This window comes from Beta vulgaris, chromosome 8 (assembly GCF_026745355.1).
Source record: "Beta vulgaris subsp. vulgaris cultivar EL10 chromosome 8, EL10.2, whole genome shotgun sequence".
In the NCBI taxonomy this organism is placed as follows: domain Eukaryota; kingdom Viridiplantae; phylum Streptophyta; class Magnoliopsida; order Caryophyllales; family Amaranthaceae; genus Beta; species Beta vulgaris.
Genome location: NC_079209.1, coordinates 46,291,709 through 46,363,797, shown reverse-complemented (window position 1 = coordinate 46,363,797; position 72,089 = coordinate 46,291,709). Strand labels below are relative to the sequence as shown.

At 33.7% G+C, this 72,089-nt stretch overlaps 2 protein-coding genes and 2 long non-coding RNA genes across 6 annotated transcripts; 3 read left to right on the top strand and 1 right to left on the bottom strand.

The window, feature by feature from the left end:
- Window positions 1-18,885: 18,885 nt before the first annotated feature.
- Window positions 18,886-21,415, top strand: LOC130589738 (uncharacterized). The gene is made up of 4 exons (XR_008967373.1): window positions 18,886-19,218; window positions 19,328-19,361; window positions 19,889-19,946; window positions 21,173-21,415. It is a non-coding gene; the product is annotated as an uncharacterized LOC130589738 (long non-coding RNA).
- A 6,059-nt stretch (window positions 21,416-27,474) lies between these two features.
- On the top strand, window positions 27,475-29,504 carry LOC130589739 (uncharacterized). Its single transcript, XR_008967374.1, has 3 exons — window positions 27,475-27,494; window positions 28,016-28,073; window positions 29,293-29,504. It is a non-coding gene; the product is annotated as an uncharacterized LOC130589739 (long non-coding RNA).
- Window positions 29,505-44,350: 14,846 nt separating this feature from the next.
- LOC104884347 (E3 ubiquitin-protein ligase RZF1) lies at window positions 44,351-49,386 on the bottom strand. 3 transcript variants are annotated; one of them, XM_010668984.4, is made up of 3 exons: window positions 48,171-49,385; window positions 46,823-46,899; window positions 44,351-44,722 (listed from the first exon to the last, which is right to left on the bottom strand). In XM_010668984.4, exons 1-2 carry the CDS (start codon window positions 49,168-49,170, stop codon window positions 46,826-46,828), a joined length of 1,074 nt encoding a protein of 357 aa, XP_010667286.1. In that variant the 5' UTR covers window positions 49,171-49,385; the 3' UTR covers window positions 44,351-44,722; window positions 46,823-46,825. The 3 variants fall into 3 exon arrangements, with proteins under 3 accessions (XP_010667286.1, XP_010667287.1, XP_048491239.1); XM_010668985.4 differs by lacking the exon at window positions 46,823-46,899; XM_048635282.2 differs by lacking the exons at window positions 44,351-44,722; window positions 46,823-46,899 and adding an exon at window positions 47,264-47,394 and having other exon boundaries at window positions 48,171-49,386.
- Window positions 49,387-63,075: 13,689 nt separating this feature from the next.
- On the top strand, window positions 63,076-66,323 carry LOC104884345 (hypothetical protein). Its single transcript, XM_010668983.4, has 2 exons — window positions 63,076-63,357; window positions 65,253-66,323. Exons 1-2 carry the CDS (start codon window positions 63,288-63,290, stop codon window positions 65,570-65,572), a joined length of 390 nt encoding a protein of 129 aa, XP_010667285.1. The 5' UTR covers window positions 63,076-63,287; the 3' UTR covers window positions 65,573-66,323.
- Window positions 66,324-72,089: the final 5,766 nt, after the last annotated feature.

Here is a 72,089-nt window from a genome sequence, read left to right as displayed (position 1 = left end):
GACAAACCGAGCCCACCAATGTCGACAAAACCGTGGCACCATTGGGAAGACCAACAAGGCAATCAAGAGGTTTTGTGTCAAATGACCACGAGTGAACACCCGTAAAATGATGAGATGCACCTGTATCAATAATCCATAACTTATTATCAAACTTACCATTTAATCGATTTGCATGAACATTTGCATTACCGAATAAACCCGCTAAGGCTTTCCATTGATCGAGAGTGAAGAGAGAAGTGTTGGGGCAGTTTCATCCCCGAAACCGAAGGAGACGCATCCGAGCCACTGATGCTGCTGGTGGCAGCATTGGCGCAGGCTGGCGCACGACCACGACCGACCCCTCCCTTGGACTTTTCGGGATAGCTGTGGATGTCATAACAATGGGCTATACCATGGTCCATTTTTTTACAGTGGATGCAGGTGAGATGAGCCCAACACGAGACTGATTCGTGTCCAGTTTTTTGACACTTACCACACATGGGACGAGTGGAAGAAGCACAACCGGCAGGAGCGCAAACCGAGAACCGACCACTTTCGGAGCACCGAACTTGTCATTCGAGCCCACCTGTGAAAGTCAAATCCTTTCATCTTGAATTGCAAGATGATAGGCACGGTTGAGAGTGGGAAGGGGTTCGGTAGACAAGATATTGGTACGCAATTGGGCATAAAAATCAAAATAGAGCCCCATCAAAAATTAATGTAATTTTGCCATTTCTCGACGTTGCAAATAAAGATCAGACACAACGCATTTAGGAGAACAAGGACACACAATAGGAAGTTCAAGAAGAGATAGTTCTTCCCACAAGGTATTTAATTTTCCATAGTAGGTAGCAAAAGACATAGTTTTAGTTTGTTCACAACGTGGAAGGGAGGATTTAATCTGTTGAATCCTAGGACCATTAACGATAGAGAAATGTTGTTTAAGATGATCCCAAAGCCTACTAGGTTCACGATATTTTGTTAAAGTGCTTTTCGTGTTAGTGATCCATGTAACGAGCATAGCATTAATGGTGAGCTGATCAGATTTGGTGCATGGTGGTTCGATAGAGCCATCTATGAAACCAAACTTGCGACGAACAACCAAGGCGAGTTGGATGTCGGCTGCCCAATCCACATAATTTTCGTGGGTTAAACGAGTAGGGGTTATGAAATCTCCAAGACGATCTTGCGGTCCAAGGGAAAAAGGAAAAGGAGGTTCAATTTTTTTGACAGACGGTGGCGGTGGCGGTGGTGGAGTTTCTTCTTCACCGGCCATGGCGGAAAAAAAATGATATTTTTGTGAAGTTTTGTTAACCTGCTTTTGATAACATGACAAAGTGAATTGGAGGCATGCACAAAGGAAAGCTTAGGATTTTCTCATTCATGTGAAGTAATATATATGATACAAGAGTCCATACAAGAATATCTCTAAGATACCTAAAATATTTTTACACTTTTCTCCTTTAAAAAGAAAAAAAATCTACTAACATTATCTTAATGTCTGGAGTGACAAAAATTTAGTGCAATGTCCTTTAATCAACATCTTTCTTAAGTCATGATATTCTGAACTTTTCCTAAATAATCTCCATTGTAATCCATAATATATTAGACCAATTGGGCCTGCATTTACTAAAATCAGACACTTTATTTAATCATTTAAAAATTTACATCATGACACTCTTTTAAGTGTATTACCTAAATATTTACCACTTATTAATATAGTAATATTTGGGTTCGGACGTTACTTAGAATTGGTATTGTTTTCCGAACTTGATATGCATTTTTTTCCATTCTCTAAAAATATATTAAGGAAAACTCAGTATTTAAAAGGTACAAATATAATAATGCCGACACTTAAAACATGATTAAAAGTTGGTTGAGATGGTAATTGTGTGATGCTATAATAGCAATAGGTCAAGGATTCAAATCTTGTTGCAAGCTAATTTTACTTTTGTTAGTTAATTGACATGACTTATGTACACATTGCACAATTCTAGTGAAGTAACAGAGGTGTCACGTGACGTGTAAATATTGTCACGCACGCCTTTTAATATATTTATTTATATATATATATATATATATATATAATATATATATATAATATATATATATATATATATATATATATATATATATATATATATACTAATATTTATAAGTTAAATAAATTTGTCATCTAAAATAGATTTCATATTTGCAAATGTTTGGTTGCAAGCCTAATTAAAAAATCATTGTTTATCTTAACGATGCATGAATATACCAATTTAACAAGTCCCGTGAACAAGGTTATAGTGTCATACTGTCATTCGTCAACGATGGTAGCATAATTTAGTACAGAATATGACTGTATGACAACTAACATGATCAATTCATCAAAAACATTGACCTATTACCAATTTACCATTATTATATTTGGTGCTCGTTCAAACATTTATTTAGTATGCAATTTCGTCACCAATCTATATGAAGATCGCTAGATATATCAAAATGATCCACCAACTACTTAAGAAGTGAAAATGAAACTTTTTTTTATTTCTGCAGTGAACCAAATGCTGCAGTGCACACCACATCATTTGACACTTTGGTTAAATAACTAAACTGATTGTGACTCTGATACAACTTCAACTTCTTTTCAAAAAGTCACAGAAATTAGTTAGGTTTTCACCAACATTATGTTTATGTTCCCTAGAAAATGATATGATATATCAACCAAAAAAAGTTGGCACTAAAATGGTCACTCAACGATTTCTATTTTGATAAATTAAGCTTTTTTTTTTACAAAAAAAGGAAAATAAATTAAAATCAATAATGATATTTACTTTATCATAATTTTAACTTCAATTCCTCAATTCCAAAACACCAAATTTGACCATAATAATGGTAGTGAGTTGTGAAAATAATGGTGACCGAATTTTATTTTTTTTACTCTTAAACTAAATTGATTTATTTATATTATAAAAAATAATTTATTTTGTGCATTTATATAAGCATAAAATACCATGAACAAAAAGATAAAATTTACATCAAAGCCTTCGTCTTCACACTTTAGTATATACGCTTCCACTTAAGTTTGGAAACATTATAATTAATGTTGATAAGGATTGAAGTGCAAGGATTTGGAAACAATAAAAATAATTTATATATTGACATAATGATATTGGTCACTGTAATTATTTAAGTTTAACCAAAACCATAAAAATGAGTTAGATAAAATTTATGCGTCCGAATAATATTCAATTAATTATAATGTACAACTTGTTGGATCCAATAGGTTGAGATGAAAAATGACTTGAAAGCGTCATATTCAGATATATTCAGATAAGGTCACATGGAAATAATGAACGCTTAGTTATTGGATTTCAGTTCGAGTTAGGTCGAGTTAAACCATGTAAAGTCATATTTAAGTCTATACACTCCTTCTGTTTTTTAAAGTTCATATTTACTTAATTAACAACAAAAATCAAGGCAAAGGGGAGAGACAATGTGAAAATGAGTCCTTTTTCTATTTATATAAAATATAGGAGAGAGTATATGATAAATGATTATGAGAGACTTCAGTCTTCAGGTCCTATTCTTTTCAAGTTTTTTTTTTGCTTATATAAACTTATTGATTCACCGAATTTTAAGTGGTTATCAAAAAAAACAAGTTCAGATAAGTTTAAATATGGTCTAAAATGATTAAAAAAGTCTAATAAATTCATATAATTTACTTTAATAAAAATAAGCAAAAATAAAATTGACAGACCTACAAAATAAGGATTGAAAATAGGCTATTGTAGACTATCAATTTTACGAAATCTGGATCATCCATACAGTAACTACAGTTCGAATTTGAATTATTACATGAATTTAAGTTGGAACTGGAAATTTTCCCGGGGTCCTTGATACCAATTAAGCTTGTTGTTAGAAAAAGTACAACTTTTACCTAACATTGCAAACTTCTATTAGCCTACGCTGTGTTCCACAATCAATCTAGTTGAATAGTTTAATGTTAAATGGAAGATAATGGCTTTAGACGTGTCTGATCTAGACTCTAGAGGTTGTTGAGTTAGGACTTAGGAACAAACCGCAGGCCATAACCACAAGGATGCAGTCATGCAGATACCAACTCTTTTTAACTTGGCTTCTATGATGGACCAACTTTCTACCAATCGGCAATAGCTTCATTCACCATCTCCAAGGGTGCGTTCTGTTCAACTTAAAAAATTAAGTTTCAGGTCCAATAAGTTCAGATAAGTTCAGATAAGTTCAGATAAGTTGCAATAAGGTCTAATAAGGATAATAAGTTCCAATAAGTTCCAATCAGGTGCAATAAGTTTCAATCAGGTCTAATAAGGTCTAATAAGTTCCAATCAGGTTTAATAAGGTCCAATAAGGTCCAAATAGTCAATGTTTAATAAACATTTGTATTATTGTCCTTTTTTTGTTATTCATAACTAGTTATTAGGCCCGGGCTATGCCCCGGGTAAGAAAATTTTCATTTATTATATTGTAATTTGATATAATAGCACTAAATACTACTTGGTCTAGTGGTTAAAACTTTAGTGCATGAACTTGAGGTCACGGGATCAAAACTTATACTATGCAATTTCTAATTTTTTTTATTGTACACGGATTACATGATCTAAAACTCCCTAGGGAGAGCGCCACGTGGCACCGTTCCTGGTTTACGCACGCCTTTTAATATATTAGTATAGATTTCATATCACTATTAGCTAATTATGTTATTATTAGAATTATAATTAAAGTACCACAATGATTATATAGTATTATACTTGTATTAGTGTCTATTATTTTATTATTTATTTGTATTATGTTTATTATTTTATTATTTATTTGTATTATGTCTATTATTTTATTATTTATTTGTATTATGTCTGTTATTTTATTATTCATATTACTATTAGCTGATTATGTTATGGTTAGAATTTTTTTATTAAAGTACCACAATGTATAGTATTATACTTGTATTATTATCTATTATTTGATTATTCATATTGCTATTAAATAATATTATAATTATGGTCAAATAATTAAGGTTAACAATAATAATAATAATAATAATAATAATAATAATAATAATAATAATAATAATAATAATAATTTGCAATTCGTCTTTAAATAACTAGAGATAACATGTTTCCGTTACTAATAACAATGAAGGAAGGAGTTAATGCTATCTACTTACTTTCACATTAATGAAAGTGAAGTGAGAATTTTTTATATGCCAATTTTAACTTGTTAGCAATAAATGTTAATTAACTTTTGATTTTCTACTAGTGTTTTATAAAATCAAAACAAGAATATTAGATATATTATAATTAGTGGTGAAAGTTATGTATAGGCAAATATATAAATAGTAAATTTTTTTGTTAAATTAATTATCATAAGAGATAATTAATAATCATTATTTTTTAAAGGACGAATTATAACAATTATTACTCCATAAAAAATTTTGAGGGGTAGTATTTACGTTAGTTGTAATATTTATGTTATTCATGGTCAATGTTTTTGTCTAATAAGGTCAAATAAGTTTCAATCAGATCCAATAAGGTCTAATAAGTTTCAATCAGGTTCAATAAGGTCTAATAAGTTTCAATCAGGGCCAATAAGGTCTAATAAGTTTCAAAAAGGTCAATAAGTGCCAATAAGGTTCAATAAGTTCCAATCAGGTTCAATCAGTTCCAATAAGTTAAATCAGGTCCAATCAGGTTTAATAAGTTCCAATAAGTCCAGTTCAGGTTCAATAAGTTCGGTTCAGATAAGGTCCAATACGTTCAGGGCCAATAAGTTGAATAGAATGCACCCTAACTCATTCATAAAATGGTATATGTATCCGGTTGTGTTTACATCTGAGTTAGGGTGCGTTCTCCTCAACTTAAAAAATTAAGTTTCAGGTCCAATAAGTTCAGATAAGTTCAGATAAGTTGCAATAAGGTCCAATAAGGGCAATAAGTTTCAATGAGGTCTAATAAGGTGCAATAAGGGTGCGTTCTGTTCAACTTAAAAAATTAAGTTTCAGGTCCAATAAGTTCAGATAAGTTCAGATAAGTTCAGATAAGTTGCAATAAGGTCTAATAAGTGCAATAAGTTCCAATAAGGTCTAATAAGGTCCAATAAGTTCCAATCAGGTGCAATAAGTTCCAATCAGGTGCAATAAGTTCCAATCAGGTCTAATAAGGTTCAATAAGTTCCAATCAGGTCTAATAAGGTCCAATAAGGTCCAAATAGTCAATGTTTAATAAACATTTGTATTATTGTCCACTATTTTGTTATTCATAATTTCATATCACTATTAGCGGATTATGTTATTATTAGAATTATAATTAAAGTACCACAATGATTATATAGTATTATACTTGTATTAGTGTCTATTATTTTATTATTTATTTGTATTATGTCTATTATTTTATTATTTATTTGTATTATGTCTATTATTTTATTATTCATATTACTATTAGCTGATTATTTTATTATTAGAATTTTTTATTAAAGTACCACAATGTATAGTATTATACTTGTATTATTGTCTATTATTTGATTATTCATATTGCTATTGAATAATATTATAATCATGGTCAAATAATTAAGGTTAACAATAATAATAATAATAATAATTACATATAATAATAATAATAATAATAATAATAATTACATAATAAAAATTAAGGTTAACAATAATTATAATCATGGTCAAATAATTAAGGTTAACAATAATAATTAATAATTACATAATAATAATTAAGGTTAACAATAATAATAATGATTATTAATTTTTTGATTTTCTACTAGTGTTTTATAAAATTAAAACAACACTATTAGATATATTAGTGATGAAAGTTATGTATAGGCAAATATATAAATAGTAATTTTTTTGTTAAATTAATTATCATAAGAGATAATTAATAATCATTATTTTTAAAGGACGAATTATAATAATTATTATTCCATAAAAAATTTTGAGGGGTAGTATTTACGTTAGTGGTAATATTTATGTTATTCATGGTCAATTTTTTGTCTAATAAGGTCAAATAATTTCAATCAGGTTCAGTAAGGTCTAATAAGTTTCAATCAGGTCCAATAAGGTCTAATAAGTTTCAATCAGGGTCAATAAGTTCCAATAAGATCCAATAAGGTAATCAGGTTCAATCAGGTCCAATAAGTTCCAATCAGGTTCAATCAGGTCCAATAAGTTGAATCAGGTGCAATCAGGTCCAATCAGGTTTAATAAGTTCCAATAAGTTCAGTTCAGGTTCAATAAGTTCAGTTCAGATAAGTTCCAATAAGTTCAAGTCCAATAAGTTGAATAGAACGCACCCTAAGTTCCAATCATGTGCAATAAGTTCCAATCAGGTGCAATAAGTTCCAATTAGGTCTAATAAGGTCCAATAAGTTCTAATAAGATCTAATAAGGTCCAAGGGTGCGTTCTATTCAACTTATTGGCCCTGAACTCATTGGACCTTATCTGAACTGAACTTATTGAACCTGAACTGAACTTATTGGAACTTATTAAATCTGATTGGACCTGATTCAACTTATTGGACCTGATTGAACCTGATTGAAACTTATTGGACCTTATTGAAACTTATTGACCTTATTGAAACCTATTAGGGTGCGTTCTGTTCAACTTAAAAAATTAAGTTTCAGGTCCAATAAGTTCAGATAAGTTCAGATAAGTTCAGATAAGTTCAGATAAGTTCAGATAAGTTGCAATAAGGTCTAATAAGTGCAATAAGTTCCAATAAGGTCTAATAAGGTCCAATAAGTTCTAATCAGGTGCAATAAGTTCCAATCAGGTGCAATAAGTTCCAATCAGGTGCAATAAGTTCCAATCAGGTCTAATAAGGTCCAATAAGTTCCAATCAGGTCTAATAAGGTCCAATAAGATCCAAATAGTCAATGTTTAATAAACATTTGTATTATTGTCCACTATTTTGTTATTCATAATTTCATATCACTATTAGCGGATTATGTTATTATTAGAATTTTAATTAAAGTACCACAATGATTATATAGTATTATACTTGTATTAGCGTCTATTATTTTATTATTTATTTGTATTATGTCTATTATTTTATTATTTATTTATTTGTATTATGTCTATTATTTTATTATTCATATTACTATTAGCTGATTATGTTATTATTAGAATTTTTTATTAAAGTACCACAATGTATAGTATTATACTTGTATTATTGTCTATTATTTGATTATTCATATTGCTATTGAATAATATTATAATCATGGTCAAATAATTAAGGTTAACAATAATAATAATAATAATAATAATAATAATACCAATTACATATAATAATAATAATAATAATAATAATAATTACATAATAATAATTAAGGTTAACAATAATTATAATCATGGTCAAATAATTAAGGTTAACAATAATAATAATAATAATAATAATAATAATAATAATTACATAATAATAATTAAGGTTAACAATAATAATAATGATTATTAATTTTTTGATTTTCTACTAGTGTTTTATAAAATTAAAACAACACTATTAGATATATTAGTGATGAAAGTTATGTATAGGCAAATATATAAATAGTACTTTTTTTGTTAAATTAATTATCATAAGAGATAATTAATAATCATTATTTTTAAAGGACGAATTATAATAATTATTATTCCATAAAAAAATTTGAGGGGTAGTATTTACGTTAGTGGTAATATTTATGTTATTCATGGTCAATGTTTTTGTCTAATAAGGTCAAATAAGTTTCAATCAGGTTCAATAAGGTCTAATAAGTTTCAATCAGGCCAATAAGGTCTAATAAGTTTCAATCAAGGTCAATAAGTTCCAATAAGGTCCAATAAGGTCAATCAGGTTCAATCAGGTCCAATAAGTTCCAATCAGGTTCAATCAGGTCCAATAAGTTGAATCAGGTCCAATCAGGTCCAATCAGGTTTAATAAGTTCCAATAAGTTCAGTTCAGGTTCAATAAGTTCAGTTCAGATAAGTTCCAATAAGTTCAGGTCCAATAAGTTGAATAGAACGCACCCTTAGACCTTATTGGCCCTGATTGAAACTCATTAGACCTTATTGGACCTGATTGAAACTTATTAGACCTTATTGAACCTGATTAAAACTTATTTGACCTTATTAGACAAAAAAATTGACTATTTCTAAAAGAAATATTACCCCTAACGTAAATACTACCCCTCAAAATTTATTATGAAGTAATAATTAATAAAATTCATCCTTTAAAAAAATAATTATTATTAATTATCTCTTATGATAATTAATTTAAGAATTTTTTTTTTTACTATTTATATATTTAACAAGTTATCTCTAGTGATTTAAAGACGAATTGCAAAATATTATAATTATAATTATTATTATTATTGTTAACCTTAATTATTTGACCATAATTATAATATTATTTAATAGCAATATGAATAATCAAATAATAGACAATAATATATACAAGTATAATACTATACATTGTGGTACTTTTATAAAAAATTCTAATAATAACATAATCATCAGCTAATAGTAATATGAATAATAAAATAATAGACATAATACAAATAAATAATAAAATAATAGACAAAATACAAATAAATAATAAAATAATAGACACTAATACAAGTATAATCATCATTGTGGTACTTTAATTAAAATTCTAATAATAACATAATCAGCTAATAGTGATATGAAATTATGAATAACAAAATAATGGACAATAATACAAATGTTTATTAAACATTGACCATTTGGACCTTATTGGACCTTATTAGACCTGATTGAAACTTATTGGACCTTATTAGACCTGATTGGAACTTATTGCACTTGATTAGAACTTATTGCACCTGATTGGAACTTATTGGACCCCATTAGACCTTATTGGAATTTATTGCCCTTATTAGATCTTATTGCAACTTATCTGAACTTATCTAAACTTATTGGACCTGAAACTTAATTTTTTAAGTTGAGCAGAACGCACCCCAAATAGTCAATGTTCAATAAACATTTATATTACTGTCCATTATGTTATTATTAGAATTTTAATTAAAGTACCACAATGATTATATAGTATTGTACTTGTATTAGTGTCTATTATTTTATTAAATATTTGTATTGTTTTCTATTATCTTATTATTCATATTACTATTAGCTGATTATATTATTATTAAATAATATTATAATCACGGTCAAATAATTAAGGTTAACAATAATAATCATTGTAATTACAATATTTTGCAATTCGTCTTTAAATCACTAGAGATAACATATTTTCGTTGCTAGTGACAATGAAAGATATAAATGTAGAGTGAGAGATAAGGAGTTAATGCATTCTACTGCCTTCACATAAATGAAAGTGGGGTGATAATTTTTCATATGTGCCAATTTTAACTTGTTAGCAATAAATGTTAATCAACTTTTGATTTTCCACTAATGCTTTATAAAATCAAAACAAGAGTATTAGATATATTAGTGGTCAAAGTTATGTATAAGCAAATATATAAATAGTAAATTTTTAGGACATTGATTGAGTGACCTTAAGGGCTGCCAACCCTCTTATTATTGAATTTTCATTGGTTAGGAATACATTAAAACATTATTTTTATATCTCTTCTCTCCTCATTTATTACATACATATTAATATTTTATTCTAATGTATCTAAGAGAGTTGGCAACCCTAAGGGTTACTCAAACATTTTCCAAATTTTTTTTGTTAAATTAATTATCATAAGAGATAATTAATAATAATTATTTTTTTAAAGGGCGAATTTTAATAATTATTACTTCATAATAAATTTTGAGGGGTAGTATTTACGTTAGGGGTAATATTTATGTTATTAATGGTCAATTTTTTGTCTAATAAGGTTTCAATCAGGTCCAATAAGGTCTAATAAGTTTCAATCACGTCCAATAAGGTCTAATAAGTTTCAATCAGGGCCAACAAGGTCTAAAAGTTTCAATGAGGTCAATAAGTTCCAATAAGGTCCAATAAGTTCCAATCAGGTTCAATCAGGTTCAATAAGTTGAATCATGTCCAATCAGGTTTAATAAGTTCCAATAAGTTCAGTTCAGGTTCAATAAGTTCAGTTCAGATAAGCTCCAATAAGTTCAGGGCCAATACGTTGAACAGAACGCACCCTTAAGTGTCTTTTTTTTATTAAATTTTTGTTATAAATGATATGGATTTGGGTGTTAAGAAACAAGCTAAGCTTACACTAAAATTCACAAATTAAAATAACTAAACACCATATTAAAGGCTGTGTCTAAGAAAGTTCATGTGTCACGTGACACTCTACTCAAACTTCTAATGTAAATATTTTATGAACATGTGTACTCCTCAATAAAAAAAAACTTTTGTAAGTGCATGGTCTCGAACACGCGACTTTTGAAATGAAAAATTAAGAACTTAACCATTATTACACTATGACTTTATTGTCTAATGTTTGAAATAAAATATGATAAAGTCTTATAATAAAAATATTTGACTAAAAAGACTTGAACAAGTATATACATATCTAACACTCTTATTACGTAACTAACAAGAGATTATTGATGTTATATTCTCTTACCACAATTTCTTTTAAACTATTATTTTCAAACTTAAACCTTTCAAAAAATTTTACTTATCACGTCATGACGTAAACTTTTAGATTTTTAATGGACAAAAAATACGAAAAGTGGCATAATACATTATGAAATTTAAGAATAATAACATATATGTTTATTGTAACTCAACTGATAGCCAGGGCAAAATACTACTCCCTCCGTCCCAAAATATAGTTCACATTTCCCTTTTTTTCACGGTAAATTATGCAAGTAGAATATAAGAGGGATAATAAAGATTTTTTGATTATTTAAATAAATGTTGTATGGGAAAAGATGATTTTAGGAGAGAGAGTGGAGAATAATTGGTGAAAGAGCATTAATTGTAACATTTTGGTTGAATAAATAAAGGAAAAAACAAAATTCAAGAAGCAAATAAATGATGGGACACGGTTTTCTAGACAAATTACGAAAAAATGTGGAACTAAATATGGAAATGGGAACTATATTTTGGGACACCCAAAATGAAAATGAGAACTATATTTTGGGACGGAGGGAGTAGTTACTAATTTCTATTGTATGTAACGGTTAGCCTCTCATGAGGAACATTCCTCCTCCATTCTTCTTAATGATAGGAAATCTGAGCCTTTTATACACTCTAGAGGCCTCAAGGTGATCCCATGACCCCCTACTTGTTTAACATTAGCGTTGAAGCCTTCACTAGTAGCAATATATAAATATTTGCTTCCCATGATTTGCATCGAACATTTAAGAAACCAACGTAGATGGGCAAACATAGACCATTTACGTCGGTTGGGCGAAGAATTCGACACAAATTATGAGTAATGTGCGTCGGTTTGGCGGAAGTATCATTCTTCTTCTCCAGTCAAATCACAAATGGTTGATCTATTGGTGACTCGAAACTAGAAGCACAACTACACTTTTCGTACTTGGGCTTGGTAGTGCAAAATTAATTTTATTTTGAAAAAATCCTCATTTGCATCGGTTGTTACCAAAAAGACCAATGCAAATGGTTTTTTTTAATATGTAAAAGCATTCATTTGCTTATGTTGCTAGGCAACAATTGAAGTAAATGGTTGTTTTTAGATATTTAAAGAAAGTCATTTTCGTTAAATTTTTTGCAACAACTAAAGCAAATGACCCATTTTTTTTGCGTTGAATCACTAACCGACACAAATAACTTCTGTGCAAATTGTGTATGAGATTGTAGTGTCGAAACGGAAACCGACACAAATGTGGCTCGTAACTGATGCAAACTGTGGTTTTTTGTGCTATTGCTTGTTAGTTTTGATTAATAAAGCTTGTCTCCAAAGAGAGTGGACCTCTTTTGGGTTGGAAAGGACAAATTATGTTTCCATCTCCCACTTTTTATTCACCGATAGCCTGTTACTTATATGAAGAGTTGATAAAACTACCATTTTTGCCGTGAGAAATATTCTCAAAACATTATGTCAAGTAAATAAACGAGGATAAAAATAGACTCACATTTTCTCCTGACACCCCGGAGGAACAAAAAATGTTTTTTCAAGATACTTTTTTAGTTCGGGAAAGTGAAAATTTATGATTGTACCTTGGCCTACTACCCCTTATGCATAAAAGACCTAAGAGGAGCGCTATACAATTTGCTATAGATAAAGTGCGAAACCGTTTGGTGGCCTGGCACTAGTAGAATAAATGCTATTTGCTACGGTGATATTGCTGCGGTTTTACCTATACGCAACAATATAACACGCAAAAAAAAAGAAAAAATAGAAATTGACAATATTGCTGCGGTTCCCACCCAAAACCGCATCAATATTGTCCAACAGATTAATTTTTAACAAAATGCGGGGCCAGGCGAGCTAATATTGCTGCGGTTTCCACGTAGGACCGCAGCAATATAAAGCAAACACTTAAGAGACGCTCCTCATTCTCGCACCTCCCCACTGATAAAATCCAAACCCTAAACCTTTTCTCCAACTCATGCGCCTCTCTCTCCAACTCATGCGCCTCTCTCATCTCTCTCTCCAACTCATGCGCCTCTCTCATCTCTCTCATCTCTCTCATCTCTCTCCTCAGTCCTCAGTCGTTCAGTCGTTGCTCCTTGACGCGATATCTCTCCTCTTTGTCTCAATCGTTGCTCCCTCACACGATCTCTCTCCTCTCTCCTCTTCGTCGGCCGTTCTGTCATTATCAGGCTCGAAGATTTCATGAAGGCTCGAAAATTTCATGAAGACTCGAAAATTTCCTCGTTTTCAGATCGAAGACTCCTTGCGTTTTTTTTATCTTTTCTCGTTTTTTTTCATTTCGATTTTTTCAGATTTGTGTATTTTTTCGTTTTTTTTATATTTCAGATCTGTTTTTTTTCCCTTTTTTATTATTTCAGATCGGTTTTTTTTCATTTTTTTGATTTTTTCAGATTTCCCCTCGTGGTCTCGCCCTTTTGCCGTCGCCGTCGCCGTCACAAGCTTCAGTTCCAGTTCTACTCGCCGTCGCCGGTTGTTCTCCGTCGCCCGTGTTCGCCGTTGCCGGTTGTTCTCCGTCGCCCGTGTTCGCCGTTGCCGGTTGTTCTCCGTCGTCCGTGTTCGCCGTCGCCGGTTGTTCTCCGTTGACAATTCCCAATTGAAGTATGTTGGGAAACCTGGACCCACTTTAAACGTATCTCAGGAGTTGATAGCAATACTTGAATATATACATCCAGTTCTTTTTTTTTGTTTATTTTTTTTTCACCTGTAATTCTCTTTGTATGTCTTCTGTGTTTGTTGGAAGGTTCAAGAGAATTTCAGGTGAAAGAAAAGACCGCGAAAAATACAACTTATTTGAGCAATATGACATAGACAGAGACGACCAAAAACAAATGAAAAGGGTTATTTATTAGATTTGTAAAGAACAATGTAAATGTTTGAAGTCAGTTTTTGTTTATGTATAAGTTGTATTGCTTTAGTTAAAATTGGTATCTTAATTATTTGAGAAAGTTTTGTTTATCATTACTTTGAATTTGTTGTGTTTTATGTTTTTCAGCATTTTTATTTATCAAATTTGATGACAATATGCAAAAGAAAATTTTTTTTTTGTCTGTAGCAGTACATATTGCTGCGGTTTTCAATAGGAACCGCAGCAATATCCCTATTTTTATTGTTAATTATAGCATATTGCTGCGGTTTCAAGCCCAAAACCGCAGCAATATTCCGTGTTAATTAGATAATGCATAATAATATTGCTGCGGTTTGACTTAAAAACCGCAACAATATTTGTAGATATTGTTGCGGTTCAAAACCGCAGCAATATAATTATTACCTATTGCTGCGCCCTTAATTGCTGCGCGCCCAATACCGCAGCAATAGGGCACTTTTTAACCGCAGCAAATAGCATTTATTCTACTAGTGTGGAAAACCAAGTTCTTATCTAAAGTTGGTAAGTTATGTCTCATCACGCTCACTCTCAATACGATGTCATCCTATTACATGCAAGCCTCCTCTCTCCTGGTTCATGTCCAACAAACCCCTTGCCAAAATTTGTAGAGATTTCTTCTAGAAAAGCTTTATAGACCAAAGGAAACTCCATCTTGTTTCAAAAGACATAATCAATATTTCTAAATCCAAGGGGGCCTAGGGATTAAGAGTCATAAGCACCTTAAGATAGCCTGTATGGCTAACTTAGCTTGGAATTTGAGTTAGGGTTTGGACAATCTTTCATTACTAGTTGCAAGAATGATTCCAAAGTTTGGCAAGGCCTCGCTACGGGTTAGGCTCTCCTTAGTGCAAATACTTTCTGGTTTATTGGAAATGGATCAGAAAGGATATCTCCTTTTGAGAGGATAAGTGGGTGGATGGTAGCTCTCTCTGCTAGATCTAATGTAGTTGGACTCGTACCAGTACTTATTCTCATAATATTTCTAAGTTGTAGTACGTACCTATGTTCGATTTTGAAATATTAAGTTAGTGTTAAACTACTAACTAAAATTGCAAAAAAAAAGGAAGACCTCCTTGTTGTGGAAAGTCTATGGATGTCATGCCAAAGGTGCATGATGTGATAATATATATATCTCGTTAGCAAGTGCACTAATTTCCTGGAGAAAAATCAATTGAGTACTTATGGTTGCATCGACATTATGATCAATCTTGGTAATGCCAAAAACCCCACCCATGGTTCTGTAGAAGTGATGATTTAGAAGTCAAAAACAGAAAAGATAAATTCATATTACTTTAGAAAGATGATTCCAAAATATTTTTTTATCTATATAAGCATATCCACCTACAACTTTTATAAAGCCTAAAAGGTTTAATTTGTGAATAGGAAATCAGCTATGAGGTTTAATATACTCTAAGCTTTAGTTTCTTTTTTTGAAGTGCGGGTTTCAAATATTTAGCTAATAGGATAATACATCTACTATTGACATGTTCTATATTTTTTTAATCATATATGATGGTATAATATTAAAGGGAGATAAAGTCATCCATAAGCCCACCCATAACCCGTGGCAAGCACAAAATAAAAAACCATCCCTTTTCCACTATCCACCTGTATATCAGTATCTTCTGATACCCAACCCACCACCTATCTTGTCCTCCAAAAGATTCACTTTACATGCCAAAACATCCACCCCATTTATGTTAATTAATTCTAAGTAAAAGTAACTATATGTGTGTACTCCATCACTTTTGAGCAACGTATATAATGTAGAAGTGTTATTTATAAAAAAATTCTACGGGCCATATAAATTAATCCCTCCTCTCTTATTAGTTTACCCTTTTCTTTGGGGCACATTTGCCGAGATACTAATTTGAACCTTAATATCTTTAATTTTCGATAAGCAAAAATTACAAAAAGTTGATATTTGGATAATATACATTCAGACGAATCCAACAAGATCTCACATGACTATATTTTTCTTTAAATACAAATTACAAGAGATAGTCAAAGTCATGTATGTGAATAGTGTCAAAAGTCAAAAGGGGTAAACTAATAAAAGACGGAGGGAGTATAAAGTAGAACCTGGCACATACAATTGCAGATTATCTATTTAGCAAGTAATTTTGATTATAAGATAATATTATAAATATAGATGATATGTTGTTTAACAATTTTTTTCACAGCAATGATAATAATACATTAAATTCATTTCAAATTTATTATTTATACTTCCTCCGTTTCTTTTAACTTGCAACGGTTTTACTTTTACACTATTCATAAACTCTAATTAGTTTATCATCTTTGGTGATTTATAGTTAACGAAAAACATATTCATATGTAATTTTGTTATGCTATGATTTGGTAAGCTCAAACATCTAATTATATTCAAGAACTTTGACGAGTAGATTTCGTGCATTCTCAAGTTGCCTTCTTCTTTACAAATTGAATTTGAACTCATATAGACTTTTTTTCTCCCCTGATTCAAATCCGTACAATTTAAAAGAAAAATTTTCTATTTTATAAATTTAAGATTTAAGATTTTTTTTTGCTATAAACATGGTCTAGCTTGTGATTTGATGTTTTTTAATTGTATATCAAATATGCATTTAAATATGCTTAACACCAATGTGTTGATCAGCTAATTTAAATAATGCCATGGTGGATCAATGAACCATAATTTTTTTACAAAAAAGTTGATTAAAAAGTACGAATAAAGTACTTCACAAATTCAGAATTTTACATTATCCACTTTAAAATATAATATTTTGTTTATTTAATTAAAGGGAGGTAAAATTCTTTTTAATCTATTAACAATTTGGATAACATTAATCAGATAAACTCCTTTTCTTTTAGTTTGAAATTGAAGTATGAATTATGATAACATTAGTTGGGTTTTAACTTTTCATATTTATTAACTTTAACGAACTTGTAATGAGCCTTCTGTTTAAGACTACACTCATGACAATAATCAAAATATACAACGAATTTAATTATATTGTGCCTTATAAATTCACCCTACTTAGATGACTAAAATAACAAATCCAAAATATTACTTCTATGTCATTATTGATAGGGTGAGCAATATATAATCTCATGTATAAAGTTTGATGAAAATTAAAGAATTATCTCAATGCTATATGTTTTCCATCATCTTTATAAAAGTCTTTTTTGTCTGCCATTAAATAAGGCTAAAAGTTTGAGTAAAATGCGGCTTATTAATACCCTTAAATTATGGTATCTATATATATAAGGCCGAAAATCCAGCGAAAAGTATAAGGATATATAAAAATTGATTTTGATTTTTAATTAAAGAATGAACGTTTCTTAAGAATCCAAATTCAATTATCTACCACTTATAAAAGAGATGCATTAGTAGTAGCATAATACATGAAGTATATAGGATTAATTATCGAATTGAATTATGGATAAATCCATAAATCATAGCATACTTTTAGGGGCTGTGATTTGAGATGCAAAAATCAACTCTAATTATTGAATCTTAACGGCTGCCACGATTGAAGAAATTGGTAAAAAAAAAAAGAACCTTACCGAATTTAGGAGATTTTAATTGATTGATCATCTTATTGAATGGAAAAGTTTAAAAAGGAATGTATGACACACTTTTGGATTGAAGGAGAGAATGACACATTAGCATGTTCAACCATCATACGACATATGGCATTCAAAATTTTGGAGGAATTGATTAAAGATGACAAGTGGCGTTGATAGCCTAAATTGATGACAACTAAGCTTATTTTTCTAAGTGTATATATATATATATATATATATATATATATATACTACCTCCGTTCTTTTTTAGTTGCAACGTTTGACAAATTGCACTATTCACGTTCTCTTATTTGACCACATTTATTGATTTATATGTTAAACAAAATATAATCATGTGGGGTCTTGTTTGATTCGTTTCGATGTAAGCTTTCATAATATCAAATTTTTATAATTTATACTTACATACAATTAGAGATAAAACGATTTGAAATTGTACATTGGCAAGCGTGAAAGTCAAAACGTTGCAACTAAATAAAAACAGAGGTAGTATAATCTAGATGTTTTTTTATACTAGAGACATTTTGTCACTTTAAGGTCCTTATATATGGTAGGTCGATCCATCAAATCAATACATATATTACCCTCTCTACCTTTTTCATTCTTTGCTTATTGATAGTCTTTGCCTCTTTTCACTTTTTTCCTAGGTCGAGTACAAAAGTAAATGTTTCTATTAGAAATTATTAAGAGATATCCGACTTATTCTACAATGTTCGTGTGGATTTATTAAAATCTAGGCATGAGTTTTTATCAAGCTGCTTTATTTTGTTTAATTACTCATGGCCTGATTACTAAAAAGCATTATTGTGTTTTAGGATCTAGCTACCTAATTCATTAACAAAGTCTATTCAAATTAGAGTCAAAATATGGGTCTAAGGTTGTAATCCCCCATATTTTTAAGATATTAAATTAAATAGTTTTAATCATTGTTAAGTATTAAAGCTATTTAATTTCGGTATTTAAGAGCAGAAGGGTATTTTGGTCATTTTACCAAAATAGTATTTGAGTATTTCCACAAAGAAGTATTTTAGTATTTTCAAGGAAGTATTTTATTAATATTAGTAGGAAGATTATTTTGGAAATTTATCATCAAATGTATTTTGGCAATTTGATGAGTAAGGGCATTTTGGTCTTTTACCCAAATTGACTACCACTATAAAAAGAGAAAAACCTAAAGTTTCCCATCTTTTTCCATCTTCTTCACTAGCCACCATTTCTCAAAAAGGAGTAAGTGGGTTTTTCCTCTCAAACCTTTGTTCTTCCTCAAGTAAGTTTTTCAAGTAATCCTCTTCAATAATTCTAGCTTCTAATCTAGTTTTGTTTTTGAAATTTATAGGAAGATCTTGCAATTATCAAAGGGAAGCAAAGAGGTAATGATTTTTCTGAATTTTTTGGGGTTTTCTTCCTTATTTTCTCTCTCCTCTTTGTTCACGATTTCCGGCCACCACAAGGGTGGTTCGCCGGCGAGATCGACAGGTCCGACGGACCATTGTCGGGACAGCAGTGGTGGCAGCCGACTGGGCACGGCGCCGCCTGCCACTGCCGCGCAGCTGGTGGTGGTGGTGGTGCTCGTGGTGGCGCCAGTAGTTGTGGTTTTTCAGATTTGTGGTTTTTGAACCACTTGTAAAAAAAAAAAAGAAATTGTTATTATTATTTTAATAATTTACAGCAGTAAATTATTAAGTAAATTAGTAGTTTTTATAAAGTTTTAAGTATTAGTTTGTAGTGGGTTTTGCCTAATAGTAAAGGTTTTCAAGTTAGGACTTTAAAAATAGTTCTTAAAGCATTTGTAAGGAAAAATCAGCTTTATTATTATATTTAGAATGCTGATTTTTATTTATTAGTAGCTTTGAATTGTTGTTGGAAGTACTAATTGATAGTACTTTATTGTTGGTAGGTTTCAAGAATAATTAAAGCCAGTCAAACTTTTGACTGTTGATTTTTGTGTAATCAAGGTACATACACTTTGACCTTGACTTTAGTAGTTTCAAAGGATATATATATTTTATTTAGCATGAGGAGTAAGGAGAGGCTTATGCCTTGAAATTGTTTGAGTATATGTTGAGAACTTAGAAAGGAGATTAGGAATGGAACTTTTGAGTTATTCCTATATTTGAAAAGTATGTGATAGATGATTATTGCTTTTGAGCATGATTAAAGTTATTAAAGTTACTCTTGAAGTTATGGCTTGCCTATGAATATTTTATTGAGCATGGTCTCATTTGAGGTTATATATTTTATTGAGCATGGTCTCATTAGAAGTTTATATTTTATTGAGCAAGGTCTCATGAGAAGTTATATTTTGTTGAGCAAGGTCTCACAAGTTTCAAGTTATTGAGCAAGGTCTCACTAGTTAAAGTTATTGAGCAAGGACTCACAAGTAGTTGAATCATTGAGCAATGACTCAATTGATTGGATCATGGATCCTTAAGAAAGTAAGAAAAAGGACTCATGGAGTCATTAAAGTAATAAGATGAGCAAGGTCTCAAATAATTTAGAATTGAGTTAATTGTGGTGTTTGTTGCATTCACTTGTTAAAGAAAGATAAGAAATTAATTTATTTGCTAGATGTATTATTGTGATTGTGTCTCACATAATGGGCTTTGGCAATAAAACTCTTGGGATGGATCCCCATGAGTATTGAACATAAGGGGGGAGTTAGTGTGAAACTATACTCCTGCATATAGCTTAGCATGACGATGTTAATGCTTTTATTTTATCAAGCAAGTTTATGGAATTCCAATTTTCAAGATCTTTGAGTGGACTAGGTGTCACTCGTATTCTGTATCTCTGAGATGTTGAGTCTAGAGGCTCACTCTCACCCTCGTTCATTACTAACAAGCTTAAAATTCTCGAGTCAAGTTATTTAAAGTTCATGGAACTTTAGTAAGAGGTGTGGGATCTCTTACACAAGTAATAGTAGCCCGTATGATTCCAAGAGGAGGACGGTGCCCGTTCATTGCCAAATAATATTAAAAGAAAGTATTTAGTAAGTACAGTTATATGCTTGTTGCATGTAGAGTCATAAGAAGAGCAAGCCGAAGTGATTGAGGATTGCATGCATTATTATTCGCATTAGTTAGTTGTGTTATGTACTCAGCGTTGCTGATGTATGTGTTCTTTGTTTCTTTTGGTTGTTGTTTTTCCTCAACAACCCTGTGATGATCCATTTGGTGAGCAGAGTTTAGAGAAGAAGTTGCAGGTACAAGTTCTTGATGTGCATGGAAATCATAAGCATCCGGATGGGAGTTTTAGTACACGAGTACTTTCTTATTTAAGTTATCTTGAATTTTATATTTGACTTTACTTGACCAATGGGGTCAAGGTTTGACTTTTGAATATGGGACTAGTATGGGATAGTCTCGGAGTTGTAATTCAATTACATACTTTCTTATTTCTATTGTATTAAAGTATTTCCAGTTTATTTTAAAAGACTTCCGCTGTATTATCTGATTAGCCTTACGTATTATCATGCGTGGCATAACAACTCCCGCAATTTCTCCTAGTTTATAAAAGGAGGAGTCGTGGGGGTGTTACAAAGTGGTATCAGAGCTCCAAGGTTTATATTACCTTATTTTACAAAAGTTTTCGAACTTAAAAGTATTTCAAAGTCGAATTGCAAAAAGGGAAGGGAATTGCATATGCATATGTACATTGCGTCGCATTAGTCACTAAGTCTTTATGTGTCTTAGAGCATATGTACATTGCGTCGCATTAGTCACTAAGTCTTTATGTGTCTTAGAGCATATGTACATTGCGTCGCATTAGTCACTAAGTCTTTATATGTCTTAGATTAGTAAGTGCTCTTAGTTCTAGTAGCACTTTTGATGTGTTTTATGTGACTAAGTGTTTGATTGCAACGTGGTTGGCATTTTCTACTTGTATGGAGTCCAGTTTGGACTGAAAGGTGTAGTATGACTACAAAGTAGTGCTAGTTTTACTCTAATCTACTACTCTAGTAAGAGAGTTAGTATAAAAGTTCCTTAGAAAGGAGATTGCGAATTAAATGTCAGCGTGGCATTTGCTTAGTATTTTTGATCTATATTGAGGGTCAATAAGCGATTTTTGAGTCAAATTTTTTTTTTCTTTGGCAGATCAATGGCCGATAGAAATGCTAGGATTGATGCTCAACTGAGGAACTTAGTCCGAGTGACTACGAATTTAGCTAGAAGAGGTCCTTCGAAGAAGAAGTCTGTTGATTGGTTTAAGAGGGTTAGTGATAGTAAACCGCCTTCTTATGATGGGAAGGGTGATCCTGTTAAGCTTGAGAACTGGGTTAGGGATTTTGAGAAGCTATTCGATGCTATCCAATGTCCAGATAATAGGAAAGTAGCTATAGCTGCATATTACCTTAAGGAGGAAGCTGACTTTTGGTGGTCGCAGCATAAGGAGACGTTAATGGCAAGGCCTGACTTTGATTGGAAGGCTTTCGGGTAGCTATGAAGGAGAAATTTTATCCCAATTTCTTGAGGAGGCAAAAGGCCACTGAGTTTGATGAGTTGAAGCAAGGTGACATGACTGTGGAGCAGTACTATGAGAAGTTTGTAGGATTGATGAAGTTTGCTCCCGAGTTAGTACCTACTGAGGAAAGAAAGGCAATTAGGTTCGAGACTGGACTTAGTCTTGAGGTGAAGCTTGGGCTAGGAGGTTCAACTTTCAGGACCTTAGAGGAAGTGTATGATAGAGCTGCTCATTTAGGTTCCTATTTGAAACAAGCTGGAGTTGAGAGCTCAAACAACAAGAGGAAGGAAATCCTAGTCAGAATTTCCAGAGGAACGACAAGAAGTTCAAGCCTCAAAATAACTTTCACCAAGGAGGACAATCTAATGGCCAAAGGAATGGAGGCCAATATCAACCACAGAAGGGTGGAAATGGTTCTAATAAGGGAAAGAAAGGAGACGAACGCGTGTATTTCTGCAAGAGGTGCCCATACAATCATCCTGGAAAGGATTGTGAAGGAAAGCTGGTGGAGTGTAACTATTGCCACAAATTGGGTCATCGAGAGTATGAGTGCTTCTCCAAGAACCCTGAGTTGAAGACCGACAAGGGCAAGAGCGGAAACCAGTTTGGTCAGGGTAATCGAAACCAATCAGGAGGCAACAACTATCAAGGTGGGAACAAGCAAAATGGGAACAACAAGACCGTTTTGAGTGGAGCTGGCCCTAGTGTGCCTGCAATTGCTAGGTTGAATGTCATAAGTGCTAGAGAAGCTGAGACGTCCAAGGACGTAGTTACGGGTAATGTTTCTATTAATTCCACTTTTGTTAAAGCTTTATTTGATTCAGGAGCCGAACGTTCATTTGTTTCAAAGTTAGTTGCTTCAAAATATGGCTTAGGAAACCCTAGAGATGTTGAAATTCCTATTATGTTACCATCTGGGGAAGTAGTAACTTGCTCAAGAGTATATGAAAACGTCCTTGTGAGAATTGGGGATGTAGACTTTGAAACCAACCTCATAGAATTTCCATTGGAAGACTTGGAGATTATTTTAGGGATGGATTGGCTTAAGGAGTATAAAGCCGAGATTCTTTATGGAGAACAAAAAGTGAGATTGAGGAATAAGAATGGGAAAAAGGTGACTTTCAAGACTAAACCACAAGAAGGTAGAATTAAGATCATTTCAGCCTAAGTTTGGTGAAGCAAGTGCAGAAGGGAGCTCCGTTATTCTTGTGTAATGTGCAGAGGTTGGAAGAAGAGAAGCTTAAGATAGAGCATGTGAAAGTGGTGAATGAGTTTCCAGACGTATTTCCGGAAGATATACCGGGAATGCCACCTCAGAGGGAGTTAGAATTCACCATAGACTTAGTTCCTGGAACTGCCCCTATATCAAAAGCACCCTATAGAATGGCTCCAGCAGAGATGAAGGAGCTCAACAAGCAACTAGAGGAATTACTCGAGAAAGGGTACATTAGACCTAGTTATTCCCATGGGGAGCGCCTGTTTTATTCGTAAAGAAGAAGGATGGAAGCTTGAGGCTATGTATCGATTATAGAGATCTCAATAAGGTGACTATTAAGAATAAGTATCCGTTACCGAGGATTGACGACCTATTCGATCAATTAAGAGGAGCTGGAATATTTTCAAAGATAGACTTGAGGTCAGGGTATCAACCATTGCAGATTGGGGAGAAGGACATACCAAAGACTGCCTTTAGGACGAGGTATGGTCACTATGAGTTCACCGTGATGCCATTTGGTTTAACCAATGCACCAGCATGTTTATGGACCTTATGAATAGAGTATTTCGAGAGTATTTGGACAAATTTGTAGTCGTATTCATCGATGATATCCTTATCTACTCGAAGAACAAGGAGGAGCATGAAGAGCACTTGAGGTCAGTATTGTCTACACTTAGGGAGAATCAGCTTTACGCAAAGTTCTCGAAGTGCGAATTTTGGATGGAAGAAGTGGCATTTCTTGGCCACATTGTGTCAAAGAAGGGAATTTCCGTAGATCCGTCGAAGATAACCGCAGTGAGCGAATGGCCTAAACCTAGGAATGTTACTGATATAAGGAGTTTCTTGGGTCTAGCTGGCTACTATAGACGTTTTGTGAAGGACTTTTCGAGGGTAGCTAAACCAATGACTAGTCTTATGAAGAAGGATACGAAGTTCATATGGACCGAGGAGTGTGAGAAAGCCTTTAAGAAGCTTAAGGAGTTGTTGACTACAGCTCCGATTTTGACGTTACCAGAGGAGAATGCCGAGTTGGAGGTATATAGTGACGCTTCGAAAAATGGTTTAGGGTGTGTATTGATGCAAAATCGAAAGGTTATAGCCTACGCTTCTAGGCAATTGAAACCGTACGAAGTGAATTACCCAACCCATGATCTAGAATTAGCCGCAATAGTGTTTGCTTTGAAGATTTGGCGACACTACTTATATGGAGTGAAGGTGAATTGTATACAGATCACAAGAGTCTGAAGTATTTGTATACTCAAAAGGATTTGAATATGAGACAGAGAAGATGGTTAGAGTTGGTGAATGACTATGACATTGAGATCTTATACCATGAAGGAAAGGCAAACGTCGTTGCCCGCGTTAAGTCGTAAGTCTAGCCATAGTTTAAGTCTTTGGTACTTCCAGAGAATTGTGTGACGAGTTTAGGAAGCTCAACATTGAAGTTGTTGGGAGTAGTGGAGTGGAAGCATGCTTAAATGCCATTTCAATCCAGTCAGAATTGAATGAAGAAATTTTAAAGGCTCAAGAAGGGAATGAGGAAATGGAGAAGATAAAGAAGCTGATCAAGGAGAAAAAGACAAAGGAGTTTAGTACCCATGATGATGGAAGTGTCCGATTCAATGGAAGATGGTGCATACCGTCAAGTTGCACCGAGTTGAAAGAAAAAGTGATGAAAGAAGGGCACAACAACGACTTATTCTATCCACCCTGGAGGGGATAAATTATATAAGGACTTGAAGCTAATGTTCTGGTGGAACAATATGAAAAGAGAAGTAGCTGAATTTGTTGCTAGGTGTTTGACTTGTCAGAAGGTGAAGAGCGAACACAAGAGACCTCAAGGGACGATTCAACCGTTACCAGTGCCTGAGTGGAAATGGGATGACATAGCAATGGATTTCGTTGTAGGTCTCCCTAAGACAGCGAAAGGATTCACCAAAGTGTGGGTGATCGTAGATAGACTAACTAAGGTAGCAAAATTTGTTCCAATGAAGGACAATTGGTCGATGGAACAGTGTGGTAAAGTATATGTGGACCAAGTGGTGAGGCATCATGGAGTTCCTTCCACTATTGTGTCTGATAGAGATTCAAGATTCTTTCTCATTTTTGGGAGGCATTACAGAAAGCTTTTGGGACCGATGTGCTTAAGAGTACAGCTTTTCATCCAGCAACTGATGGTCAATCGGAAAGAACCATTCAGACTCTCGAGGATATGTTGAGGGCGTGTGCCTTAGATTACCCTAAGACTTGGGATGAGATGTTGGCTTTAATAGAATTCTCAAATAACAATAGCTACCATTCTAGCATTAAGATGGCTCCTTTTGAAGCTTTATACGGTCGAAAATGTCGCAGTCCATTGTGCTGGAACGATATTAGCGAGACGGTTACTTTGGGACCGCAAATGATTGAAGATACCGTGAATCAAGTAAGATATATTCGTGAGAAGATGAGGGCGGCCCAGGATCGTCAAAAGGCCTATGCAGATCAGAATAGAAGAGATAGCGAATATCAAGTAGGCGAGAAAGTCTTACTAAAGGTGTCACCTATGAAAGGGGTGATGCGTTTTGGGCAAAAAGGAAAGCTTAGCCCGAAGTTTATAGGTCCGTATGACATCATTGAAAGAATTGGAAGATTGGCTTATCGTTTAGATTTGCCAAATAACTTGGGAAAGGTGCATAATGTGTTCCATGTATCCCAACTAAAGAGATATGTGCCCGATAAGTCTCACGTATTAGATCCCGAGATTATAGAAGTGGATGAGACGCTTTCTTTTGAAGAGAGACCAGTAAAGATCTTGGACTCTAAGGTGAGGAGTACAAGAAATAAAGATATAAAGATACTCAAGGTTTTGTGGTCTAACCAGCGTACCGAAGAGGCTACCTGGGAGGCTGAAGACGAGATGAGAAAGAAGTATCCTGAGCTCTTCGACTAGGTGAGTTGAGTTCCGGGACGTAACTCCTTTAAGGGGGGTAGAGTGCGTGCGCGCATTTTGCTAGAAATTAGTAAGAATTTGTTGCATTTGTGCACTATTTTTAGAGTTTTCAAGGAAAACTTTTCAAGCAAAGTAAGCATTTCATAGTTTGAATATTCAAGGCAAAAGTTTTATTCAGTAGCGTATTATTTGGCTACTTGTTTTATTCAGTAGCGTATTATTTGGCTACTTGTTTTACTCAGTAGCGTATTATTTGGCTATTGTTTTACTTAGTAGCGTATTATTTGGCTACTTCTTAAAAAAGAACTATTTTATGGCGTAATGCTCGTAAATTTTCAAATTTGAAAGTTGGATTAGAGAGGAGGGTTTTGTTAAGTTTCGGGACGAAACTTCTTTTAAGGGGGTAGACTGTAATCCCCATATTTTTAAGATATTAAATTAAATAGTTTTAATCATTTAATATTAAAGCTATTTAATTTCGGTATTTAAGAGCAGAAGGGTATTTTGGTCATTTTACCAAATAGTATTTGAGTATTTCCACAAAGAAGTATTTTAGTATTTTCAAGAAGTATTTTATTAATATTAGTAGGAAGATTATTTTGGAAATTTATCATCAAATGTATTTTGGCAATTTGATGAGTAAGGGCATTTTGGTCTTTTACCCAAATTGACTACCACTATAAAAAGAGGAAAACCTAAAGTTTCCCATCTTTTTCCATCTTTTCACTAGCCACCATTTCTCAAAAAGGAGTAAGTGGGTTTTTCCTCTCAAACCTTTGTTCTTCCTCAAGTAAGTTTTTCAAGTAATCCTCTTCAATAATTCTAGCTTCTAATCTAGTTTTGTTTTTGAAATTTATAGGAAGATCTTGCAATTAATCAAAGGGAAGCAAAGAGGTAATGATTTTTCTGAATTTTTGGGGTTTTCTTCCTTATTTTCTCTCTCCTCTTTGTTCACGATTTCCGGCCACCACAAGGGTGGTTCGCCGGCGAGATCGACAGGTCCGACGAGACCATTGTCGGACAGCAGTGGTGAGCCGACTGGGCACGGGCGCCGCCTGCCACTGCGCGCAGCTGGTGGTGGTGGTGGTGCTCGTGGTGGCGCCAGTAGTTGTTGTTTTCAGATCTGTTGTTTTTGAACCACTTGTAAAAAAAAAAAAAGAAATTGTTATTATTATTTTAATAATTTACAGCAGAAATTATTAAGTAAATTAGTAGTTTTATAAAGTTTTAAGTATTAGTTTGTAGTGGGTTTTGCCTACTAGTAAAGGTTTTCAAGTTATGACTTTAAAATAGTTTTTAAAGCATTTGTAAGGAAAAATCAGCTTTATTATTATATTTAAAATGCTGATTTTTATTTATTAGTAGCTTTGAATTGTTGTTGGAAGTACTAATTGATAGTACTTTATTGTTGGTAGGTTTCAAGAATAATTAAAGCCAGTCAAACTTTTGACTGTTGATTTTTGTGTAATCAAGGTACATACACTTTGACCTTGACTTTAGTAGTTTCAAAGGATAATATATTTTATTGAGCATGAGGAGTAAGGAGAGGCTTATGCCTTGAAATTGTTTGAGTATATGTTGAGAACTTAGAAAGGAGATTAGGAATGGAACTTTTGAGTTATTCCTATATTTGAAAAGCATGTGATGATGATTATTGCTTTTGAGCATGATTAAAGTTATTAAAGTTACTCTTGAAGTTATGGCTTGCCTATGAATATTTTATTGAGCATGGTCTCATTTGAGGTTATATATTTTATTGAGCATGGTCTCATTAGAAGTTTATATTTTATTGAGCAAGGTCTCATGAGAAGTTATATTTTGTTGAGCAAGGTCTCACAAGTTTCAAGTTATTGAGCAAGGTCTCACTAAGTTAAAGTTATTGAGCAAGGACTCACAAGTAGTTGAATCATTGAGCAATGACTCAATTGATTGGATCATGGATCCTTAAGAAAGTAAGAAAAAGGACTCATGGAGTCATTAAAGTAATAAGATGAGCAAGGTCTCAAAGAATTTAGAATTGAGTTAATTGGTGTTTGTTGCATTCACTTGTTAAAGAAAGATAAGAAATTAATTTATTTGCTAGATGTATTATTGTGATTGTGTCTCACATAATGGGCTTTGGCAATAAAACTCTTGGGATGGATCCCCCATGAGTATTGAACATAAGGGGGAGTTAGTGTGAAACTATACTCCTGCATATAGCTTAGCATGACGATGTTAATGCTTTTATTTTATCAAGCAAGTTTATGGAATTCCAATTATCAAGATCTTTGAGTGGACTAGGTGTCACTCGTATTCTTATCTCTGAGATGTTGAGTCTAGAGGCTCACTCTCACCCTCGTTCATTACTAACAAGCTTAAAATTCTCGAGTCAAGTTATTTAAAGTTCATGGAACTTTAGTAAGAGGTGTGGGATCTCTTACACAAGTAATAGTAGCCCGTATGATCCAAGAGGAGGACGGTGCCCGTTCATTGCCAAATAATATAAAAGAAAGTATTTAGTAAGTTCAGTTATATGCTTGTCGCATGTAGAGTCTAAGAAGAGCAAGCCGAAGTGATTGAGGATTGCATGCATTATTATTCGCATTAGTTAGTTGTGTTATGTACTCAGCGTTGCTGATGTATGTGTTTCTTTGTTTCTTTTGGTTGTTTTTTTCCTCAACAACCCTGTGATGATCCATTTGGTGAGCAGAGTTTAGAGAAGAAGTTGCAGGTACAAGTTCTTGATGTGCATGGAAATCATAAGCATCCGGATGGGAGTTTTAGTACACGAGTACTTTCTTATTTAAGTTATCTTGAATTTTATATTTGACTTTACTTGACCAATGGGGTCAAGGTTTGACTTTTGAATATGGGACTAGTATGGGATAGTCTCGGAGTTTGTAATTCATTTACATACTTTCTTATTTCTTTGTATTAAAGTATTTCAGTTTATTTTAAAAGACTTCCGCTGTATTATCTGATTAGCCTTACGTATTATCATGCGTGGCATAACAACTCCCACAATTTCTCCTAGTTTATAAAAGGAGGAGTCGTGGGGGTGTTACAAAGGTTACACAAGCCAATCAACGAAAAACAAATATTTGCCATTTTTTGTGGTATTTAACCCTTTGCTTGCTGGAAACATGAAATTATAATAATATACTCCCTCCGTCCCATAATATAGTGCTTGTTTCTTTTTTTTCACGGGAATTAAGGAGGAGGAACAAAATAAGGAACACAATCAATGACTGATTATTTGGCACGAATGATAAGTGAGGGATATGTAAGGTTTTTATTGAAAACATCAAAGCATTTATAGCATCTTTCATCTGAACCGTACAACTTTACTGAATTGAAAAAAGTAAATACCTAATCCTAACATATAGAAACTGACAAATGAGAATGAGTTTTTTCTTTTTTTAATCCAATGACATTACAAAGATTAGTGGCACACAGATTGCCACTAATCTACTGATCTCTAATTAAAAAAAAAAACTTACCTCCAAAAATCTGAAAAAACTCTCTAACCCTCATTATACATACAACACTTAGAGAAATCAGAAAATCACACCACCATAAACCCCCCAGAAAAACAAAGGTAAAATATCACAAAGATAATTTAATTTATTAACTCATCTGCATCATTGTCCACTGTTATGGCTTCAGATTTCGACTTGAATGCTGCTTGGTGTCCAGATTATCTGGGCCTTGATGATGAGGAGCATGACTTTCTAGCTCACAATGAGCAAGGGGACTTTGATCTTAACTTGGAGCCACATGAAGATGAGTCAAGCTTCATTCAACAAACTGAAGTGTTGGAACACCAAGCCAACGACAACACGTTGGTTGCAGTCAATCATCACAAGCGCAGTAGACTCAGCAGTGAGGACAAGCTTCAGATATTGTGTTGGCTCCTCAATAAAGCAAAGGCAGGTAAACTGAAAAGGGGTTCAATCAAAGATGCATCGTATTTATTTAACTTCTCAGTTAGATGCATTAGCAGCATTTGGAACACAGCCAGAAAACAGAGTTCATCCATGCAAAGGTATAATGTCTCAACTAAATTCCATTTTTCTGGAAGAAAGAGAATTCAAGTGCAATTAGATGAAATTACAAAACTGAAAATGGGAGAGAGGTCATGTATGAGAGACTTAACAATGCTTAACATGAGTAAAAGCACGGTTCATAGAATGATAAAAAGGGGACTAATAAAACCACACACTAATTCACTTCATCCGAGATTAAAAGAACCAAACAAAATTGAAAGACTGAAATGGGTTTTCAAATTGTTAATGGGAAACACACCAGAAACCATGAGAGAGTACTACCCCATGTATGATATCGTCCACTTGGATGAGAAATGGTTTTATCTAACTACCAAATCATAGAGGGTCTATTTGGCAAAGAATGAAAGGGGTAGATACAGGGCAGCAAGTTCCAGCAAGTTCATTCCAAAGGTGATGTTCACATCATGTGTAGCAAGACCAAGGTACAACTCAGCAGGGGAATGCACATTTGATGGGAAGATTGGAATCTTCCCATTCACATACCAAGAGCCAGCAAAGAGAACATCAAAAAACAGGGAAAAAGGAACCATGATAACCAAAGTGGTTGAGAGTGTCAACCAAAAGGTAACAAGGGACATGCTGATTAATGAAATAATTCCAGCTATAAAGGAGAAATGGCCAAGAGATGGAGGTCCAACAACCATTTTCATACAACAAGATAACGCTAAGGCACACATCACTCATGAAGATCTTGAATGGCAGTTAATTCATGAACAAGATGGGTTCACTTTTATTTTAATTCAACAGCCTCCTGACAGTCCTGATTTGAACATCCTTGATCTTGTTTTTTTTCAGAATCATTCAATCATTAATGCACAAAAAAATGCCAGCAGATATAGACAAGCTGCTTGAAGCCGTGAACCAAGCATTTTATGAATTGGATCCCAAGACTTTAAGCAATGTGTGGATGTTATTACAATATGTGATGAATGAAATCCTCAAGGTTGGTGGTGGCAATGATTATGATTTGCCTCATGTTAATAAGAAGAAATTGGAAAAACAAGGAGTTCTAAGTGATCAGGTCAAAGCACCAATGTGGGCAGTTATGGACGCTTGGGATAAAGTCCATGGACAAGCATCAACATCACAGCAACCATGAGCAACAAAACAGAACAACTGAAGGGGGAAGAATTTTGTTTTCTGTTTTTAGGGTGAGTTTGTAATGGTCAGTTTTTGTAAGAGAACAAAAATCAAGTTTTAATGGTCAATTTTTGTAAGAGAACAAAAATCAAGTTGTAATGGTCAATTTTTGTAAGAGAACAAAAATCAAGTTGTAATGGTCAATTTTTGTAAGTGAACAAAAATCAAGTTGTAATGATCAGTTTTTATGTTTCAATGAAGAGACTTGTTTCTAGTTTGCTTGAATTGGAGTATATACAAAACATTTGCTCAAAAGTTAAACATTAACCAGAAGATAAGAGTGAAACAAAGTGAAAAAAACTCAGAAGTCCCCATGAATCAATATACAACATGCTCAAACCAACACCACACTAACCACAACCCCATATAGCCTCAATCAGTCCTTAAAAGGATTGGTGGCATATTAAGGATTGAGGAGGTAATTTAAGGGAGCTTTGTATGTCATTCAATGATGGTTTTATCATAAACTTTTTTAAAAACAAGGTTTGAAATGAATAAGAATCAGTTAAAGCAAATGAGAAAGAATTAGTTAAGCTTAAAACAAGAGATAAGATTGAAATAAAGTGAAAAAAACTCAGAAGTCCCCATGAATCAATACACAACATGCTCAAACCAACATCACACTCAACCACAACCCCAAATAGCCTCAATAAGTCCTTAAAAGGACTGGTGGCATATTAAAGATTGAGGAGGTGATTTAAGGGAGCTTTGTATGTCATTGAATGATGGTTTCATCATAAACTTTTTTAAAAACAAGGTTTGAAATGAATAAGAATCAGTTAAAGTGAATGCGAAAGAATCAGTTAGGCTTAAAAAAAGAGATAAGAGTGAAATAAAGTGAAAAGAACTCAGAAGTCCCCATGAATCAGTACACAACATGCTCAAACCAACATCACAATTCGAGATAAATCACAACCAACAGGGGACTAAATGAAACCAACATCACATTACAAATTCATCACATTTCGAGATAAATCACAACCAACAGGGGGCTAAATGAAACCAACATCACACTAAAAATTCATCACAATTCGAGATAAATCACAACCAACAGAGGACTAAATGAAACCAGCAGCACACTACAAATTCATCACATTTCGAGATAAATCACAACCAACAGGGGGGTAAATCAAACCAACATCACACTAAAAATTCATCACAATTCGAGATAAATACCAACCAACATGGGGGTAAAATCAAACCAACATCACAATGAAAATTCATCACAATTCGAGATAAATCACAACCAACAGGGGGCTAAATCAAACGAACATCACACTAAAAATTCATCACAATTCGAGATAAATCACAACTAACAGGGGACTAAATAAAACCAACATCACACTAAAAATTCATCACAATTCGAGATAAATACCAGCCAACAGGGGACTAAATCAAACCAACATCACACTAAAAATTCATCACAATTCGAGATAAATCACAACCAATAGGGGGGCCAAATCAAACAAACATTATAGAAAATTGATCACAACAACTAGATTCAGACCACAATTTCATCAGATGCGTTAGATGCAAAGAAAATTGAAATACATAGAAAAGGGACTTAGCTACTGGACTCGGCATCAGATGCGTCAGATTCAAAATCCTCCACATCATTTTTTTTGCAATGTCTTCATTAACAACAACAGTAGAAGTAGCGTCAGTTTTCTGCCTTGTATCATCAGCACCATTTTTAGTGCTCTCAGATCCACCACCAGAAACAGATGGACGATCTTTGATGATTAGGGTTTCAGTTGGCGATTCTTCATCGAAAAATTCGTCAAGAACTTCAGTAGATTCAGATCGGGGACTATATGTGTGGTTTCCATCACAATCAGCACCTCTCTCACAGTTTGGATAATCCGAACAACTGTAAGTAGAGGATGGAAAATCATCTCCAGAAGAGTGAGAGAAACCGAAACTCATATCCTTCAAATGAAAGAGATGTTGCTACTAAAATGATTTTAAGGTAAATCACCACAGATTCATGTTTATATAACCATAGATCTTGGATTTTTTGGAAGAGAGAGAAAAACAGAGGTAAATCGGTCAAACTGAAAAATGAATTGAAGATGAATTTGAGAAGTGTAGTTAATTTTTGTTCATGAAACTCAAGATCTAACCAGAAAACGAAGCAATGCATAATTTTTAGGGTTTCAAATGGAGAGATGAGGGGAGAGAGAGAGACAGAGAGAGAGAGATAGAGAAAGAGGGAGAAAGTGTGAAAGAAACTGAGATGGGAACTAAAGAGAGACTGAGATGGAAACACGGATATTGCATTGGAAAATGTATAGATTTAACAATTTTTTATCTGTAAAGCATTAAATGTTGGTACAGTTTTTCAAGGCAATCTGAGGACAAAAGTGGAAAAAAAATACTGAATGAGGGTAAGCTGGGGAATTCATACCATTTTATAATTGGAAAGGGGAGAAACAAAAAATGTTTTTGGGACACCCTAAAAGGAATGTAGGCACTATATTATGGGACGGAGGGAGTAGTTAGGTGTATTTTTCTGAAATTGTTTGCATTAATAGCTAATTGTATAGTTGGATTGACCATATTTAGTGCTCGTTTGATTGACAGAAATATATGTAGGCAATGAAAATTTCCATGATTTTCTCATTTGGGAAGTTGTTTGGTTGATAGGAAATTGAGAAAACGGGTGCAATGGGAATTCCTTGGGAAACTGAAATTCCCGCAAAATATAGGAATTTAATTCCCCTCCCCTCCCATAGTCAATCAGAATTCATAAAAATTGCAAATTCTTTTATACCAACCAAACAAATTTACGCTATTTCCTAGAAATTACATAAGAAAAGTAATTTCCTAAGAAATGAAACTTCCTACAAGAATTAAATTCTCATGTATACCAAACGAGCACTTATATGTACGTTTCAAATCTATTTACCTACGTTTGAAGGGCACTACACTATTTTTTAAATACTTCCACAAAAACTAGTTTGGAAAAAAGTGCTCTCTCCATTTAAAAATAAAGCCATTTATGAACTTTTACAGGCATATTATGAGTAAATATTGAGCATTATATGAATTTAGATACTCCAGCCTCATTTACTATCTTAATGGAATAATTTGACGACCAATCCCCTCTTTGAGCTTTCACTTTTTATATTTACCCTGACGGAAACTTTAGTCTCTAACTCTTGACTGATTGAAAAAGAGCCAATTATAAGCATTGCAATGTATCCTCACTAGATGGCAGTGGGTAATGGACCCTATCCGGATTCGTGGATCCAGATCCATTTTTGACGGATCTGGATCCTCAAATTTTGGACCCTATGGATCCGGGTAGGATCTGGATCCTCCTTGAAAAATATAGATCTGGACCGGGTCCTAAATAATTACCCAGATCTAAATCCGTTTACCCGTTTTTATAATATTATTATAATTTAATATTATATTTTGATAAAATTAGTTATTAAATGTAAAACGGATTTTCGCTTGAATTTTGGATTTGTTCCAATTAATGTGCGATTTTTGTGCGATTTCACTGGATAGTTGAGTTCGAAAATTAGGTTGATAACTAATCTACATTTTGATAATTGAATAGTTGTAAGTAGTTATAATGGTTATTTTTCAAAAATAAAATGTATTTTTTGGTTTAAATTAGATGACTTTATTGTTTAAAATCTTTAATTATTGTGAAAATTAGGATAGTTTGAAGACAATAAGCAAGGATCCGTTTTGGATCCATTTAGGACCCGGATCCGTAGGATCCATACGGATCTGAATCTGGATCTTCATTCTTATTACCCAGCGGATCCGGATAGGATATGGATCTTTGCCTAAAAAACAAATCTGGATCTAAATCCTAAAGGACCCTGTCCAGATCCTACCCATTGCCATCTCTAAATTTATTCCTCACTATCTCGAAATAGTATGGATAAGTTGGCGACTTTGTTCAATAAGTACTTCCGTGGCCCGTGGGGCTTAAAAAGTTCAACTTGCTTCTATGCTTGTGTTGGCCTTCTTATCTAAGTCAACAGAAAATGTTTTATGAGTGGCTTGTTGTTTGTTTGTGACTGAGTGTCCAATTATGCGGCTTGCTTTTGTATGATATTCTGTTATTGAAAGATTATTTCATCGTATCCAATATGTTACAGTTATGTGTTAGTGTTATGCTAATGTAAGGTTTTATTTGATTCGTCTAGAAAATGAGAAGAATTTATATTTCTTAGGAAGTTTAAGATGGGCTTATTGTTTAATTGACCAAAAGTTTATAAATAGGGAGAGTAGCTTACCTATTTCCCCTTAAGTAGAAATTCATGGAAACATGTTATGAAGAAGATAGTGGAAAATTTACAGCGTGTTGTCACCGCCGTCAATCCTTCATTTGGCCCGGCTCAGTACGCATTTGTGTGACTGTTATTTTTTAGCAGCAGGTGATAACCTAGTGGTGTTGACATCACCTTCGGTCCCACTGATCATGGGATCGAGTCTCACCCATTGCAGGGAGGGATCCTCAATTTCCCCCCTACTTACAAGGGTTTCATCTTACCTTATAAAAAAAAGTAGAAATTCATGAAAAGCTCTACTTCCCTTATGAATAACCAAACAACAATTTTCAATTTCCGTGAACCTAATGAAGGAACTCAATTCATGTGTACACAATCCGTAAATTTTTTTACTTCTTATAGTGAACCAAACAAGTCCTAAATATATTGCGAAATATGATATGAACTCATAATTTTTTTTTTGTGGAACTCTATAATTATGCTCCTTGATTTATTTAAAAGGGATAAATTATTTTGTAATTAACAAGAACTATTTTTATATATTTTTTTTATCACACTATCTTTGCTTTTTTTTAAAGACATTTGATTTAGCATGTGGACCAAAGAAAAAACACAAAAAGTATTACGAATGAAAATACAAGTAAGAATAAAATGAAAAAGGTGGAGTAAAGGAAAGTAACAATATGAGAGATTGGGTCGGGCCAACATACAATATAAGAAAAATTGACCAAATGTCTCAATTAAAAATGTGCAATTAAAAAACCGGGTATCCTATAAATTAAGAAAAACATATTTCTATACAATCTATCATGATACCCTAAATAATCTAGTAGTGTTAAAACTTGAAAATATAAGGTCAATTACAAATTTCGAACTAGTGTAAGAAAACAAGTTAAGAATTATTCTTGTACAACGTTTCATGTATGTGCGTGTGTTTATATATATATATATTTCAACTAGTATTAGAGGATTTTTAGGGTGCAAATTCTCTTATCGTTTTTCCTGCATTCAAAGACTTTAACCGCTAAAATGAATTGGTTGTCTTGCGAGAGATAATGGTCCAATAAAGTTCTACTCTTTTCTATACAAATATATTGTATTTGTAGACTTGTTTAGAAATGGATAAGATTGATCTATATAGCTTTTTTCTTTTTTGAAAGAGATATATATTAGCTTACATCTTACAACTCCGACCACTAGTATGCCAAGAAATTGATGGAGATCAAACTTGAGAAATAGTAATTTGGAAATAGAAAAAATAAATAGAAGAGAAGTGCTGAAATTTTCCTCATTTATTGGTTGTTATCCAAGATTAGGAATCCTTGGAATGAAATTAAGTTAGCTATATCCAAAAACTTGATGGGACAACTTTGTTGGCTCTGGCCCCTGCTTGTTTGCTTGAGCTAAAAGCACACAATCCATATCCAAACTTGCGGATAAACAGTAGGCCCTATCTCAACAACGATGTGTTAGAATTTCTTTTTAACGCAAAGCAAGATGTGTTAGAATTACACACATCTTGTGAATGGAAGATGGATATATTCCTCCACTTAAATTATAAGGATTCTTTGATTTCTAGTGTTAATGAGTATATATGATTCTCTTTCATCTCCATCCAAGCAAGTTATTAGTCATCATGACATGACTTAGGAGTAAGAATAATATGTGCTGAAAAGCCTACAACTTTGTCGCAATTTTTAGTTAGTATGTACCCGTGCTTATTCAGGTTGGAGCTCCCTTCGTGCGGAGGATCTCCTAATCTTCTTTTTTCTTACCATTAAAAAAAAAAAAATGTACCCGTGCTTATGCACAAGGATTTTAAAATAATGGGAATAATAATACAAAATAGGGAATGTTTATGAAAAAAAATATAATAAATTAACCATATAGATGGTTATACAAGAGATTTTTTTTAAGATAATACGTTGGTAAATGACTAAGATAAAATGTCATGTTAACATATTGTATAACTGTTCGTAACTAACTTATTTCACCTTTTGTACCTTACTTTCTAGTTTGAAACACACTTACATACTATGTACACAGTCTTATTTGATTATGTAGATGGTTTGTGTTTGTTGGACAGTTTAGGAATGAGGAAGAAAACAACTTTATCTTTTAAATTAACATAAATCATTACATAGAAAAAAGTTGCAATAATAAAGTAATAATATACTACATATAATTTAATTATATATAGTTATTTTGTGTGCACAAAAGGATGACTATGAGTAACAAATGTAATATTTAACTACCTTGATATGCCAATTTTTTCATGCATGATGCATTCATACAAGTTGTATCTTACACATGATACAATCTTACGTCCAAATTTGATTAAAAAGTAATAATTTTGATTGAAATTTATTAGGTAGTAAAAAGAATATTTCTCACTCTCTCACATGTATATTGTAATCATATCATCTTGAAATGATATGAATTCAATATTGGTGAAGTGTATTTTCTTAGTAATAATGTTGTATTGTAATATTGATAAGTACAACATTGGTTTGTTTGTTGTTTTTCCGAGGGCGTGGTAATCATAAATGTAATATTATTCTAGTATATTTTGAATAAGTTCATTTAAGTTCCGTAATTAATTATATTGACTAGAAAAGAAATATAAGTTAATATTAGAATCAAACATTTGTGTGATGTTTAACTTTCATAATATATTATATTGATTAGGAAAAAAAAACGGCGGAGAAAAAAATAGCCAATATAGTTGGTTGGGAAGAGAATCACTCAAAGTAGTCAAAAACCCAACTCAACCACGTCTTTCCCCTCTCTCTCACACTAAGTTCTAAGCCGAGTTTTTAAGTTTGAAAAAGACTAAATGGTCAAATGTTCACTAATCAACATTGGCTTTTAGTCTTATTTTTTCCTATTTTTTTACGTTCACTTGTAAAAAATTTAGTACATCCATACTATATTTTGTACATCTATATGATTTATTTTGTGCATCCACAAACTATATTTGCACATGCATAATGATTTTAGTATCTTACATGCATTAGTTTTCCTTATTTTTTGTACATACATCTAAACTATATTTGTACATCCATAATATACTTTGTACATTCAAAAACTAAATTTATACATTGATACGTCCAAAAAGCATATTACTACATACATATCATATATATTTTATGCCATGTTATTTACCGTCCGTATTTACTGTACAACGTTTGCAGGAATAATTATTCTTAATAAGTCAACCTTTGGTTGATCTTCTCAAAATAAGTCAATCTTTTGATTATCTACTTCTGTTGTATGTAAATGAATTAACGACGTTGAAATTATGATATATGTTACATTTTAATAGGATGACATTGTGATTTAACTCATTTATAGCAAAAGTAGATACAACGTTAACTTATTCATAGTTAATCGAAAGATTGACTTATTTTAAGAAAAACGCACAAAGGTTAACTTATTAAGAATAAATTTATTTTTATTTTTATTTTTTTTACTTTTTCTCCCTCCTCTACTTCTTCTTCCTCCATAACCACTACCAAGCTGCTACCACCACCACCTCTTGCCAGCCCCCACCCCACCCTTGCAGTCCCCATCTTACCCCCACTGTAGCCTCCACCAGCCCCTATCCCACCCCTGCAGCCCACCCAACCCCCACTGTAGCCTCCACCAGCCCCTATCCCACCCCTGCAGCCCACCCAACCCCCACCAACAACCCACCACCCCCATGACAACAACCATCACCCCATTCGCCCTTTCCCCCTCTCCTCTTCCCTATTTAATTCTTGCCTGACCCCCCCTCTCCTCTTCCTTGTTTAATTCTTTCCTTACCCCTTCCCCCTCTCCTCTCCCTTCATCCCCCCCCCCCCCCCTAAATTTCGTTTTCGGCCCTCTCCTATTACATATTTGTTCCAGTTCCTCCATGGTGGAATCGAAACTTTTTCCCATTTCCATTGTGGTGGAACCGGAAAAAATTGTCGTTTCCATCATGGTGGAAACCAAAAATTGGTTTGGTTTATAATAAAAAATTCTAAAATTTTAACATTATTAGGAAAAAAGAAAAATTCAAAAAAGTACAAAATATGTATCACGACGCGGACGATGTTTAGTAAATACGGGTGGTGAATAGTACACACCTATATTATGTACCTTAAAATCTATTTTGTATATCCTGATTATTTTTCTATATCTAAAAAATATATTTGCACATTTATGATTTCTTTTGTACATCCACAAACTATATTTGCACATCCATAATGGTTTTTGCATTTTATATCCATTAGTTCATTTGTACATCCAAAAAATATGTTTTCTTTTGATGAACATCCGAAAATATATGTTTATACATGTAAATAAATAGTTAAGGGTATTTTATCAATAGAAAATACCTAGAAGTCCATGGCAGCAATGTTCACCAATGAATATTGCGCCGTTTAGACTGACTCGATCTTCAAATCTCTACTTTCTCAGTTGATCTTTGAAATTTTTGTCAGTGTATATTAGGAAACTCTATCTAGATCTCTTTTTTCTAGGCTGATTGATGGAGGTTCCTATGGGAAGTGATGGGAGTATGGGAAATAGGGCTCCTGGGGATTGTTAAACATCGCTCTGAAATTACTTAAAATCGCCCCAAATTTATTCTCATAGACCATTGTACCCTTTCCTCTTTTCCACCACCCTCACCACCACCACCTACCTTCTCCTTCACATTATCCAAGAAACTAGTTCAAGTGATCGCATAATACACATTGTTAAGTGCAAGGAGTGTCACATAATGTTGGTGTCCTTTCACCTTCTCCTCTTTTCCACACCACCCACCACCCCCACCACCACCTACCTTCCCACTGTCATTCCCTCTCCTCTTTTCCACACCACCCACCACCCCTACCACCACCACCACCACCACCACTTGCGGCCTCTCCTCTTTTCCACATCCTCCACCACCATCACCTACCTCCCTCCACCACAGCCACCCACGTACAAAACCACGGTGATTTTTTTTTTAAAACAGCGAACGTCCGGCCAGGACATCCGCCCCATGGCCAGAACGTCCCAGCCAAATATCTTCCCGCCACTTTTAGACTCTTTTCAGAGACTAAAGATTTTTATCATGATACAGAGCATTACAGAAGTTTTGTTGGCAAGCTCAACTTCCACTACATTAGGCCTGTTATCTAATGTTGTACAAACTCTTAGTCAATTCATGCATCAACCTTGAATACCTCATTTTCAAGCTCCACATCATGTGGCTAGATATTTGGCTCACACTATGGGTCAAGTCATCTTACATTAAGCTACATATCATCTCACTCTCTAAGCATATTCAGACGTTGGTTGGGCTTCTTGTCCTGATACAAGAAGATTTGTGACTGGTATATATCTTACTCCTTGGCAATTCTCTTGTTTCTTGGAAATATAAGAAGCAATATACTATCTCAAGATCATCTAGTGAAGTTGAATACAGGACCATGGCTGCAGTTGAAGTAACCTAGGTTGAAAGACTCTTACAAAAGTTCAATGTTTTGAATCTTAAACCAGATACATTGAACTATGACAATCCAAGTGCACTTCATATTGGGAAAAACCCAGTGTTTCATGAACATACAAAGGACATTGACTTGGTTTGTCATTTTACTAGAGAAAAGGTGATAGAACATTTGCGTGAACTTTCTTATCTTCCTACATCTGAGCAACTAGTAGATATCCTTACAAAGCCTTTGTCATACCGTACCCTCAGCATTCTAAGCTCATTTCTAAGCTTGGTGTGATTGATATTCCGTCATCTTCTAGCTTGAAGGGGGGTAATGAAGTACAACATACTCAGGCTCAAGCTCAAGCATCAACTTATAATACAAACTCAACTAATACTAATGTCAACTTAGTTGCCACCTCAGCTTAGTTAGTTATAGCAGAATTTGTTATTCTGTTATTGTATTGTACTAGTTAAGCTTTGTTCTAGTTGGTTGTAAGATTGTAATCTAGCCTCCTATTGCTTACTACACCTCATTTACTAAGTACTTAATCCGTCATATAATATAGTGCTCACATTTCTTTTTTGGTGTCCCAAGATGTTGTGCTTATCTTCTTTTTTATCAATTTATTTGGACTAAATTATCCTTACTTTTTACACAAACTTTCCTAAATAAATTACTTTTCTCAAAGCATATGATCCACTAGTAGAGAATAAAGGTCGATTTGCGTCAAACATGGGACCCCTATTTGCGTCGGACATAGGTCCGACGAAACAAGTCTCGACGGAAATTACCAATAAGTGATCTGCATCGTATTAGGAAACGACGCAGATCTTTTAACCGTACCATTTGCGTCGCACATAGCATGTGGTGCGACGCAAATGACCATAGAGAGCTATTTCCATCGCACAATACACAAGATGCGACGCAAATAACTTTCCCAAGTACCAACAAAGTAGTCTGACCAATTCCCAGCAGCCGAACCATGCCAATTCCATCAGCATTCATCTGCATCGCACACAACACAACATGCGATGCAGTTGAGTTTAAAGTTTTCATATTTTGTCTTTGTTCAGCTTTATATTTTTGTTGTTGTTTTTTCATATACTAATGCTTAAACTAAATGAAAATTAATAATGTAAAGAATTTGGAGGTAATGTGAAAAGGCAATGTCAAACATTAGTAATGTGAAGAGACATATTTTATATTAATAATGTCAAATATGTATTACAAAATTTTGATGAGAGACAAAAATATGTAAACTAGACAAATTACATTACAAATGTAAAAAAAATGTAAAACTAAAATGAAAATAATAGAGGACGAAATTGAGCAGCTGCCGACATTTTTCGACGAAGAAGACTTCGAGAAGAACCAAAAACAGTTCTGCAAATGAAAATAAGAATTTCAGAGAATTAAAAAAAAAATCCTAGACTAGGATAAATGTAAAAAAAAAGTAAATAAAAAATCATATATAAAAAGTAAAAAAACAGAAGGCCATAATTTTCAGATGCATGAACTGAATCTAGAACGTTTTTATTTTTCAGATTTGAAAATGAAAAAATGAATTTTCAGATCTGATAATTAAAACATAAAATTAGATTTAAAAAATTAAAAATGAAATAGACTACGATAAACGCCAAAAATAAAACAAAAAATTAGATCTAAAAAATGAAAAAAATGAAAAAACGAAATTGTAGATCTGAAAAGAGAAAATTGTATACTACGAAATTATAAAATCAGATTGAAAAATTGAAAAAAAAAAAACGAACCTGTCAAAGTGAGAGAGAAAGAGTGTTCGTTCATATCAAACTCGAAGAATTTGGATCTACTAGTAATAGTTTTCGAGGAGGGAGAAAGAGTTTCATCCATGGTGGTGGAATATACGGGACGAAGTTGCCGAAAAAAGAGTGTTCGTTCATATCAAACTCGTTGGTCGCGATTGTACTTGTTCGCCAGAGAAAGAGTACGAGACGAAGTCGCCGGAGAAAGAGTGTTTGTTCGCCAATAAGCGTTGTTCGTTGTTCAGAGTGGGAGAAGGATAGAGAGAGGGGGGTGGTTGTTCGTTGTTCAGAGAGAGAGAGAGAGAGAGAGAGAGAGAGAGAGAGAAAGAGAGAGAAAGAGAGAGAGAGACACGAAAGGGTTTGAGGGTGAGAGGGTTTGAGGGTGTGAGAGACGATACTCGTATATTTTTAGGGTTTGAGATCGGGTTTGAGGGTAAGAGAGAGAGACACGAGAGGAATTTAAAAGGCGTTAGGGTTTTAAAAAAGTGAGTTAGGATTTTGGGTTGATCTGCGTCGAATGGGCCAAGGAGTCCGACGCAAATTAGCCTTTTGCAATACACATTAGTAAAGTGCAACGCATATAGGGTTTCAAATTTTGTCATATGGGCAGGGGTATTTTTGTAACAAATTAGAACTTCAGGTGCTCATTTGACACCAAATTTGCTCATATGGGCATTTTGCTCATTTACTCATTTGTTCATTTTGCTCATTTTGTTATAAAAGTGTTTGCTTATTTTCTTAAATGAGTAGAAATGTTTGCTCATTTGTTCATTTTGCTCATTTGCTCATTCGCTCATTTGGAGAAAATAGTCTTGGATGTACCATGAGCATGGTACACCCAGGTGTACTATAAATATTCTCCTTATTATGTGCCTAATCAAACTTTATTTTACATGCATATTGATATACGCTATCACTATAATGTTGGATAATTGGATTTGTAAAATTTAGTTACGCGACTTTATTTTCTAATGTCTGAAACTATCACTAATAATGTTGCATATGTGTAATTTAGTAATGCGACTTCAATTTCTGATGTGTAGAACGAATTTTTTGTCCATGTTGATTTTACGTTGTCCAAAAGTTAAAATTATTATACAAGTGATATCGAACATTGTTCAGTCATCATTCAATCAACTTTAAGTCGCAAGCCTTTCGCTTATCTATAGGAAATAAACTTTGCGAATCACAAATATGATATCAAGTTATGATCAATGATGCCAAACTTCAATCTAATTGCCCAAAGTTCGATTTCTGTATGTACAACAAGAATGTGAGTAAGCGCAAGGAACAAGGATGTTCGTCCATCGTCATTGACTTTGGTGAACGACATACATGATCAGCTAAAACAATTTTGCCATGAAATATGACACAAATCGAGCACATTTATCACCGCAACAGCAACGTAACGCTATAGAATACGGCAGAATTGTCTCCTTGATCGACCAGCTGAAAGCATGTAGATGTAGTAGAATAATTAAGTGAAGTAACAACCTATTGCACGATTCTCTGTATTATTGTTATAATAAGAACTAATGAAACCATAAATACTACAAATCGGGCATCAATTTAAAAAAATTCTTAACGGGTAACAATAATGATTAAATTGTTTATATAAATTAGTTGTCATATTTGTCAAAGGACTAAGCCTATGTTCAGTTCACCTTATTTTTGCTTATTTCAGATCTAATCAGATCAGATCAGATCAGATCAGATCAGATCAGAAAAAATAAGTTCAGATCAGATCAGATCAGAAAAAATAAGTTCAGATCAGATCAGATCAGATCAGATCAGATCAGATCAGACCAGATCAGATCAGATCAGATCAGTTCAGATCATATCATGCTTATATTTAAAAACTCATTATTATTAAATATCTTTCACTACATATTAATAAAAATTATAATAATTGAATATTAATAAAGTACTCATTGAGACGAATCAAACAAGACCCCACATGACTATATTTTTTCTTATATATTGAGAAAAATCTAAAAGATTATCTCTAATTGTGAATAGTGTCAAGATTCTAAGTGAGAAAATAAAAAAATACAAAGGGAGTATTATTATTTACTAGTACATTTGTTCAAAAGAATTATTATTATTGTTGTTGTTGTACTTATTAATTATTAATATTGGTAATTATTATTAATCTTGTTGTTACCATTATAAATGTCATTGTTATTATTATATTAAGTTATTTTGTTGTTATTAAATAATAGAAAATTAAAAGCCACGTGTTAAGAACATAAGATTGATGCAAAAATAAGAAATATATAAAATATGATATCTCAAATTCATGACAACGAAACTACTAAGTTGGATTACATTTCAAAATAAGCTAAGTGTGAGATACAAATTATATAAATTTAGATTCGGTATACCTTTCCTACCGAATTCCAAATCTCTCTAGCTATTTGAAGTTGCACGATATTTATTTATTTTTTGCTCAAGTCATAGTTGTTTGTATATCTTATTCTATTTTATATGGAAAAAAAGAAGTTGAGTTTGCCGACTTCTCAAGTGTGAAACTTTTTTTTAAGGGAAAGTGTGAAAACATTGTATAAGTGCTCTTATAAAATAATGACTTGAGTTATATAATTATTTTTAGTAATAATAATAATTATGATTATAATTATTATTGTGTGCTTATAATAATGATAATAATAATAATTATTATTATTAATAAAAGTTGTGTAAAAGTTGTAATAGAAATAAAATGATAATAATAGTAATACTATAAAGAAGATCTTATAATGTATTGCATAATAATGATTTACAAAGTAATAATATATTTTATATAAGATAAGATCTTGTAAATCACATCAGTTCAGATCAGATCAGATCAGTTCAGATCAGATCAGATCAGATCAGATAGATCAGATCAGATCAGATCAGAACAGATCAGATCAGATCAGAAAAAATAAGTTCAGATCAGATCAGATCAGAAAAAATAAGTTCAGATCAGATCAGATCAGATCAGATAAGTTCAGATCAGAAAATTTCAGGTGAATCAAACATAGCCTAACTCAACCAAAGGTTAAACTAATGGTGATGCCCCAGGAATAGATTTATACTCTATCACGTCCCTTCACGCAAGAGCCCTTTGGGCTTGAAGTATGGATGCAACACAAACCTTTCTCATACATGCAATGGCGCTAACTATTCCACTGAGAAAGGAGGGGTGGATGAGATTCGAACCTGTGATCTTTTTGTCACGTTGGCTCTGATACCATGTCAAAAGGATCAACTCAACCAAAAGTTTAAGCTAATGGTTGAGGCCCCATGAATAGATTAGTACTCTATCAATATTATTTATGAGTATATGCGAGTTGTTGTTATATTTATATTCATACGTTGTTGTCGCATTGATCTGAGAAGCTAAGCACGAACAATCTTCCTTAGGTCATCAAATTATATTTTCACCTCCACGCCTCAGTTTCTATATGATTGATTAGTAATATCTCTAAGATGCATTGGAAAGCTATATATATTATTGAACGGGAAAATCATGGCCAAAATTGATGAAGAAAAAACTTTGATTCTTACTTGTTAGATAAGGGTTGGAGAATATGTCATAAAGGGTATGACAAGCATCAGGCATAAGGTGCAAGTCAACAAAAACGCTGTATTTTCAAGTCCAAGCAACATCAACATTCAGATTTACAACCACGAAAACAAATAATAAATAAGCATATTATTCAAATGACGTTACATAGTATGAATAATAAATTAATTACTAGGAAAATTTGTCAGAAACCACCTTTTATAATCAATTTTTTGTGAGAAACCACCTTTTAAAAAAATTTGGTTAATTAGCCACCTTTTTGGTTTTTTTTTTGGAAGCCACCACTTGCCGGAATCTGGCGTTGACTTCAATTTTCCGGCGTTGACCACTAGATTTTCGCCATTCTTTCCCTTTTATCTTTCTCCCCCCTCCCCCCTCCCCCTCCCCCTCGCATCCCCGGCAACCCACCCTCCCTCTCGCATCCCCGGCAACCCCCCTCCTCCCTCGTAACCCGCCGGCAAACACCCCCCACGACCATCTCCACCCTCCCAGCCCTAAGCCCATCTCCTCCCTCGCATCCCCCGATATCTCAGGTGGAAGAAATGGCGAAAATCTGGAAAAAATAGCGAAATATGATGGTCAACGCCGGAAAATCAAGGTCAACGCCGGATTCCGACAAGTAGTGGCTTCCAACAAAAAAAAAAAAAACCAAAAAGGTGGCTAATTAACCAAATTTTTTTAAAAGGTGGTTTCTCACAAAAAAGTGATTATAAAAGGTGGTTTCTGGCAAATTTTCCTAATTACTAACAATAACAAGTTATTTAAATGGCAGGCTAATCTAGCAAATAGAATTATTCCCTCCCTTGTTAATAACCTATCATGTCGATACTATGACATAAATTAGTAATATGACAATTAAATCCAGAGTATAAATTTATCTAAAGGATCTCCAAAACTTGTCGGGTCTTGGACGTAAACTGATACTTACACTTATTTTTTCTAATTGTAATATTTTGACTTGTATTTTCATCGATAAACAATTTTGAAAACTTATATACTGAATTATACTAATAATTTCAAAAAAGTAGGAATTTGAAAATATAATTAAATTGAAAACCAATTATCTCAAAAAGTAAGATTTGTTCTTAGATATAGTTCAAAAAAATCATGCCAAAGTTATTATACAATTAAACAGTGTTATAAATCAAATATGCAACTAAAAAACATAGGAAGTATGTATGTTTCGAGCTGTTATCGCCTTTTAAGGACGTTAAAGACCAATTTATCCTTGAGATTGAGCTACTTTCCCGTATTGGAGATAAACTTATCATTGACCAAATAAAGAAAACATACGAATTAGTAGCTTAATTGAAAGATTTGAGTATTAACCTCCAGTTGACATCCTAGGATTCTGAGGATTATTGTGATCGCCATGAGGATTAATCCTTGAATATCGTGAACGAAATGGCCATATTGAGCTGAACCGGCTCCAATTCAAGCATCTTCGAGTCCTACCATCTTCAATACTTGAACCTTCTGATTCAACTATTCTTCCTCCATCTTCACATTGATCATGAATAACAGGTAACTCAGTTCTACAAACTGGGCAAGAATTATGCAACCTTAGCCAAGGTACAATGCAATCAGAATGATATACATGTTTACATGGTAACTCTCTAACTTCACATCCTATCTCGAACTCCTCCTTACAAACAGGGCACTCTGAGCCACCTTGTGCAACATGCTCTGCCGTAAGCTTCACCAACGGCACCGCCTCGATAGCAGTATCGGGTGCTGGTGGTGGACCTGGCCGATCATTCTCCGTCAGCTCGTTGATCAACTCCTGCAGACCTGATCCAAGGAAATAGTTCCTTGGATCAGTCCCTGGTGTGAGTCCATCCTCTGGCCTAGAAGATGGACTAGCTATCCCTGGTTGCTGCCCTATAGGCCTGGCAATAATCCAGGCCCTAGGGCGGGTATGTAACCCAAGCTCATTATCTATATCATCTCTACTGTTCGAATGGCGTGGCACTCGAACCCATCTGGGTTGTCCGGAGTTAGGCCCTTCAAGTACAACATCGCTTCTAGACCTTCGCCGTGGAAAGGACCATGGTTCGTTCGATTCACGGATCCTCATGGGTGGATCAAGCATAAGGGCTAGCGCTTCGAGAAGCCGAGCCTGAGGGGATGGATCATCATATGTGAAATTTAAGACCAGTCTAGGCCTTGGGATTTCCATCTCGGTTATAAACTGACCAAAACATCGAGGGCAAACGATGTCGGATGTGTTGTCGGAGGAGATTCGGACGATCCGGCTACATTGGTAGCACCAATAAGAGTTGTAGATTCTGGTTGGGGATGATCGGGTGCGAGGTGGACTCAAAGACATTTATTTGCTTATGTTTGGCTTGTTTTAGAAAGTTAAAATTTTTGCGGGTTTTTAATCATGGCCTTATAAATGTGAACGGATTTTGGATAGGAAAACAGGAAAGGATATCTTTGTAGGTATGCAGAAAGTGATTCCTTTTCCAGTTTCATGGTGTTTTCTTTCTATTAATTTGTTAGTTTGATTGTTAACGAAATGAGTTGAGTGAGAGCTGTGCAAACCTGTTTGAATTACCCGGGAAGAAACGTTACAATAAGAGATTCTGTTTTCTTTGAGAACAATCCTTATTCTTGACCTTATAGTAAGTTAAACGAGGTTTGTTGTAGACTTGTAGTAGCACCTAGAGTAGAACTTCCCCGGGAAATAACTTGTGCAATTGTTGTATGTCTTTTTTTTTTTTTTTTTTGCCCCCCATTCGAGGACCGGTGGTAAGATGAATTACCTCTGGGTTGCCCTCGCACAGGGCCACCCACCCAGAGGTCCAACAAGCCCCAACCCCCCTCCCCAACAATATTGAAATTTGCTTACACCAAGATTCAAACCTTGGTCTCCCATGTGGGAGATAGGAAGCGATACCATTGGACCCAATAAGAAAAAAGGATTGATTGACTCAAAGTCGGAGTCGGATTCGGATGTCGGATTATTTTATGAGATCCGACTCCGACCCTCCTCCGACTCGGAGTCGGAGTCGGATTACTTCTTTGTCGGAGTCAACTCGGATTTTTTCCTTCGGATCGGAGCGGACTAGGGTCGGATCCGGATTGGATTGCCATCCCTAGTTGTATGTCTTATATGGGGCAATCAATATCTCATTAACCAATTAAACAATTTAAAAATACTTTTTTATTATAGTTTAGTTTCTAAAGTTTTCCCACTTTTACAGAGTTGTGAGAGAGTTGCATTGTCACGTAACGTAATAATCGTTGTATGATTGACCTTTTACAATTTTAAATCGATTCGAGTTTGTATGTGTAATGAAATTATTTTGCTCTTACTTTCTTAATTTGAACAAATAGAAAATTTTCCATTTTAAGCAATAATTGGTGTAATTTACTAATCTGAATCGATACATCAAGTTTCAATAATTTAGAAGATCAACTCGAGGCTAGGTAACAAGGAACAAATATGATGGTATAGTATAAGTAATTATTAAACTGGCTAAAACAAAATGATAATTAATGGGACAATTTGATGAATTATCTCATTTATTTAAACAAGTTAGGTTAGGACAACAACATAATATTATAAAGAATAACATATCACAGAGGAATTTGCAATACTAATAATGACCGTGGTGGTTCTTTCCACTTATTGAAAATTTACACAGTACTGATAAGTGATTAGTGATCCACTGAAATCTCATATGGGTAGAAATTTTAACTAAAAATTGCTGCAAAAAGCAGTTATTACAGTCAAAATATTACAATCAAGGAAAGAGGAAGAGAATAAAGAGAAGAACGGCTAGCCGAATTCTAGCACATTGGTCTGGCGCATTGGTCGCGTTTACGGTGGTCTGGATATTTTTCGAGCCCCTGGTGGTGTAAACGGGGTGGGATTATTGTAGTACTGGTGGAGTTTGCAGGGGTGAGGTTGTGGTGGTCGGATGTTGAGGGGTTTGATGGAGCTTTGGGTAATTTTTTAAAACATTATTGAGGAAAAATTGTAAAATAGTACCTTTAATAGCCCGATTTAGTACTTTTTATACTTTATTTTGTCAACTTGTATCTTTAAGTACTTTAATCTCACTACCTTTTTCAAATTTTCAGCCAAATTGGTCAAAATTCCGACATTGACTTCATTTCTCCCTCCTATTTTGGCTTTTTTTATCTTCCAAATGCGTGTGACTTCACTCTCCTCTTTTAACTCCTTCTCCGCCCCCCCCCCCCCCATTTTCACTATTCATGTTCTTTACTTCTCTTTCACCAACCTTACCTCAATATCAGTAAATTCTCTCAAATTTATTCTCCTATCTCATCTCTCCATTCTGTCTTTCTCATCTTAAGCACTAGTCTCTGCTACAATGAGTCATCATCCTTATGGAAAGGTACTCATTGCAAAAAAAAAAAAATTGGACCACTGAAATTGGAGAATAATTAACTTGGTTTATAGTTATATATTCTTTGATGAGGGAGAATTTTGAGGAAGATAGAACAAAGTTTTTGGTTGATGGGGAAGGAAGGGATTTAAATGGTCGGATTAGTAGGGGTGAGTGGGACAAAAAGATTTAAAAGAAAGAATCAACAATAACGCGCAAGAAATAGAGAGGAAAACGAAGTCAATGCTGGAATCTTGACCAGTTTGGTCGAAAATTTGAGAAAAGGTACTAAATTAATACATCTAAGTACTTAAAGGTATTAGTTGACAAAATGAAACATAAAATGTACTAGTTCATAAAATCAGTGCTATAAAAGGTACTATGTCATAATTTTTCCCATTATTTAAGTTACATTAGGGCAATTGATAATTTAATATTAAAATATATTTTTTAATTGATGACTTTTTTAATTGTTGATTTTGTTGTTGATTTTTTACTTGATGGGTTTAGGTGTCTATGAGAATGAACTAAGGAGATAGAGACATGACTCATGAAAATGGTTTTTTCCAAAGTTGTACACATTTTATTTTGAAGGGGAATAGATAAACTTTATCAATAGAAAGCCACACAACATTTGCATTCAATGTTAATGAAAAAGGAAAACATAATATTACTTGATTAAATAAAAAATTTATACTATATAATAATGATGATAAATGAATCAGATTTGACAATACAACATAGGCCCGTTTGTTCAAAACTACAACAAGTAGTTTTTTTTTAATATATAAAAGGAATTCTATTATTGTTGTTGTTTCCTCAAGTAACCGCGACAATGAATTGGTGTATTGCTGCGGGTTTGAAACCTAAAAGCAATAGATTGCAACTATACTACTCCCTATTAATTTGTTGTGCTGAACCCGCAACAATAGGTCCAAAAATAGAAAATCAATATAACTAGTGTTTGCTGAATCATAAAGCCTTGTATGGAAGCGTAAATCAATTTGACTTAGTTTTGAGAAGAAATATATTTATTCGACACAAATTGCAAACTTGTATAGTTATAGTAAACCATGAATAATGAACTATCTCTTTGGGAAAAAAACCCTAATTTAAACTCTCACAAGAGAAACTAACAAATCAAACTCTAAACTCCCACTAACGGAGACAAAGACCCAATAATTGGGTCAATAACTCTCAAATGAGAGAAAAAATGAGTATTACTATTAACGAAAACTAGAAAAACAAGTATATAAAAGTATAAATTGGGGCTTAATGGCTTATCTCCATCGAAAAGCATGGTGGCAGCTTTAAAATGGCGAAAAATATTAGGGTTTTTCGCAGGGAGAGAAAGAAGATAGAAGGGGGGCTATAAATATGATGTTTTGTTGCTTGGTCATTTAGTGACTCAGACACTCATTACCACAGTTGTATTCAGTGACGGTTCCAGAAATTGAGCCAAGTGGCTAGGTTCGGAATTGTTCGAACGAAAAATAAAATTACATCTTATTATTCCAATTTATTTACACATTTTACGTGTTTATGTAATCTAGTTGACACGAACACAACACAAACGATTAAATAAATGATTGACACGACTCAACCATTTTATAAAACAGGTCAGGTTCGGATATATATCAAAGGATTTTATACGTTTATGTAATTTGTTTGACAGGAATACGCACGACAAACTCGATCTACATTATACTATCTTGAGTTACAATTTTTGTACACAAATGAAACATTTAGCAGTCATAGTTAGCGGAGTTTTGTTTCCTAATTACATCATAATAATTTACTAATTTAATTCTTGTACTATCAAAAGACAATCATTTCTTATAAACAATCTTCTTATGAGTCTAGTCCAACTCGACCAGAACACTTTTTTACAAGGTTGAATTGGATACAAATACTTCTATCAAGAACACTATAATTCTACCTTTTATACGAAATAAACCTTATTTTACTTTATATGATTTTATCATAATTATAGATGAATCCAATTACCTATATTAAATTTCCAGTGAGGAATATTACTAAAGGCTAGAAAAATCGATTGTGTAAGCAAGAGAATTTGAAGAGAATGGGATATAAACTAAATCAATACCTAAGTACGCTGTAGTCATAGAAAATTAAAGGAAATTAGAAAAAGAATAGCAAATGATGACAAAAAAATATAAACGGTAATTATAACAAATAAAGGGTGGATAGTATAAATGGAAAAAGGACCAAAATTCCACCTCATTAGATTCGAATCGCGAATCTGACGGCAAGAACATAGAATTGTCACACGTACTTACCCCTGAGCCACACTATTTTTGACCTGTATTTTCAGCTTTTCACACAGTTTTTTTCGCGGATCCTGGTTGATTCGGTTGAATCTACATTGGATCTGCTCCTACTTGTATTTCAAGTGTTTTACTAAGGGTAGTTTCTAAGTTAAGAAAAAAAAAGGACAAGATTGAGAGTCGAGAGAAATATATTGGGAGGTGCAATAAAGAAAAATGCAACCACTTAATTTAGTTTTAACATTGTATTGCACCAAACAAAAAAAAGCTCTCAAAATTGAATTGCACCAAAGAAAAAAAGGAAAGAACTTTCAAGATTATATGCAACACATACGAGCGAGCTTCCGTTGTTGGAGAAACATAATGGGCCATAAGAGTGCTAGACAAAGTTTTTTTGAGATGGGTACTAATGTGATAGGTATTAATATGGCTTGTAGGTGTGGGCGAAGGTCTAATGGTAGACCGTACTTGAATAGGTTAGACCGAATCAAATGATCCATAGTTTTTTTATTTTGCTGGACTAAGGATTGGACTAGAATTTTTTTTTGTCTTGATGGGTTCGTTAGCTTAAGAAAAAAGGAGTATGGTATTAAAAGTTTATGATTTTCTATTCCCACAATTTATATTAAACATAAAAGAAAATATAATTTCCATAAAACTCAATTGATGAGGAACATAACACATCAACAATGAGATAAAGTAATGAATTTTTTTGTTTCAATGGTTTATGGGGGTGTTAAGCCTTTTTCCATGTACATAAAAGAATTCGATTATCTAGTTTAGATCTGAAATTTTGGAATATAGAACACAGTAGACTCATAACTCAAAAACAAGGACTTTTTTTAGCAAACTTTTCTTTCCCTCCCTCTCAGGGAAGAATAGGCAACGGCATATGAGGCGCTGACGCCATGGCAAAAGGGCGTGCAAAGAAGAGTGCCCAGAAGGGGAAGACGAAAACTGGCCCGTCTTCTTCTCCAGGGAAGAAAATGAAATCAGTGGATGAAGTGACTGGGGTGGTTGCGATAAAGATTCCGAGTTCGATCAAAGAGAAGGAAGTGTCTGAGGAAATGGAGATTAATGAGGAGGTTAATGAGGAGATTGTTCAGGTGTCATTGATGACAGCGAGTGTCCAGCAATCGACAGAGAAGGTAGTATTATCGGATTGGCTTAATGTGATGAAGAGTGGTGATGCTGCCCCAGTGCCAGCAAAGCGAATGTCCTAGGCTGATGAGGCTGAGGGAGGTCAGGTAAATAGTCCGATCATTAATACTGTAGTTATTGATGATGATGATATACAAGAAGAAGTAGAGTACTAGTCTTCAGCTGTAATTTGTCATGTATTGGGGGCAAATCCTCCTTTAAATGTCATGGATGAGGATTTGGGGTAAGCTTGGGATAGATAAGATTGCGGTGGTTAACAAGGGAGTGTTTCTTGTTAGATTTACTACTGTAGAAGCTAGTTTACAGGTAACAACAAAAGGTTACCATTTTTTTGATAATAAACCGCGTATAACGAAACTTTGGGACCCTGATATGCCTATGGAGAAAACTAATGTGGACCTTGTGCCAACCTGGATTAAAATGGCTGGATTGCCAATAAAATATTAGGGGGAAAGGAGTTTGTTTAAAATTGCAGGATTAGTTGGGCGTGCTGTTAAAATGGATATGGCAACAAAGTCTAAAGATCGATTGAGTTATGCGAGAGTTATGGTGGAAGTTTCAATGAAGCAACAACCGCCAGAATCTATAACTTTTTGTAATGAATATGGTAAGATGGTGGAGCAAAAAATAGAATATGAGTGGAGACCAGTGGTGTGTAAAAAATGCTCTGGTGTGGGGCATAATGAAGAAGATTGTAGGAAGGGAATTGGGAAGAAAGTTTGGGTCCAGAAGAAGAAGGTTGTAACAGATCAAGAAGGGTTCCAGCAAGTGGGAGGTAAGGCTCCACAGCTAGTGCAGGTTGACGTGGTGCCAGTTCATAACCCATTCATTGCTCTATTGGATGATGTGGCAGAAGTTGGTGGGGATGATGTGGAGGAGGCAGTAGAAGGTGACAAGATAAGGGGTGAGGACAGCTTGAAGAGTAAGGAGATCATGAGTGTAGAGGGGTAGGGGATGGTCACCCCTATACCTAATAGATAATATACTAGCATGGAACATAAGGGGGCTGAATAACTGTGTAAAACAACAAGAAGTGAGAAAGTTTGTTCTCTCTCACAATGTGAAGTTATTCAGCCTTCTTGAGACTAGGGTAAAGTCACCAAAAATGGGTAAAGTTTACACTAATTTATGCCCAGGTTGGTGCTTTACTCATAACAATTCTTGTCATGAAAATGGTAAAATAGTAGTGGGTTGGTGGTCAGGCTCATTTCAAGTGAATATTAGATTGATGAATAGCCAATAAATCCACTGTGAGATCAAACCTATCCAAGGGGTTGGTGGTTTCAGATGTAACCTTTGTGTATGGATTCAATGATCAGTTTAGTAGGGGTGAGTTATGGAATGGACTGAGAATGATGGCTAGTAACTGTAGGGGCCTTTGGGTGTTGATGGGAGATTTCAATGCTCTTTCAAGTGTGGAAGATAGGATTGGAGCTGTTGTGAGAATTGGTGAGATTTCACCTATGTTAAGCTGTCTCACTAACTGTGGGCTTGATGATGTAAAAGCGACTGGTAGACAGTACTTTACATGAAATAACAAGCAAGATGGACTGGCTAGAGTTTACTCTAGGATTGATAGAGTCTTAGCAAATAGTTCATGGATGGAAACATTTGATTTGGCAGAAGTTGCTTTCCTCCCTTAAGGGAACTTTGACCATGCCCCAGCCTTGTTGAGCATTTACCCTGATCTTCAGCAAAAGAAGCCTTTCAAATTTTGCGACTATTGGTGTAACTATCCTGCAACTCTAGAAGCTGTGCAGAGAGCTTGGAGACTGAATGTAGCTGGAAGTCCTATGTTTAGAGTGGTGGAGAAAATAAAAGAAGTGAAAAAGGAGCTTAGAGCTTTGAAGCAGAAGGGATTTGGAGATGTGGAGAGTGATGAGCTAAGGACTCGAGCAGAGTTAGAGGCAATACAAAAGGAGCTCCATGACAATCCTAGTGATGTTATCATCATTAGTAGAGAGAAGGAAGCTACCGAGAAGCATAGACTTGCGCAAAAGAACCTGAATACTATGCTACAGCAAAGAGCAAAGATCGCTTGGCTCAAATGTGGGGATGAAAATACAAAGGTGTTCTATCAAGCCATTAGAGCCAGAAGAAGCAGGAATAAAGTGCATACCATTCACAACAGTGCTGGTGAGTGGGTGAATTCCCAAGAGAAGGTAAATGAAGCTTTCCTTGAATTTTATAAAGCTCTATTTACTAAAAAGAAGCAGATACAACCTGTTTTTGACCTTTTATTGAGAAAAGGGAAGAAGCTTAGTGAGAATCATATCAGAATGTTGAGTTGTCCTTTTACTAAGGAGGATGTTAGGAGAGTAATTTTTAGTATACCAGATGATAAAGCACCTGGTGCTGATGGAATGAATAACTGTTTTTTTAAACATAGCTGGGGGATTATAGGAGATGATGTTGCTGATTCTGTGCTGGAAATTTTAGAACTGGTCAGTTACTTAGGGTGATTAATGTTACTACACTCACACTGGTGCTTAAGGTGCAATGCCCTGCAAATGTATCTGAGTACAGACCCATTGCCTGTTGCTCAGTATTATACAAATGTATCACAAAGCTTATGAGTGAAAAGCTTAATAGAGTGCTACCTGATATTATTTCTCCTAGCCAAGGTGCATTTATTTCAGGGAGGAGTATTGTTCATAATGTGATGTTGTGCCAAGACTTAGTTAAGTCTTATAAAAGAAGAGGTCATAGGCCTTACTGCATGATGAAACTTGATCTTAAGAAGGCTTATGACACAGTTAATTGACAGTTCTTGCAGTATGTAGATGCTTGAGGGGGTGGGCTTCCCTAGGCTAATGGTTATGCAAATAATGAATTGTGTGACTACTCCAAGGTTCTCAATCATGGTAAATGGGACACCTACAGGGTTCTTTGCATCCCAAAGGGGGTTAAGGCAGGGGGACCCAATGTCCCCTTTACTGTTTGCACTTTGTATGGACTACCTTGACAGAGTATTGAGGTTTGTAGGAGAACAAGAAGGATTTAAGTACCATACCAGGTGTTAAAACATGAAACTAACTCATTTATGCGTTGCGGATGATCTTCTCCTTTTCTGTAATGGAGATTTCAAGTCAATTTACACTCTGTTGCAAGGGTTTGAAATGTTTTCTCATGCTTCTGGGCTAGAGGTTAATAAGAACAAATCAGAAGTGTACTTTGCAGCAATGAAAGCACATGAAATTCAACGAGTCACTGATGTAAGTGGGTTTAAGGTGGGCACCCTCCCATTCAGGTATCTGGGAGTACCAATAGCAACCACTAAACTGAAAGCAGGAGATTGCCAACTGATGATTGAGAGAATGGTTAGTAGAGTGAGAGTATGGAGCACAAGACACCTCTCACTAGCAGCTAGGATTCAACTTGTGAATAGTGTGTTGATGAGTATCCATGTGTATTGGGGACAAATCTTTGTAATACCAAAAGCAGTGCTGAAAGAAGTCAATAGTATTTTTAGGTGCTTCCTTTGGAGTGGGACTCATAATGATACAAATCCTGGTGTAGTGAAATGGCCAAACCTTTGTAATACAGAGGATACTGGGGGCTTGGACTCAGAAACACAGATCAGTGGAATTTAGTGGCAATCAGCAAGCTGGCTTGGAGTGTTGCTATGAAAAAAGATAACTTGTGGGTGAAATGGGTGAGTGAAATTTATGTTCAGGAAGCTGATTGGGAAAGCTATGTGGCACCCACCAATGCAAGCTGGGCTTGGAAATACATCTGTGAAGCAAAAAATAATCTCACTCAGAAATTGAGTAGTACAGCTTGGATGACAGATGCTGCTTTTAGCATCAAGAAATATTACAAGGAGCTTAGGAGGGATGAAGTGAAAGTTCAATGGAGCAGGATGGTTTGGAATAGATTTTCCCAACCCAAGCATAGAATGATTCTATGGCTTGCTGTTCAGAATAGGCTCAAAACAAAATATAGGCTGCTAATGATGCACATTTGCAATGATGATCTATGCACAATATGTGGGCAAGGTACTGAGTCTATTGATCACCTTATGTTCAATTGCACCTATAGTAAGCAATGCATTGACAGGGTTATGGGATGGCTGGGTATTACTCGGTGTAACAGAAGTTTAAGTCAACTCTGTCGTTAGGTAAGAGGTAAATACAAAGGTATGAAGATTCAAAGGAATATGGTTATAGCCACAATTGCTGCAACAGTTTACCACATATAGAGGATTAGGAACATAGCATATTGGGAGTCTTCAGTGAAAAGGGTAGAAAAAACTGTACAGGAGATTAAGTTTACTGTAAAGAATAGGAGTCTGCAAATCTTAAGCTCTAAAGTTACGAATAGAGATAGAGAATGGATTGAAAGATTGTAATTATGGGCATGTCCAGATAGTTTGGTTTGATTGCTTTGCAATCTTAGGATGTTTTTGTTTGTGTTGGGCTTTAATATTACTTACTTTCCAAAAAAAAAAAAAAAACAAGGACTTTTCTTGGACTATCAAATAGACCTTAGTCAATTAGTTCGGTCTACTTTTAAACCCAACATGGTTGGATTCAAGTTAAAATTTAGGCCCACGTTAGATTGTGTAAACCCCCTAATAATAATGTCTCATCGTCTTTATTTTTTTCCTGAAGAAATCATCTTTAGTTTCTTGTACAAATAGAAATCACGCATGCTTTTCCAAATCTCTAGTCTGAGGACATCGCCTCTAGTGGTATTGGTCACACTAAGGTATAACGAGCTATTCACAAAAGATAAGAACGAGAAAGTGTTATGAAAAAAAATGAAGATAGTTAAAGTCGGAGACAAGAAGTTACAAAGTTGTAACCTAGCAATTAACATGAAGTAGGAATGATGCACCATATAAGATGAAGGCGAGAGAGCTAAAGGAGCAATAGGGTAACAGAGCTCAATTATAGTAAAATATAGAGATTCAACATTTTATATCAGACTAGTGGTTAGGCTCGGATGCGCCGAGTTATTTGATAAGGCAAAGATATTTCTTCTATTCTTTGGGGTTGACAATTGATATATTTTATCACTGATAAAAGTTGTAGTTTGGTGCTTTGATAATACTTGCATATTGGGAAGTTAAGAGTTCAAAACCTCTTACAAAAAAATATTCTTAATTTTATGAGTAACATAAAAGTTTACAAAGAAATGTCATATCACAAAATGATGATAAAACATATTCTTAATTATATGAGTAAAAATGATGATAAAACATATTTTTAATTATATGAGTGATATAAGAGTTTCAAATAAATATCATATAACAAAATGATGACATGACACCATTTACTATATGCATTTTGAGAAAAACAGGGTGACACACACATCACAATTTATGTGTTGTATTGCAAAAAGAAAATTTAATTTTGATTTAAATTATCTCTTATTATCCTTTATTTTGCAATGTAAGATTTTGTGATGTATTCATTAATCACTTATTAATAGGATTAAATAAACACATCGATATGTTGGCTCGTTAGTTAGACATTGATATTCTGGTTTTTTTTTACCAAATAGCTCTTTATAAATATTTTTATTCACTAGATATTCCAACTTTTTTCAGAATTCACCATATACCCCTGACTTTCATGAAAATACATTAGAAGGCCCTTAATAATTAATGGCAGTTAAATCTGTTAGTCATTAGCCCTAATTAACACTAAAAAATCCTAAGTAACCCCAATGAACCCTAATTCTCTAATTAACCCTGACTCTCTCTCTTCCTAACCCACCAACATTAAACTACAACCACCTGACCCCCACCCTAGCCCCCAACCCCCGCCCCACCATCCCCCAACCCCTGCCCCACCAGCCCTTCCAACCTAATCCCCACCAGTGCCCCCCCAAAACCAACCCCACCAGCCCCCTCCCTCGTAGCCCCCACGTAGCCCCCGATCTTTACATAACACACCCTCCCCCGCAGCCCCCTCATCCTCTCCCGAAATCAACAACAACCACCATAACAACCCCGCCTCCTCACTCTGCTCAACATTGGGTCGACTCAGCAAAGTCGGTTGGCTATAGCGAGGTCCGACATCGCGAAATCGCACCTGCATGAGCTGAACCCTTTACTTTGAAAGGTTTCGTAGCAGGCATTTGATAAGGACTAATTGCCTTCATGGTCGGGAGAGGGGGGCTGCTGGGCTACGGGGTAGGGGAGCCGGGGCTAGGGGGAGGCGGGGCTGCAGGGGAGGGGACTGGGGGTGGGGGGTCAGGTGATGGTGGTGGTTGAATTTTGGTGGGTTAGGGAGAGAGAATCAGGATTAATTGTGTTTACTTAGGATTTTTGGGGTTAATGTGGTTTACTTAGTATTTTTTAGGGTTAATTAGGGTTAATGACTAACGGAGTTAACTGTCGTTAGTCATTAAGGGTATTTTAATATATTTTTTATAAACTCATTGGTATATGGTGAGTTCTGAAAAAAGTTGGGGCTTATGATGAATAGAAAAATTAGGCAGGAATATATGGTGAAAAAACCGTTGATATTTTATTTATGAAGTTATAGGTTTGAATCCTATCATAACCAAATTTGTTTTTATAAGTATGACATCCATGTCATCATAACTCATGTGGAAAATCATCACCATTTTTTTCATATAGGGCATCATCAAGGCTTTCATAACCAAGCTTCTTGTTAAAAAATAAAGCTAGGGAAAAACCCTAATATTTCCTATTCATTCTCGTTGCCCCCTCTTCTCCCCCCTACATTTGTGAAGGGTTGGCATGAATCTTCTCATCCATGGTAAACTCCTTGGTCCCTCTTGTTTTCAGTTCTTAGTTTTATTTTCGTGTTTTGTTGAATAAATTAGTATCTCTTTATAAGATTTTCTCGAGCCTTACTATGAGGATTTTTGTCTCTATATATATTATAGAGGTCTCCTTCTACCCTATGGGAGTTGTGAGTCTTGTTTGTTTGTTTGTCGGCATGAGATATTGTTGTTATTGGTTAAAGTTCAAAACTATCAACATGATAATGTTAGAACCTTAGATGCGGTGTAATTGTTAGATTACAAATGTTCGTTCTTCTCCAAACTATGTCAAATTGATATTTTCTTTATAAAGTTGTAGATTCGAATCCTATCATAGCCAAATTTGTTTTGAAAAGTTTTCATAAAGCGCATCATCAAGGCTTTCATAACCAAACTCTGTTAAAAAATGAAGCTAGGGAAAAACCTAGTCTTCCCTATTTATTCTCGCCGCACTCTCTTCTCCTTTTCTCCCCTTTGCATTTGTGAAGGGCCATCATGGATGTTCTCATCCATGACAAACTCCTTAGCCCCTCTTATTTTTTAGTTATTAGTTTATTTTCTTGTTTTGTTGAATAAACTAGTATCTCTTAATAAGAACTTTGTCAAGCCATGCTATGAGGATTTTTGTCTCTATTGTAGAGGTCTCCTACCCTATGTGAGTTGTGAGTCTTGTTTGTTTGTCGATATGAGAAATTATTGTCATTGGTTAAATTTTAAAATAATCAACATGATAATATTGTAAGTTTAAATGTGGTCAATATTGTTAGATCGCAAACGTTCTTCTTCAAACTATGTCAAAATGATATACGGTTCCATTAATAGCTGCAAGATTCAACAAATACAAGGGGTCTGCGCTACTTTGCTCGATCTGATTCATTGTTTTTTTATACATAAAGAAAACTAGGACAAGCCCCTAATCTGGGGGCCAGCCTAAAATATCCTTACGGATGATATAGAAGAAATCAACAGAAAAAGGGGGGAACTTGTAGTTTCACAAACAACTATTTTAATTTGATCTTGTTTCATTACATTTTGTTTTTATGTAATACTCCATCCGTTTCATATTGATCTACACACTTTGACATTTTACACTATTCACAAATTGCACTTTGACCCTCGTTTGTGATTTATATGTGAATAAAAACATAGTCATGTGGGATCTTGTTAGATTCGTATTAGTATGTATTTTATTAATATGTACTTTTTATAATTTTTACAAATACAAACTAAAGATATATGTTCTCAAAGTTTTACATTGGCATACGTAAAAAGTGTCAGTGTGTAGATTAAAATGAAACGGAGGGAGTACCTATCGTAGATACTCCCTCCGTTTTTTTTTAGATGTAACATTGGACTTTTCACATTTGTCGAGGCACAACTTTGACCGATAATATCTCCAATTATATAAAAGTGAAAATTATAAAAAAAAAAATTTGGAAAGTGTATACCGTGACGAATCAAACAAGATCACACATGACTATATTTTTTCTTATGTATAAATAACAATTAGTGGTCAAAGTGTATTGGATGAATAGTGCCCAAAGTCAATATGTTACATCTATAAAAAAAACGGAGGGAGTACTATTTATCCTTCAATCAATAGAATCTCTCCTCCAAAAAAAACTAAACTAAACTTGTTCCAAAAGAAAAAAATATAAAACTAAACTTGTTGACTACGAAAAAAGAAAACGCAAAAAACACCCTGTAAAACGGGAGCGAGATTTTCAAACTCTTTCAACAAACGTACACGGTACCGGGTACACCCTATTATTTTTCACAACCTTCTGGCAAAAAGTGTTCGTTCGCACTACCCAAAAAAACGTCAAGCGAAAATAAGCGAGAGAGAGAAAAAGCGCACACAAACAGACATACGAGAGCTTCGATTCTTCTCATCCATGGATTCCCGTTTACAACGCTACAAATTCGCTTGGAGAGCTTTCATGGTTGCCAACTTTGGTCTCGGAGGTCACTACTTTCTCTCTCCTAATTGCAGTTTAGCACCTTCCTGTTTCAATTCTTTAGTTGCTAATTTTGCGATTTTAGCAGTGCTTATTCTGGTTGTATCTTCCAATTATTGCAGTTTCAATTATATTTTACCGACTTCATGATTTAAATGTGTTGATTTTTGTTGCGGCTTTGCTATTTTTCTGTAATATTTGACAAAAAATAAAATACTTGACTTCTTGAGCAAATTCATCGCATTGGAGAGTATATGAGAAGTGATGGAAAGAGTTGTTTCTTTAATTAGGGTTCTGGATTGAGTAGGTTGAGAGGTAAATTAAGCTTAATTTGATTGTTGGATCAAATGGCTCATTTCTAGATGGTAATTCTTAGTCATATGAGTTATATAGGCAATAAATCTGATGTTGTCTAATTCGATAGTATTCTAGAATGTAGAGTTATTGAGATTTGCAAAAAGACGAGTATTATTCACTTGTTAAGTTTATTGTGAGGGCTTAATGATCATCAATATAGTTGCTCTTTGTCAGAAGTTTAAGCGTCGTGTTTAATTAAGGGTTTGTTCTGTTAACTTAAAAAACCAAGTTTTAGGGAAAGAAGATCAGATACAGAATGAGTTTAGATGAATTCGATCGAGTGGCAATAAGCATAAACAAGGGCTGCCCAACTTCAATTTACCACTAAAATAAGTTTGGATAAGGGCTGGTAAGTTCAAATAGGGAACAATAAGCTCCTGAGGTGAAAGTAAGAAGCCTCAATGTTAAGGCACATCATATCTTGGTTCAATTGGGTGAATTGCCTTATATGGGGAATAGGGGAATGCGAGGATGTAAACATTTGATTAATGATTCTTACTTGGCATGCATCCTGGAAGATTTACTTATCAATTTGAACGTGCGAGGAAATGTGTTGCTTGTAGCTGTGGCATTTCCGGATATGTGTAGCTTTTTAACTTAAGCTGTTGACTACGGCTCCATTTGGTTGGACGGGAATTGATATTCCCTATAAAAAGCATTTTTCCAGGGGAGACACATTTGTTTGATTCCTTTCACTAAAAAACTTTATGTGCTTGCTTAGCTGTGAAGTTCCTGGAGTTGAATAATCACATTGAATGTGGTAGTTTGATGATCTGCTATGACTAGGTTTTAACATCTGATTGGCAAGTGTCATCTAATGTTCATTCTGCTTAATGCACTTATAGAAGTGTTTGTCTTAGTGTTTACCCATTGTTAGAATATTCAACTGATTAGCGCTGATGTGCCATGTTGGAAGAGTATCGTACCTGTCTTGTCACGATGTTTCTTCTTTTTCCATCCATTCAGTTCGTGCTTTCAAGATCTTTATCGATCCAAACATGCAAATGTTATTCTAATCTATAATCCAAGTAGTTTAAACTGAAATGAGTTGGTCAGTCTCTTCAATCTAAACCAAGCACTCGTGGTTGACTCATAGACACTCTAATGCATGGCACTGTGAAACTTATCACCATTTGACAAAACAATCTAATAGTGACGGTTCTTTTAGTAGCCTCTACTAGTTCCTTCACAGATCTTCCTTCCAATCGAAGTCATACAGCAGGTTCATGTTTATGTTCTATTTTAACATGGGTTTGAATGATACAATTAAAATTAGACTATTGATCGGTCATACGTCATTGTCAAAACAAGCTGTTAAACTCTAAACTTTGAACACAGTCGTTGACATTGAAGATCAGAGAATTTCATTTGTGTTCAATCTCTGAAAGGATTTTATCTTTGGCACTTTTTGGCCCTCATTGCCTTTGTGATGTTCTTATGATCTCTGCGGAACTACAAGTATGTTTTAACTCTATAAATATTAAATAATGTTCATTATGTATTTATTTGTTAGTTATTGATGAAAAATTACGAACAAAAATGCAGCTTATATTTTCACAATGGCAAAAGTGAAAGATGGAGGTTCGAAAAGTGAAAAACATGTAGAAGCTCCACTTCCCGTTATTACAAGTGAACCAGAAACCACACTATTGGAGGAGCCAGAAATTGCACCAACAACCCCCATTGCTGAGCTTGTGAAGGTGCGTGAGCGAATCCCTGAAGATCAGCAACGTGAACTTTTCGAGTGGATACTGGAAGAGAAGAGAAAGGTCAAACCCAGGGATAGAGATGAGAAGAGGAGGATTGATGAAGAAAAGTCGATCCTTAAGCAGTTTATACGTGCAGAATCAATCCCTTCTCTTTAGGCCCCTACACGAGATCGTCACTTTGTTAATCCTTTGAATCTGATTGCTGGGATGCTGCAACTTGTCTAAGTTGTACAAGAAGTATCGCAAAAGTGTGAGCCCAATTTTTTGGGGAGCTCCATTCAATGGTTTAAGGGCTGTCTTAATGGGTAGAATATTCAGTTATGGCTATGCATTTCTGATGCTATTGAGTACATGCTTTAGATTTTGCGTTCTCTTACAGTGGAAATCTGGTTATTGCTATGCGTTTCTAATGATGAAAGAAATTTCTTGCCGAAGATCGTCTTATTTGTTCCTCAAATTGGAGAAGGTAATGATGGAAATCCAAAATTGCATGGATTAGTTCACTTTTTAGATGGATTAGTTCACTTTTTAGATGGAAAGCTACAATGGATGAACAATGAATCTGGAAAAGGTGAAGATGAAATCCTTTTGCATGGGTGAGATTTCCACAAAGGGAGGGAATAAAAACAAACTCATACATGTGAGATAGAAATAGCACTAATAAAATGATTCACAGTATTTCCCCCCTCTATAAGACTCTTAACTGTATTATCTCTCCCATGGTTAATGTGTTTCATTTTCATTGAGTTAGTACTTGTTTATCTTGAAAGGGTCTTGGCTATAACATGTTACACTATAATTTGTTGTGTAACAACATTGTTACACGTGTGAACTCTATCATGTCAATGTAATACTACTCTTTCACGTCATTATAAGTGAGTTTTATGACATTATTTTAGCAAACTCACACTTCTATGTTATTATTATTCAATTTTATGTTTTATTATTACTCAGTTTTATGTTTCCATAGACTGGAAATTAGGGATTTACCCCCATAATCAAATATTTACACAATCTCCCCAAATTGGGGTTGATGAGAGTCGAACATCAGACCATAAGGTTGGGAGGTGGTAACTTCAATCATTGAGCTCCCACATGATTCTCTTAAAAATTTGTTTCGTGTCATTTATAAAATTCATTTATGTCATTATGACTGACTTCAATGACATTTTTTAGCAAATTCAGTTCTATGTGATCATTACCCAGTTTTATGTCATTATTACTCATTTTATGTCATTTTTACTTAGTTCTGCGTCATTATAAATCATTTTTATGTCATTATTGAGTAAACTTATATCAATTAAATCTATTTTCATATTATTTGTCGATTTCTTATTTTTGTGTCATTATTATTCATTTCTGTGTTATTATTATTTATTTTCGTGTCATTATAACTCATTTCTATGTCATTATTGATCAAACTTGTATCATTAAAACCTATGTCGATATTATTTATCAATTCCTTATTTGTGTGTCATTATTACTCATTTATGTATCATTATAACTCATTTCTATATCATTATTGAGCAAACTTGTACCATTTAAACCTATTTTCATATGATTTGCCGATTTTCTATTTTTGTGTCATTATTATTCATTTCTATATTGTTATAACTCATTTCTATGTCATTATTGAGTAAAGTTGTATATCATTTAAACATATTTTGCTATTATTTGTCAATTTCTTATTTCTATTTCATTATTTCATTTTTGTATCATTATAACTAATATATGTCATTATTGAACAAATATATATCATTTAAACCTATTTTAATATTAGTCATCAATTCCTTATATTTGTGTCATTATAAATCATTTTTATGTTATTATTTTTGTTTCATGTTATTATAATTGACTTATGTGACATTTTTTCTATCATTATTATAACTCATTTTAACATTTTTACGTCATTATAACAATGATTTCGAATATCAGCAAGGGCTTGGCGATCAGAGAACACCAAGATTTTCCAATAACACCGCCAACAGTCTCGAAGAACACTAGCGATTTGCGTGGTCAGTTCATTCGATTTCGAAGAACAAATCTCGAAAAGTGATGGAGAAGTGGAAGAACATTAAACAAATATGAAGAACATCCACTTCGTGACCTCTTGATTCACGAATCAACGTCGAATAGTTTCGAAATCAATTTCAAAAACAAGGAGAATATCAATGGGGGAGGAGAAGAGAGAAATTAATTTCAGTAAACAAGAAGATGAATACTCCTATGCAACCTTGATTTGAGAACAAGGAAGAAATTCAATGAATTTAGGAGTTGTTGTTGGTGTTTCTTGAAATTCAATGAATTTAGGATTGAAACGAGAAGAAAGGAACTCGATGAACTTAATCGAGCATTAAAGCAAGGAGCAAAGTTAGGTCTGAGATGTTGTCGATGAAACGAGGAGCAAAAGTTAGTGTTTTCCATATTCTTGTTCTCCTTTCTCCTTGGAATTCTGTGTTTCTTTCGCTCACTGAGATTTTCTCTCTCCTCGAGTGAGGTTGGGAGCTTAGTTGGTGTGTGAAAATGGCAGCAGAGGAGTGAGATAGATATGAGATAACAGTAAGGAGATTTCATTCGGGTGAAACATCAATTACACAATAATAATGGTGTAAATAGTTATACCTAAGAGTTTCTGTTTTATCTTCTAACTAAGCTATGTTCAGTTCACTTTATTTTTTTTTTGCTTATTTCAGATTTGATCAGATCAAAAAAATAAGTTCAGAGCAGATCAGATTAGTTCAAAACAGACCATGCTTATATTTAAAAATTCATTATTACTATCAATACTATTATTTACTAGTGTATTTGTTCGAAAGAATTAGGAAAAATTGTTAGAAACTACCTATTAAAAACACCTTTCAAAAAAAAAAAAAAACCTTATATCATGTTTATTTTACAAAACTACCTTATAAGTGGAAAAACTTTAAAAAGCACTACCAAATTCAGAATTTACTAACTATGGTTAACTACTCCTCCAATTATCTCTCTAATACAAGATTATGAAAATACCCCCTAAATTCAGTACGTTACAATTATGATATCATCACTTTCTTGATCACTTGATGCTCTATCTCTTCATCATCATCAACGACATCAACTCATGACCCAAAACCCAATTTCTATCTGCTTTTGTTACTTATACTGAAGAATTAATTAGTGCAGCCAAAGGTTGGGAGAAGAAATTACACAAGCGATTTAAGGGGGTATTCAATAGTTAAACGTTGTTGTGAGGGAAATTAACAAACAGGGGTTGGGGTAATTTAGGGGGTAGTTTAGTAATCTTATATTAGAGTGATAATTGGAGGAATAGTTAACTATGGCTAGTATATTCTGAATTTGGTAGTGTTTTTTAAAGTTTTTTCACTTATAAGGTAGTTTTGTAAAATAAACATGATATAAGGTATCTATACTAATATATTAAAAGGCGTGCATAAACCAGGAACGGTGCCACGTGGCGCTCTCCCTAAGGAGTTGATCCCATGACCTCAAGTTCAAGTACTAAAGTTTTAACCACTAGACCAAGTTGTATTTAGTGTTATCATATCAAAGTACAATATTAATAAATGATTTTTTTCTTACCCGGGGCATAGCCCGGGCCTAATAACTAGTTTTTTTTATGAAAAGGTGTCTTTAATAGGTAGTTTCTAACAATTTTTCCAAAGAATTATTATTGTTGTTGTACTTATTAATTATTAATATTGGTAATTATTATTAATCTCGTTGTTATCATTATAAATGTCATCGTTATCATTATTTTAAGTTATTTTATTTTTATTAAATAATAGAAAATTAAAAGCCACGTGTTAAGAACATAAGATTGGCGCAAAAATAATAAATATATAAAATATGATAGCTTAAATTCATGACAACGAAACTATTATATTCGGATTAAAATAAGCTAAGTGCAAGATACAAATTATAAATTTAGATCCGGTATACCTCTTCCTACCGAATTCCAAATCTCTCTAGCTATTTGAAGTTGCATCCTATCCATTTCTTTCTTGCGCAAGTCATTGAACATATCATAATCTGCTCTACTTGGTGCAATATTTACGATCCTTGAAATCGGTATATCCAACTCATATAATCGGATAAATTTTAGAGTGTGAATGCATAAACTAATAGCCAATTGATATGGGACATCCATGTTAGGCATGTTTGACAATATTTTCCATCTCTTTTTAAGGGTTCCAAACATCTTTCAATTGTAGTACACAGAGATGAGTGACGATAATTAAAGTTTTCTTGCATGCCTTCTAGAGGGCGGCCATTTTGAAATTCGGGAATGTGATATCTTATATTTTTATCTTTAAATGGACTCAAGTATCCAATAGTATTTGGATATCCAGCACCTACCAAATAGTATTTTCCTGTTAAAAAAATAAGAATGTAAATATTTTTACTGATTCATACCTGCAGTAAAACAAACAATAGTGGATGTGGGAATTGAAATTTTGGTTCAGTAAAACAAACTTTTTTTACTGATTCATACCTGCAGGGGATGTGGGAATTGAAATTTTGGTTCAGTTAAGCAATTTATGTTTGTCCTCCAACCAACAAATAAGTTAATACATGGGAAAATCACCATCCATTGTTATAAATATACAAAAAGAGAAGTCAAATTTTTGAAATGTAAAAAAGTTTGTCAAGAACTATACTCTGCTCAAGGAAACACTGTGTTCACAGAGCAAACCAGGAGTTTTTGATTTTATTTTAAAAAAAAAAAAACTGAAATAATGGAGAGAGAATTTTTGTTGATTGAATTTTTTTAAAAAAACTGAAATTATCAATGTTCACAGAGCAAATGAGGGGGCTAGGGGAGGCTGCGTGGTGTGCAACCTAAAAGAGAAATTAGTAGTAGTACTTAGGTAAAGTTTCATAGTTGTTTGTATATCTTATATTATTTTATATGAAAAAATATGAGTTGAGTCTGCCGACTTCTCAAGTATGAATCATTTTTTTAAGGGAAAATGTGAAACATTTTAGAAGTGCTCTTATAAATTGATGACTTGGGTTATAGAATTATTTTTAGTAATAGTAATTATTATTATGATTATAATTATTGTTGTTGTTATTATAATAATGATGATGATGATGATAATAATAATAATAATAATAATAATAATAATAATAATTATTATTATTATTATTATTATTATTTATTTTTATTATTAATATAAGTTGTGTTAAAATTGTGATAAAAATAAAATGATAATGATAATAATAATAATAATAATAATAATAATAATAATAATAATAATAATAATAATAATAATAATAATAAGATCTTATAGTATTGCATAATAATGAATTACAAAGTAATAATGTAATAGTAATAATATATTTTATAAAAGATAAGATCTTGTAAATCAGATCAGATCAGAAAAAATAAGTTCAGATCAGATAATATCAGAAAAAATAAGTTCAGAAGAGATCAGATAAGTTCAGATCAGAAAATTTTAGGTGAACAAAACGTAGCCTAAATTGTTCCCATCATTACACGCTAATACAGGGGGATTTTAATATTTTTTTTTTTTATATACATTGTAATAGTAATAGTTGTTGATTGTCATCCTTGTAATTTTACAGTCTTCAATATTTTACAGTTTTTTTTGCCCGGACGATTCCCCGGATCAGTTACAATAAACAAATATGTAATTATTTTTAAATTTCATAATTTATTTTGCTATTTTTCTTATTTTTTGTCCATTAATAAATTGAAAAATTCACGTCACAACGTGATAAGTAAAAAAAATTTAAAAGGTTTGAGTTTGAAAATAATACCTTAAAACGAATTATGGTAAGAGAATATGACTTCAATATTCTCTTGTAAGTTACGTAATAAGAGTGTTAGAGATATATATGTTTGTTTAAGTCTTTTTAGTTAATTATAGTTATTACAAGACTTCATCATATTTTATTTGAAACATTAGACAACAAAGTCATAGTGTATTGATTGTTTTTTTTTTTTTTTTACAGGGCATAGTGTATTGATTGTTAAACTCTTACTTTTTATTTCAAAGGTCATGTGCTCAATACCAAATTTGAAGAGAGTGTCACGTGACACATAGACTTTCTTTCGCACGCCTTTCAATATATTTGTATAGATTTAAACAATATTGTCTTTAATTATTCATTAATAATAATAATGAAAAAATGATAATTGAAAACTTACAATGAGATAAATTTCTTCTATTTTATGCATGTTAAGAATATAGTAAATTCTCCACGTAGCAAATCGCTTATGACGATTTAAATAATATAGAAATGGTCCAAAATCATTAAATAGGTTATAAGGTAAGTGTATTTACTTTGGATACATAGATTGTCAAATGACGTACATACTATGTATAGTAAATTTTTGTAAGATTGCTATATCATAAAGTTATTATAAAACCGAGTAGTTCATGTTTTGATTTAAAAGAGTCATTTTTTAAAATTAAATATGTCACTTATAGATCCTTCTCTATGTTGACTGGGGAAGCCTCTCAATGTGCAACCTTACTTTGCTCAGCTAGTGCTACTCTTTCCTTTGTTTGGCCTGATCTCGTAAAGAAAGGAAGGCTCATGAATGATCAATAATAAGTCAAATCTGACCTGAAAATTATCACTTTTAGACAATGGCTCTGTTTGGCATTACTAGTTGAAAATAAACTGAAACTGATAAGTTAAC

Bases quoted from the DNA above. Each gene is read 5' to 3' on its own strand.
- LOC104884347 (XM_010668984.4), bottom strand. From the start codon at position 49,170: ATGTCTTTGAGTCCACCTCGCACCCGATCATCCCCAACCAGAATCTAC. The intron at 46,900-48,170 runs GTTAATACTCAA...TTGAAAATACAG, and splicing joins TCCTAGGATGTCAACTGGAG to CGTTTTTGTTGACTTGCACC.
- LOC104884345 (XM_010668983.4), top strand. From the start codon at position 63,288: ATGGATTCCCGTTTACAACGCTACAAATTCGCTTGGAGAGCTTTCATG. The intron at 63,358-65,252 runs GTCACTACTTTC...ACAAAAATGCAG, and splicing joins TGCCAACTTTGGTCTCGGAG to CTTATATTTTCACAATGGCA.